At 51.8% G+C, this 69,767-nt stretch overlaps 2 protein-coding genes and 1 long non-coding RNA gene across 8 annotated transcripts in view; all 3 read left to right on the forward strand.

The window, feature by feature from the left end:
• Positions 1-13,907, forward strand: part of MICU1 (mitochondrial calcium uptake 1) — a 224,209-nt gene extending 210,302 nt beyond the window's left edge. For all 4 annotated transcript variants that reach the window (XM_081822958.1, XM_081822955.1, XM_081822956.1 and 1 more), the window contains 2 exons: positions 8,706-8,795; positions 12,912-13,907. In XM_081822958.1, the coding sequence (XP_081679084.1) occupies positions 8,706-8,795; positions 12,912-13,072 (251 nt within the window). In that variant the 3' untranslated portion in view covers positions 13,073-13,907. The remainder of the gene's footprint in view (positions 1-8,705; positions 8,796-12,911) is intronic.
• Positions 13,908-22,362: 8,455 nt separating this feature from the next.
• Positions 22,363-39,725, forward strand: DNAJB12 (DnaJ heat shock protein family (Hsp40) member B12). Of its 3 annotated transcripts, none has more exons than XM_081822962.1 (9): positions 22,363-22,590; positions 30,298-30,469; positions 31,225-31,370; positions 32,753-32,938; positions 33,053-33,132; positions 34,187-34,296; positions 35,861-36,033; positions 36,551-36,648; positions 37,841-39,725. In XM_081822962.1, the coding sequence occupies exons 1-9, from the start codon at positions 22,458-22,460 to the stop codon at positions 37,868-37,870; spliced, it is 1,128 nt and encodes a 375-aa protein (XP_081679088.1). In that variant the 5' UTR covers positions 22,363-22,457; the 3' UTR covers positions 37,871-39,725. The 3 variants fall into 3 exon arrangements, with proteins under 3 accessions (XP_081679088.1, XP_081679089.1, XP_081679090.1); XM_081822963.1 differs by having other exon boundaries at positions 22,364-22,590; positions 36,551-36,702; XM_081822964.1 differs by having other exon boundaries at positions 22,364-22,590; positions 36,551-36,696.
• A 6,958-nt stretch (positions 39,726-46,683) lies between these two features.
• On the forward strand, positions 46,684-52,540 carry LOC145722201 (uncharacterized). Its single transcript, XR_014146297.1, has 2 exons — positions 46,684-46,894; positions 51,749-52,540. It is a non-coding gene; the product is annotated as an uncharacterized LOC145722201 (long non-coding RNA).
• Positions 52,541-69,767: the final 17,227 nt, after the last annotated feature.

Raw genomic sequence — 69,767 nt, forward strand, 5'->3', positions numbered from 1 at the left:
TTTTTTTTTTCTAAGGTTTTATTTATTATTTGAGAGAGAGAGAGAGAGCATGAGCAGGGGGAGGAGCAGAGGGCAAAGCAGGCTCCCTGCTGGCCCAACATGGGGCTCAAACCCGAGGACCCTGGAATCATGACCTGAGCCAAAAGCAGACGGTCGACCGTCTCTGTGTCCCTTCTCTGCTCAGGTCATAACAAGGTTTAAAGTGTAACAAGTGTCAGAAGGGCTGCATTCTCATCTGCAGTTCAGGGTCCTCTTCCAGGCTCATTTAGGTTCCTGGCAGAATTCATTTCCTTTCAGTTGTAGGACTTTTCCTTGCTGGCTGCCGGCCAGGGATCACTCTCAGCAGGGCCCCCTCACAACATGGCAGCTCACTTCTTCACAGCCGGCAGGAGACTCTCTTTCCCCAGTGTGCTGAGTGGCATTCTTTTATTATATAATTGTACTCATGGGAGTGACTATCCCATTACCTTTTTCATATAAAGTGACCTAATCACAGAAGTGATATCCCATTATATTCACAGGTCCTACCTGCACTCAAGGAGAGGAGATTATAGAGGGGATATAGATATATATATATACACACATATACCAGAGGATGGGAATGTTGGGGAACATCTCAGAATTCTGCCCGCCACACCAGCCATAATTCCAGAAATTCACGAGCCTTTACATTTATTCTTTGAAGACTTCTGAAGATATGGACATTTTAACTGTCATCTAAAAAGTAACATGGCAGCCATAAAATTTTAGTGTGAGAAGGGAGCTTGGAAATAATTTTATTGTTTTTAACCTCTTCATTTACACATGAAGGAAATGACTTGCTCAAATCACAGTAGTGTACCACAAACTGAGACCAGAGATTTAGGTTCACTGACTTCCACACCATTGTTTTCTTTGGCTCATGGCAACCACTGCTGCTAGAAGAACCTAGAGAATTATATAAGGGATTCAGTGCTTATATGTGAAAGCAGAAATAGGAAAAGTTCACAGCAAAAATGTATGAGAGAGCATCCCCCAGACAGCCATAGCACGAAAGCAGGAGTAGAAATGTCACAAAGATGTGTGGGGAACAGGTTATATGGGGGGAAAGCTCCTATTTTATAAATTCTTTTAAAGTTTGTGGGAGGCAAGCCCCTGTGCTTCAGTTCATCATTGCATTTTGTAAAAACATTTATATGTGAAGAGGAGTGTTGGCCAGGATTCCATTCATTTAAGACAAAGTCATCAATGTTTAAAATGATTCATGATGAAGTCAAGGAAGCTCAAATTCTGAAAGAAATGTTTGCTTTATGAGGCAGTTTCTCTGCAGAGACCTCGTTTATTTTCCCAAATTTAAAGTCGCTTAGCAATTCTAGGGGCGCCTGGGTGGCTCAGTCATTAAGCGTCTGCCTTCGGCTCAGGTCGTGATCCCAGGGTTCTGGGATTGAGTCCCGCATCGGGCTTCCTGCTTGGTGGGAAGCCTGCTTCTTCCTCTCCCACTCCCCCTGCTTGTGTTCCTGCTCTCACTCTCTCTCTGTCAAATAAATAAAATCTTAAAAAAAAAAAAAAAAGCAATTCTAAAGGTTGATTCTGACTTAACTACATTACTTTGACTATATTATGATTTAGTAAAATTATATAAGTGCCCCAGGGAGGGAGAGAGCTGCTTTGGAGATTCATGATTACCAGTGGGAGAGAGAGGAGGGTGGGAGGTAGGATAAACTGCCCCAAATCCACATAAATGGATACATAAGGACAAAATTAGCCAACATTCCATCCCACTGAGCAAAGGATCAGAAAGGAATTCCACCAACTGGGGAAATATAGAAATTAATAATTATTGCAAGCCCTGTTACTTCAAGGTTTACTACCCTTAGAAGCCTCTGAAGCTTTGATGAGACACTTGTAAAGGTGAAGAATATTTAGCCTTTTATGTTATTTCATCAAGTCAAATTTTAAATATATCATTTGCTCTCCCCTTAGCTATCAGAGATTCAAGTTCTGTTGAACCAGGCCACCAAGGAAGTAATGTTGTAAGGGAAGGGGCAATAAAAGGTACTTCCTCGTCAAGATTGAGGTTGGATAAATTAGGAACTGGTTAAATAAATGATATATATCCTGCCAGTGGAATACTATGCAGCTGTTAAAAAAGAACTGGTTTTGTACAGGTATGGAATTCTAAGATATGTCGTTAAATGAGTAAAGCAAAACCCATATATTTAGCAAAAACCCATATACTGCCATTTTTGTGGGAAGAAATGAAGAATGAAAATTTGATTTTATATCCATATTTCTGGAGAAACTGGAGATACTGGTTGCCTCCGGACAACTAGGTGACTGGGGGATAAGGTCGGGAAGGATACTTCAGCCTTTTGTACCATTTGAATTTTCAAACAGGTGAATATATTACCTAATGGAAAACAGCTTTTTCAAATAAAAATAATGCAAATTTAAAGAGCCAAGGAGGCAAGAACAAGTGAATAGGGGAAATTGGTCTCCACATAAGAGCTGGCTTTGTTATAAAGGTTTCCTTGCAAAGGGCCTTGACTGGCACGCTGTAATGTCCATCCTGAGGCTCTCCCCACCCACCCACCCACCCATCCCTCCACCTTCTGTTCTAGCTCCCTAGCCAGGCGTTAGCATCCTTTCCGGCTTTCAGGACTCCTCCGCCCCCCACCCCACATCACCCACTGCCATACATGCACAGATCTGGAGCAGTCGTCTCTTCAGTCCTTTAGAATTCAGATCCAAAATGTACCTCCTCCCTAATACACACTATTCCACTGTAACCCTTATGTGTCTAATAATATGTCTGATATTTCTCCTACGTATTTCTCAATCTTAATGATATATATGGTCTCCCCCACTAAACTGATCATTCTCTGGGTGTGTCAGCTGAAATCACTGCCTAATGGTGCTGGTAGAAATGTTTGCCTTTTGTGAACAGAATATGATGAGGATTTTTGATGAAGCCAGATATAATAATGGATAACGGCAATAAGCCTTACTGTAAATCAGTTTGTACTAGATTTTTTTTAAGATTTTATTTGTAAGCCAAAAAAAGATTTTATTTATTTGACAGAGAGAGACACAGCGAGAGCGGGAACACAAGCAGGGGGAGTGGGAGAGGGAGAAGCAGGTTTTCCGCTGAGCAGGGAGCCCGATGTGGGGCTCGATCCCAGGACCCTGGGATCAGGACCCGAGCCGAAGGCAGACGCTTAACAACTGAGCCACCCAGGCGCCCCCAGTTTGTACTAGATTAAGCCTGTAAGCCCATTGAAGCAGTCATCTGGGGTGATGCTCTGAGGTTCAGGAAACCTGACTGCAGGTTTTCTCTGTGGAATGTACTGGTATTTAGGAGCCAGGACCACCAGCATCACCTCTGATGAGTGGGCAGCCTGAGGGCACAGAGTGGGGGGCCACCCGCCTGCAGCTTAAAAACACCAGGCAGAACAAAGAATTTTTATCATTTTCGTTATTAGTATACTGCATTGCTCTTGGCTCCTTAATTTGCTAGTTCCCTTGAATGCTTTCCTTCCTGCCTCCCCCGACCCCCAGAATCAGGTTGAAATGCGTGTGTTGTATTAGCCAAAGTACCTTGGAAGAAGATACAAAAGAAAGGACAAGTGCTCTCCAAAGGAAAATCCTTCCCCCTCTCCCCCACCCCCAAAGCCATCTAGGGATGGACTTAAGAAACTAAGACATCTGTATCATAAGCCTTTCCAGGGCTGAAGCAGAAATGTCTCCCCTCCCTTAACCTTGGCAGTCACAAGCCAGCTTTTCATTTTCCCTGCTGCGGTCCAGGAAGACAGGAATCACATGGCCACGCAGCTGGAGACCGTCAGCCCAACTTGGCATATCACTTTTCCAAACACCTTTGCAATTAGGAAGAGACAGGCAGCTCCTAACTGGGTCACGCCCACTCTTTGGAGCTGTCTCTGGGCATCAGAGGCAACTGCGGGGGAAGAGCTCCCAGGGCCGCCTCTGTTTCACATGTTTTTCATTGGGTTGCAGTTTAATAAACCTTTTATGTTGTCCCCGAAATTGTCAGTATTCCCAAGGGAATGCTAATGTCTTCCAACATATAGGGCCATCAGATCTGTGATCAAACTATAATGCTGACTCCTGGCAGCCTCCAGCTACTCAGTTATTCATCCCTGCCACTAGCATGGAGTACTCCCTGATTTGGCTTTCCTTTCACCTGGACACATTCATGGGGGAACTAGTATTGTCCATATAAGGGTTCAAGGAGCCCCAGCATGCATAGGGAAAAGATCCTTGGGCCAGAAGTTGGGAGACGTAGATACTAGACCCAGCCTTGCTGCCTAGCTGTGTGACCCTGGGCAGGATACTAACTTCTCTGGATTTCACACTTATCTCTGAGATCCCTTCTAGTTCTAAGGGTCTCTAAGGGATTCCAAGTGGGTATCTGGGCTCTTATCCCTCCAGGACTCTCCCTTCTTCTGTTTGACCACTGTGATAAATAATTTTATGTAACGTAGCTTCTGACAAACTCAGCATATGTTCTTTCTACTGTTGAATTCTCCAGTTATGGATCATGCCAGAGAGTAAACTGGGGACCTGGCGTGACTCAGGTTGAATGGTACCCCATTTTTAAGAGCCAACTGAGCCCGCTTCTACAAATTCTCCCCTATCCTAATCTAGTAGAAATCACCCGATCTCATGTCCATCTGTTGTTCAGGCAGCCACACCACATTTGTACCAAAGAAATACATAGGCCTTGGGGAACCTGGACCTTCTCCAGGGTGACTTCATGCTCCAGGTAAACATCTTTCAGATTAGAAACTAGAATCCCAGCCATCAATCAGCATCCTCAAATGAGAGAGACCCAGATTCCAGTACTAATACCTGGTCTACATGGGGAGGTCAAGACCTGGACAGGGCAGTGGTGGGGGAGTGGGGGTCGGTGTTCTGCTTGCTGTGATTTAATTATGACTTTCTGATTCAGGAATGTGGAAGCAAATGTGAATGAGCCAACTCTCAGGACCAACTGTCAAGCATGTGGCTTGTAATCTGCTGTCATCCTGCTTGTCCCAAGAGCTCACAGTTTGACAGCTCACCAGTTAGTGAAATATTTCCTCCACTGCTCTGATTCATACCCTGGGGACCTGAGGATCTTGGACAGGGAAAGGGCACCCCAGCTAGGCTGTTCGCTGGCTGGTAACATCCCAGTGGTTTGCGTTACAATGACTCAGCAGCCCTCGTTTTTCCCCCTATAGTACAAATGGTGTCAGAACCCTCTCCAAATAAAATGGAATGTAATCTGTCAAGAGATGGCATTTGTAATGAGGCATTCCTGCTGGTGGCCTCCAGAGGTCCCTTATTCTATAACCACTAAGTACCACTTTAATGAGCTTTTCACTAAAAATTGTCAAGAGCTCTCACTGACATCCTTGGATATTATTTAGTTAAGGGATTATTTAGAGGAAAGGGCCCGTCTTCTTGGGGCGAAGGATGGGCACTTGGAATATCAAGAGGAATCAGCAATAGACAGTCTGCCCTGAGAGAATGGAAGGAACTGGGAAAGAGAAAAGAGGCCAGTTACCAGTTATGATGGAAGTGTGAGATTGATGTGAAATGCAGAAAAAGGAACGGCTAATAACAAAGTGTCCCTGTTTAATACAAAACAGGTTTTAATCCATTTCTCACAACATTATTTCTGTGACTGCAAAGGGTAATTCTGTTACAGTTTGAGAGCATCCAGTTTCTTCTAATCTGATTCTGTTTGCACTGAGCAATCTTCTGAGGTGAATTGAATTTCCTTAGATTTTCCAACTGAGAAGTATAATAACCAGCTGTTATCATTTTAGTTCTCTTAACAGTTACTATTCTTGTTGTAAATTGGCCTGCTGATTTCTCTTCCTTCCCCGGGCACTTTAGTTAGCAGGAATCAATTCTTCCTGGGCCAGCAGAGAAAATCACGTGTTTAGACCTACGAGGCGAAGTTTTTTAAACCCTAGAACTTCTACAGTCATGCAGATTCTTCAACTCCCCTGTCAGCAATTAACCACATCTCATGAACATCCACTGAAATAATATCTTCTGCTTAAGTCTTAAAAGGTCCAAGGGACGTTGATGTCTCCATCACCCTAACTCACATCCTGGGTGCGGGATGAGAAAACTGGCTCTTCCTGCCCTCCTGGGCAGCCGTCCCCCTCAAGCCAGAGGCTGTGAACACCAAGGCATAGCCTAGCATGTGGCCAATACAACTTTCCTCTACCCTTCATCACACCGATCCTCAGCTATCTCTGTATACCTCCACCCTCAGATTCTAGAAAACACCAACTCTTCTTTGCAGAACTAAGATAACCTCGGCAGTTATCTTGTGGATCCCCTCATGTGAATATGAAAAACTTAAAGAGATCAAGCGACTTCATCAGGGTCACACAGCAAGTGGGTGGTGGAGCCGGAACCAGAACTCACGTCTGGGGACCCCAAGCAGCTTCTCTCCTGTGTCCCTTGCACCTCTGCCTTGCTCTGGTATTTGTATCTGCTGACCTTGGGGGCACTATGGTGAATAAACGGAGGTGACAGAGGCCAAGTGAAAGGTCGAATGCAGAAGAAAATGACAGGAAAGAACTGAAATTATAGGAATGAAATCAGCAGAGAAGGCACACTGACTCTAATTCAAGTTCATACTGCTTCTGGATGAATCTAATCCGATATTTAGAGAGAACACTTCATTGCTAGGTGATTGATAAGTAAAAATCAATCCTTTTCCTTCCTCCGAGGTTCACCTCACTTAAGAGTGTGTCTGTAAGCAATAACATAATTTTTACGTGGGGCGCCTGGGTGGCTCAGTTGGTTAAGCAACTGCCTTCGGCTCAGGTCATGATCCTGGAGACCCTGGATCGAGTCCCGCATCGGGCTCCCTGCTCGGCAGAGAGTCTGCTTCTCCCTCTGACCCTAACCCCTCTCATATGCTCTCTCTCATTCTCTCTCTCTCAAATAAATAAATAAAATCTTTAAAAAAAAAAAAAACAATTTTTATGTGCCCCTAGATAGGCGATGGAAATGGCCTAACCCTTCCTGGCTTGTTTTTCATGAGAAACCCAATTCTCACATGAGTGCCAGTGTTTAACAGTAAGTGTCAGATGGGGGCGCCTGGGTGGCTCAGTCGTTGAGCGTCTGCCTTCAGCTCAGGTCATGATCCCAGAGTCCTGGGATCGAGTCCCGCATCGGGCTCCCTGCTCGGCGGGAAGCCTGCCTCTCCCTCTCCCGCTCCCCCTGCTTGTGTTCCCTCTCTCGCTTTGTCTCTCTCTGTCAAATAAATAAATAAAATCTTCAAAAAAAAAAAAAAAAACAACAGTAAGTGTCAGATGAAGAGAAAATGGTAAGAGAGGAGAGATTTGGAAGTCTGGAAGAAGAAAAACAAAAAAAGCTGCAGCCACTGAACTAGTGAGATGGGGGCCACGGTTACCCCAGGGGGCACAGTTGGAAAAGACAGAGTGGCAGGTGGGAAGCCGGTCGGGAGGAAGGGCAAGGAGCTCATCCATGCAGGTGCTCAGCCCGCACTCAGCAGCGGAACAGTGCCGCCCTGGTGACCTGCCACAGGCCTCCTCATTCCTTACCTCCCATTCTGCTGCTGCCTGCTTATTTCCTTGACTTTTTATTATCATATTCTATCCTGTGGGAGGGAAATGCCAAGATGGAGACTATTGTAATATCAGGTGTTCTTAGTTGTTTTTTTCACTCTTCTGTTATCACTCTTCTGGTGATAATTTATTAGGAAAGCCACCAATGCATGCTCTAGACCATTAGAATCCCATCTTTGGGGCGCCTGGGTGGCTCAGTCGTTAAGCGTCTGCCTTCAGCTCAGGTCATGATCCCGGGGTCCTGGGATCGAGCCCCGCATCGGGCTCCCTGCTCAGCGGAAAGCCTGCTTCTCCTCTCCCACTCCCCCTGCTTGTGTTCCCTCTCTCGCTGTGTCTCTGTCAAATAAATAAAATCTTAAAAAAAAAAAAGATTCCCATCCTTAAATATTATGTGGGTTTTCACCTTTTAAATTTTTACTGTGGTAGGGGGCGCCTGGCTGGCTCTGTGGGTTAAGCCTCCAACTCTTGGTTTTGGCTCGGGTCATGATCTCAGGGTGGTGGGGTCGAGCCCAGTCAGGCTCCCAGGCTCAGCCAGGAGTCGACTGGAAATTCTCTCTCCCTTTCCGTCTCCCTCTGCCCCTCCCCACACATACTCACACTCTCTCTCCTTCTCTCTAAAATAAATGGATGAATCTTAAAAAAAAATTTTTTTTTTAATTTTTACTGTGGTAAAAATATATATTAACATAAAGATGCCAATTAAACCATTTTGAAGTGTACAAGTATTAGCATTAATTACATTCACACTGTGGTACATCCATCACCACTACTTCCAAAATGTGTCCATCACCCCAAGCAGAAAATCTGTATCCACTGACCACTAACTTCCCATTCGCCATACCCCCAGCCCCTGGTAACCGCTCATCTCCTTTCTGTCTCTATGAACTTAATACCAGGCATTCTTACTTAACTGTATATACCTCCTAAAATGTAGCAGCAGTAGAAAAGAATGGAACCTGAGGTGAAAAGGAAAAGGGTGTTGTGGGTTAAAAAACCAAACTCTCACTTTCTGAAAACTTTATTATGACTGAGTAGTTTTATCCCACCCATTCAGAGAAAACTGAATGTCCCTCTGCTGTGCTAATTCAGCGTCTTTCTTTCTTCTTTCAGTGACCATGCAGCAGGTGGCCAGGACCGTGGCCAAAGTGGAACTCTCGGACCACGTGTGTGATGTGGTATTTGCGCTCTTCGACTGTGATGGTGAGTGGGGCCCTCTCGAGTCCGGCGGGAAAACTGAGCCTGACTGTCCTGGAAGTGGCCACAGTTGATACTGGAGGCTTGCAGACCACCCCAGTGCACTAGCCTGAACCTCTTCACCTTATCCCTCTCCCACAGCGGTAGCTCAGCCATCAGCGCCATGACACTGAGAACCAGAACCCCCGGTCCTGGTTTGTGTTTTCCATTTCTTCTTGTAATTCCAATTTGTCTAGTTCCAAATCCTTCTACGTGAATGTATAACCATAAGAATCTTAAAAAAAAAGGAAACGATTCAACTCTGGTAGTGTTTTTAAAAGGTAAATAAACTCAAATATAAAAGCTCCAAAAAAAAGGAAACAAGAATATTAGACCCAACTTGCTGCTTCATAGACTAGGAGCACGCGATTATCTGACTGTGTCTAGAAAGAAGGTGGTCCTGATCTCTCCCCCTCCCAAAGCACATTGCGGTCATTCACATTTCTGCCTCCCAGCTCGCAGTGGTCTGTTGTGTCTGTGACCACTCTGGAGGTTAGCCCATGTGAGAAGTCCTGGTTCATCAGCTGTCATGAGTTCTCAGCTCTGTCGCCTGACATAGTACAACTACTAATACTCACCACAGAGACTTACGCTTTTTCTCAGTGCTTACTAAGACCCAGGCATTGTGCTAAGCTGCTCAGGTAACCCTCTGACGGAGGAACTGTTTTGCACCACATTTTCCAGATAAGGACGCTGAGACTCAGGTGAAGTCATTTTCCCAGGAGCACACAGTTAGTGGTAGATAGCATAGCTAGGATCTGAATCCAAGCTGGCCGCCTCCCTCTATTTTCTGTTCCCTCCCCTGCTTGTTTCCCAGCCAGAATTCATTGCTCATCTTCCTCTAGGAAGCGAGGCTAATGGAATCCAGGAACCAGGTCAAAAGTTCCTGCCTCGGTGAAACCTCTGTTCTGGTCCCAGCGTAATAATGAGTCACTCTGGCTTTTTCATTCCTTAACTTGTTTCAGTTTGTCTTCATTACTACGTGTTGTACTCTATCTCTGTGTATGTGACCTAATAACTTCCCTACTAAATTGTGAGCTTTTTAAAAAAGTGTTTACTTTAATTCCAGTGTTATATTAGTTTCAGGTGTACAATATAGTGATTCAACAATTTTCCATACATCACCTGGTGCTCATCATGACAAGTGCACTCCTTAATCCCCATCACCTATTTCACCCATCCCCCTCCACTCACCTCCCCTCTGGTAACCATCAGTTTTCTGTAGTTAAGAGTCTGTTTCTTGCTTTATCTCTCTTAATTTTTTTCCTTTTGCTTATTTTGTTTCTTAAATTCCACATGAGTGAAATCATATAGTACTGGTCTTTCTCTGATTGATTTTGCTTAGCATTATACACTCTAGCTCCGTCCATGACATTACATATGGCAAGATTTCATTCTTTTTATGGCTGAATAATATTCCTGTGGGTGTGTGTGTGTGTGTGTGTGTGTGTACATATACATACAAAGCACATCTTTATCCATTCAGCAGTTGGTGGACACTTGGGCTGCTTCCATATCTTGGCTATTGTAAATAATGGTGCTATAAATAAATGGTGAGCTTTTTAAGGGTAGTAGCAAGTCCTTTGTTCACCTTTGGACCCTTTCATAGGACCTCGGGTACTACTTTGCGCATAACAGGTGTTCACTAACTTAAGTTATTGAAGTTATCTAGTTGAACTTGAGTTATTTAAACCTCCCACCTGCACCCATAACCAAGGTCTGAGTGAAAGAAAACTCCAGGGTTAGGACAAGAAGATGGCCTCACCCTCAGGTAGGGGTGGGTTATTCTCTAGTGCTACCCTGTCCAATATGATATTCTACTAGTTTCGTGTGGCTATTACATTTAAATTAATTAAAATTAAAAACAGCTCACAGCTCCCCTCTTCTAGGAAGGCCTGAGAAATGAAATTTGATTTTCCAGCCTTTTAGAAGGAGATTCTGTCAATATCTATTTGAATCACCTTTAAAAAAATCATTTAACATCTCTGGGGCTTATTTTCTTAATCTACAGAAAAAGGAAGTACATATTAAGTTAAAAAGCCATTGTTATTTCTACCAGCACTAGATCTTAGGTCAAAATGCCAAAGGACGTTGACTTTTCAGACTTGTTCACCTCAGAATTTAGAGTTGCACTCACAGATCACATGTGCACACAGATGACATTCAGTCATATACCTGCTTCATAAGTAACAGAAGCCATTCACATTGATCAGCTCTGGCCTCAGGAAAGCAGGAAGCAAATCCCCTGGCAGCCTAAATTACCTCAGATTTTTTCATCTTAAGCCTCTCTTTATAAAAATATTAAGAATCTCATTTAGACCTTTTTTATTCTTTTAATTATATTCTTTTTTTTTTAAAGATTTTATTTATTTATTTGACAGAGAGAGAGAGAGAGAGCGAGAGAGGGAACACAAGCAAGGGGAGTGGGAGAGGGAGAAGCAGGCCCCCTGCAGAGCAGGGAGCCCGAAGCGGGGCTCCATCCCAGGACTCTGGGATCATGACCTGAGCCACCCAAGCGCCCTTTTAATTACATTCTTAATAAGCCATATTACTGATTACTTTTCAGCCAGCCAGGTTACTTTTTAACTCTTTATATTGAAGTATACATACAGAAAAGTGCAAATATCATAAGTATACCGCTTGCTAAATTTTTAAAAACTGAACACACCTGTGTAACCAGCATTAGCCAGAAACATCACATTAGCAGGACCACAGAGCCCCCTGGTGCTGCCTTCCAGCCACTTCCTCTCCCAAGGGCAGTCCCTCTCTTGACTTCGAATGACACAGATCAGGTCTCCCTGGGTTTGCTTGTTTGATCTTGCTGTGGGTATCTCTGAGGCTGTCCGTGTTCCCTTCAGCCAGAAAACAAGGGTCAGTTTAGGTTTTCAGGTACTGTCTACAAAAGTAAACCCTGTGCTCCTTCTTTCCACTCTCTTCCCAGACCAACCGTTAGTAAAAGTCTGTTTTATGGTTTCCTGTTGTCTTATCACCACCAGTAACAGCTGCCATTCTTTTAATCAGCAGACATTTACTCCGGGGCATGTAGTCAAAGGGTAACTACCCTCTACTGTTGAAGTGGTTACTGTTCTGTGTGGCTTGAGAGGTTGACCTTTGGTTAAACCAGATGCTGTCCAGGTTCCTCTCCAGACCTGAGAGTCTGTCACTGAAGAGGGTGGAATGGGAGGCCATGAGAAAATGGGCTTCACCCAAAGCCAGATTTTGACTTTGGTTTTTACCATGAACTGCCCCCTCCGTCTCTCACCTGGACTATTGCAGCGGCCTTCCTGACTGACTCCCTACTGCCGCTCTCCAGTCCCATCCCCATACATCCAGCCAGAGAAATCCATCCAAAATGGAAATCTAACTCCATCTCACTTACTCACTTCTAGTCCTTTCCTGGTGCTCTACTGCCTAGAAGATGAAGCACAAGCCCTTTAATGAAAATACAAGAGCCTTGGGGACCTGTCTCCTGCCCGCCTCTTCTGTTCACGACCCTGCCCGTGTGTGCACTTCCTAACTCCTCAACAGTCGGGCTGCTCCCTGCCTGTGCCTTTGCTTGTGCCCCTCCCGACTACCTAGAACGCCTCCCTCGTCTCATTCCCCTCTAATTGGCCAATTTCTGCTCATCCTTTGGGATTCAACTTAGGAGTCACCTCCAGGAGGCCTTTACAGCTCTGTACTTGCACCACCCCCAGCCTGGGTTGGATCCCTTCCTCCGTGCCCCCATAGCATCTTCTGTTTACCCCACGATGGCATTTACCACGCTGTTGAAATAATGTATTTGTCTCTCCCACAGCCTGGGAGTATCTCAAGGGACCAAGTCCTATTTACAAATCTCTTTATTCTCAACTCCTAGTATAGGACCTGACCTACAACGTATTCTTGTTCAACCTCTGTCGCGCTACACTAAACTGTCACTGACTTGTAATCGGAAACATCAAGGAAGGAGCAAACCATTCCTTTGAATTTGGCTGTGAGAGTGCACTGGGCTCCGGAACCCACCTTGTGTGAACGATGGAATTTTCTCAGTGTCTTTGTTCCAAGGCCTCCACTTATCCCTCTTGTGTTTGTCTCTTCCTCTAGGCAATGGGGAGCTGAGCAATAAGGAGTTTGTTTCCATCATGAAGCAGCGGCTGATGAGAGGCCTCGAGAAGCCCAAAGACATGGGTTTCACCCGCCTCATGCAGGCCATGTGGAAATGTGCACAGGAAACTGCCTGGGACTTCGCTTTGCCTAAACAGTAACCCAGAACTGCAAGAGGGAACTCCTCCTCCACCCGAAGCACCCTGACCCCTCGAGCAGAGCCTTGGCACAACCCTTCCGGCTGCTGCTTCTGAAAGTAGTGCTCCCTTCCTTTTGGGAATGATCTCAGGATTCACCCAGTTTCCCCTCTCCGCCCTTCCCCTGGCTCAGCATTTCTGTGAGGCTCTGCTTCTGCCCAGTGATCATCCCCATAGGTTCTCAGAAACATGAACGAGTCCTAAGAGGTCAGACTTCTGGCACCTTCATCAGCTCTATGCTACTTCAAGCAACCCTATGGATAAAGAATGCAGGGAACCATCCACATGCCTGCCCACCCCGGGAAACACCCAGTTCTCGAGTCATTTTGGCTGTGGACTTACATTAAGAACATTCCTTGCTTTTCCTCCCACTGGTGTTTTTAAGCCACAAGTTGGGAAGACGTCTCAAAGGCAGAAGGAAGGCTGTGATGAATGGTCATGAGGAAGAGCCGGGCAGCCTGAGCTGGCGGGAAGCCTGGGCCAGAGAACGGATCCATGTCGGTCCCCAGGGTGGCTCTGAGGCCTGCCCTGGGAAGGTGATGTGCACGGCGGGGGTGGAGCAAGATTTGGAATTTCGAGCACCTGGTTCCCGGCTCCCTCAGAGGACTCCGCCGCGACTCGGTGCCTAATGGGCAGCAGTGATTGAGTCCCGCGTTCCCTGCAAGGGCCATTTCCCTCCAGGAGTGCGTCTCTGAAGCGGAGGCCTGGCTCACAGCCTGTCTGCCCTCTGTCTTAAACACTTGTAAGATATCACTTTAATTATAACAGTTTGCAATAAATTCTCCCCCACCCCACCAAAGGCTCTTGTGTCTTTTAGGATCCTCTGGGGTACTTTTCATTTCTCCACTGGGTTTGAGATCAGGCTAGCAGCAGACCTGTTTTCTTTCTACCACAGTCTGGTTCTCCCTGTTGAAAGGCAACTTTAGACACAAAAAGTGAGGGTATTGGGAGGTTAATGGTGGCATCGTCCCCACAGTTTGGATGGCATTTCATCTTAGGCCAGGTGCATAGTCCTTGATAACTCAGACCCCACGATTAGGAACTGAGATGGGGTGGGAGAGTGTATGAGAAATCATCGGGTGTGGCAGACCTCAATGTAAGAACCGCAGCACCCAGTGTCTTATATGGACTCCACTCTGACTCAGTGTGGCCTTGAACAAGCAAGTCATTTCCCATCTGTGTCCTTAACTGTAAAATGTCAGGGTTGAGCTTAATGGGCTCTCAGGTTTCTTCTAGGGCCAAAAGCCTCTCCTTCGGTTCTCCTCCAGAATTCCTGCAGCCTCCAGAACCTCCAGGTAATGCTCCCTGGCGTGAGAGTGTCTCAAGTCCAATGTAATAGAACCGCCACACCAAAACCCTAGTGCTCTCTGCGAGGCCTGGAAGTCGGTAGGGGGTGTTTATCTGCCAAATAAGAGCAGCGGCCTGGGTCTCTGCACCTGTGACAGTACCAAGCCCAGCATCTTCTCCAGAGCAATTTAACAGCCTATTTCCAACCTCCTTTCTGGGAGCAGATTAGGTTATTTCTCAATCTACCTCACTACCTCATCTACCTTCCACTCTTCCCTGTCTTGGGATACGAATTCCTGGTACCCAAGTGTTAGCCGTTGCCTTGCTCATCGCTCCGGGGCTGAGGCATCAGCAAAATGGGAACTCTTCTTAAATTTGTCCCAGAATCCCCAAATCACTCTTTCCCTCAATCCTCGTTTCTCCAGCCTGAAAGAGAAGTCCCATTCACAGCTTTCATGGGGCATTCATTGCCCTGCAAGAAGAGATCTGCTGATTGGCCTGGGTTCACTGAAGCTGAAAGGGAGAGCACAGCAGGGGAGGGTAAAGAACTTACCCTCATCTTGAAACCCACTGTCAAGGGCCCTCACCTATTACAGGTACATGGAATTCCAACTGGGCTCCTTTAGCCACTAGGAGTGCCCGAGGACGCACTGGGGGTCCAGGTGCTCAAGAAGACAGGCTGGCCACACTTTGGCACAATAGGGTTAAATATGCAGGTGAGAGGTACCAGCTAAGTCACCCAGAAGAGGCCAGGGTCCCCCAAAGAAGTCCTTGAGCAAGGCGTCATGTGAGCAGGCTGAGAGGATTTCACGAAGCAGCACTTGGGATAGGCTGGGAGCACTGGCGAATACAAAAGGCCGATATGTACTTTTTTTTTTTAAAGATTTTATTTATTTATTTGACAGAAACACAGCGAGAGAGGAAATACAGCAGGGAGAGTGGGAGAGGAAGAAGCAGGCCTCCCACTGAGCAGGGAGCCCAATGCGGGGCTCGATTCCAGGACCCTGGGACCATGACCTGAGCCGAAGGGCAGAGGCTTAACGACTGAGCCACCCAGGCGCCCTGTGCTTCTCTTTTTATTCAAATTGTTTCTTCTATCTAGATAGAATAATCCGCCCCTCTTCCTTCAAGCCTCCACTCCAGCAGTCCCCTCCTTTAAAAACCCACCTGGGGGCACCTGGGTGGCTCAGTCGTTAAGCGTCTGCCTTCGGCTCAGGTCATGATCCCAGGGTCCTGGGATCGAGCCCCGCATCGGGCTCCCTGCTCGGCAGGAAGCCTGCTTCTCCCTCTCCTACTCCCCCTGCTCGTGTTCCCTCTCTCGCTGTGTCTCCCTCTGTCAAATAAATAAAATCTTTAAAACCCCACCTGGATCATCTTCCTGACAAGACTAGTAGCCCCTCCTGTGCCTCCCAAGGATCGTGTGCCTACCCCTAACAACACTGCTGTAATCGATGTAATGTTTGTGAGATCGTCACCCCCAAAGTTCAGACCCAGAGCAGTGATGTGGTCAAAGAAACAGTCCACCACCAAAAGCTAATTTTAAAATAACTCTTGGACAATGTACAGTGATAATAGCAATGCTTCAATAAATTGCTCCCACATACCCACAGCCATTCTTTATGTTTGCTGCTGTTTTTTATTTCTTTAAAAAAAAACAACAAAGAATGCTCCAGTTCTAGTGCTTAGGCTTCAGGGAGGGAAAGAAACTCAGAGGGGACCCAGGCTGGTGGGCTTCCTTGTGTCCCTGGGCTCAGCATCATCCACAAGCATAAGCAGAGAGAATATGGAGAGAGAGTTACTAAGGAAAATGGGTTTAAGGACATGCATGCTCTTCAAAAATCATCATTTTTTTTTCTTTGTTTCTTTCTTAGACAGCGAGAGAGGGAACACAAGCAGGGGGAGTGGGAGAGGGAGAAGCAGGCTTCCTGCAGAGCAGGGAGCCGGATGCAGGGCTCGAACCCAGGACCCCGGGATCATGACCTGAGAGCCGAAGGCAGACGCTTAACGACTGAGCCACTCAGGCGACCCAAAAATCATCATATTAATAGCTTTTAGTGCCCCACCTAATTTTAGCTCTGGTTGAAGCATATGCACTTGGACTGAATTGGAGTCTAAGAAAGGAGAAGTCCAGGCCACAGCTGTGACCAGACAAGAAAGAAGGGACAGCAGGATAGGAGCCAGGAGCCAGGTCCCCCAGCTGGAGCCTCCTCCCCAAGCCTTAGCACAGCCCAAGCCAGGCTATATGCCCCGAGAAGCTTAGAAAAGGAAGGAGGGACCACAGGCACGAGCTCAGCTTTCGGGCTTCAAGCGCCACCTGCTGGCAAGAAGGCTCAGCGCAGGGAATCTGGTCTGGAGCAGGTAAGGGGAGGCTGCCTGAATCCAGCCTCGCCCCAGCCCTGCTCCTGAGACTCGGCGGCCCAGGGACCTGGGCGGCATGGTGTGGGGTGGGATGAACAGCCAGAGATGGACCATAACGATGAAGAGAGACAGTATGGACAGGATTATAATTGAGAAGAGGAAAGGAGCAATGCTTGTGGATTGTTCCCTGTGGCTCCAGAATGGGAATTTTTACCAGCAAATGAGAGTTGCTCTATTCATTCCACAACTCTTTACTGCTCACCTGCTATGTGCCAGGCACTGAGCAAGGTCTTCAAGGAGTTTGTGTTCCAGAGAAAGGAAACAATAAGGTTAAGTACACTGGTATGAGAGCACTTAGTAAAGCAAAAGGGCCACCCAGTCCAGATTTGGGAGCTCAAGGCAGGCTTGCAAAGGAAGTGATTTATTTTTAAGTTAAAACAAAACAAAACAAAACACTAAGGTCTGTGAGTTGAGGAGGAGCTAAAGATGGGGGAGGGGGGCCAGGCAGAGGCTGCCACGCTTGCAAAGGTCCAAAGGCCAAAAAGCATGTTTCTGGGAACTGAAGTTCTAAGGAGTATCCAGCACAGATTGGGGAGTGATTTTGTGACCAAAGAATTAATTAATAAGGCAATCTTCACCAAAAAAAAAAAAAAGATTAAAAATGCATTTGAGGATTTTAGAACATACGTAGGTTATAGAAAAAAATGATGGAAATTTTCTTTTATTTTTTTTATTTTATTTATTTGAGAGAGAGCGAGCAAGAGCAGGGAGAGGGGCAGAAGGAGAGGGAGAAGCAGAGGAGGGAGAAGCTGAGCAGGGAGCCCAACTTGGGGCTCAATCGCGGGACTCCAGGACTCCGGGACCCCGGGATCACAGCCTGAGCAGAAAGGAGATACCCAACTGACTGAGCCACCCAGGCACCCCATGATGGAAATTTTAAAATGCTTAGAACTGAATATGATAATGAAAATACTAAATATTAAGACTTGTGAAATGTAGCTAAAGGGAAACTCAAAACTTCTTAACTTCTTAACTTAATGGGCTGACAATAAGCTAAACATCTGCCTCAAGAAGTTGGAAGAAAGGGTACCTGGGTGGCTCAGTTGGTTAAGTGTCTGCCTTCGGCTCAGGTTATGATCCCCAGGTCCTGGGATCGAACTCTGCTTTGGGCTCCCTGCTCAGTGGAGAACCTGCTTCTCCCTCTCCCTCTGCTGCTCCCCCTACTTGTTCTCTCTCTCGCTCTCTACGTCTGTCAAAAAAATAAATAAAATCTTTTAATAAATAAAAATAAATTTTTAAAGTTCAAAAGTTAAAAAAAGAGAAGGTGGAAAAAAGAAGATCATAACCCCAAAAAATAAAAAGAGCAAAATTTAAAATGTATTGCTCAGATTTTGGAGCCTGGAGCTCTCTGAAAAGAAGGGATTGGTGGGTCACATTTGGAGGCAGCAAGGGACACTGGGAAACCAGGGAACAAAAGAGCAAAGGACAGGGAGTGGGGGCTACTCCGCTGATTTGGCAATGCCTCCTGAAGCTTTAGGCAGGAATTTATCCTCCTCGATAGTTCAGGGAAACTCTGAATAAAGCGTTTAGACAGAGAAAAACCTGTCTCTAGGATTTATTTACTCTATTCATTTCTTTGAGCCCATATTAGGTATCAGACCCTGTGCTCAGGCCATGGGGAACATGAGGGCAAGATGTGCATCTTGGTTAACCTGGAGACCGGTGTGCCAACTGTGGGGGGCAGTGAAGGTGACTGTCCATGGATCGGCCAGGCTCACGGAGGAGGAGGCCCCTTCTCAGCCTCAGATCTTGTCTCAGCTGTCATCTCGAATCCTACACACACAACTTCTGAGCCTCGTCTGGAGCTTACACACAATCCCACTGTTGTACTTGCCACACTGTGCTCTCGTTAATATCAAGCTCTCCTACTAGAATGTGAGCTCCCCGAGGTCAAGTGCGGTCCTTTAGTCATGGTGCATTCTGAATCCCTCGAGTTCTGCAGTGCCTGGCTTTCTGTATAGACATCTGCCTATTAAATTAATTCTACCTCTTCACAGAGATGGAGCTGAAGCTGAGCCCGGAAGAGCAAGTTAGCTTGGCCAGATGGGAAAGATAATTTAGGAGGACAGGCAGATAGATAGGATTGGGGTGAACTGTCTTAGTAGAGATGGGGAGGGGACGATAGGAGATTACAGCCTGGTAAGGTCAGACTGTGAATTCTCGGTGTCCCCAGAGGAGAGAAATATGGAGGCTGGTGGTCATCTAATACAAGGATGGTGTCAGCTCTAGAAGCAAAATGAGGAGATGCTGAGATTCATTTCGAGACTGATTTCCCCAGTGACTTCTCCTGAGTATCCGTGGAGGCAATTAAGGACTTTTCCCCCCCACTCTTTTTGAGCCTTATCCTCCCACAAATACCAGGATCCCAGCTAGTCAGAAGAGACATTTCCAATTTTTCCCTTAGATCAAAATCATGATACCTTGATTTCAAGAACTATCAAGGAGGGGCGCCTGGGTGGCTCAGTTGGTTAAGCAACTGCATTCGGCTCAGGGCATGATCCCAGTGTCCTGGGATCGAGTCCCGCATCAGGCTCCCTGCTCAGCAGGAAGCCTGCTTCTCCCTCTGCCTGCTGCATCCCCTGCTTGTGCTCTGTCTCTCTCTCTCTGTCAAATAAATAAATAAAATATTAAAAAAAAAAAGAAAGTAAAATTGCCTCAAGACAAAAAACAATACACCCAATTTGAGATCTATAAGAAAAGTAAGGAGCAATAACATGGAGACTGGTTAGACCAGCATTTAGGTGCAGTTTATAATCCCTTCTGAAACAACAAAGTCTGAAACAATTCTGAGACCCAGCTCAGCTGCAGAGAGGAAGGAAGGAGAAGGATGCAGAAAATACAGCATAAAGAAGTCCTACTACATACACATGCTCAGCCTGTCTCCCCAGAGCCTTACTGCTCCAGACCCTGCCACCCAGGCCAAATTACTGACTACAGACTCAAAATTTAAATAAGATTTTGTCATTTATTTATTAAGATTTTATTTATTTATTTGACAGAAAGAGACACAGCGAGAGAGGGAACACAAGCAGGGGGAGTGGGAGAGGGAGAAGCAGGCTTCCCGCCAAGCAGGGAGCCCGATGTGGGGCTCGATCCCAGGACCCTGAGATGACGACCTGAGCCCAAGGCAGAGGCTTAACGACTGAGCCACCCGGGTGCCCTAGATTTTGTCATTTATATGTGTTGCCGGAAAGGAGAGGACTCACCAGCCAGTAGCTGGGCAATCACAGCCCAATTCCTAACACAATGAAACTGCAGGCCTTCTTTTACACAAGTGCCCTCTTCACAAAGTGAAGGACCTGTGTTGAGCCAGGGAAGAGGGGCCTCAGGATACTCAGGAAATGGAAGAGGAGACTTCGTGATACTTAGCAGAAGAGGGCAAGGTGGGCATGGCAGTCCGAGGTCAACACACCTCACGAAGGCTACCTGAAAGGTGTCCTAGTATTTATCCATTAACATCTGTTAAGGACCCGTCAATCTGTGGAAACCCTTTCTCCAAGTGTAGGGCTGTCTTCCCAAGGAGGGGCTGATCTCTTCGCCACCTGGCTAGTCTCTCACCAGCCAGCTGGCAGTTGTAAGTGTTTGCTTTAGGAAGGGAACTGTGGAGATGGGAAGGAAAGCTGGATGTGAAGAGATTTCCAAGGAGTGAGCACGTGGAGCCAAGGATGCCCTGCTTCTCATTACACAGAGAAAATAAATCCTATTTGAAAAGAACTTATGTTCCCACTTCCAAATTTACCGGCTGCCCCGCGTGTACCTAGCCCCACTGCCTTCCCTGCTGAAAATCAGTGAGTCGTCCACACAGCTATCTAAGGCCATGACTTCACTTGTGCCCCAGACCCCCCATTGACTCCTGCAATTGTCTCCTCTCTCTCCTGCATTACCAACATTTTTTGCCCAATTAAATGATTCCTATCACAGGATTAAAACAAAACAAAAAACAAAAAAACTTCTCCATGTTCCTCTCCACCACCAATCCATTTCTTCCTCACCCTCAGTCTCTTGAATTCATTCCTATCAGGTTTTCACCTTTACCATCCACTGAGAGCAACCTTGTCACGGTCACCACTGACCGCCACATGGTCACATCCACGGGTTCTCAGTCATCCTATTGCTTGGCCTCCCCATAGGGTTTGCCAAAGTTGGACCCCGCCCTCCCTCCTGAAACATTTGCTTCACTTGACCTCTAACAGAACTCATTTTCTTACTCACAGCGGGTTCTTCATTCTCCTTTCCTGGCTTCTCCTCCTCTCCCAGATCTGTAAATACAGGGGCGCTGCAGGACTCAGTAATCAGACTTCGACTCTTTCCCTATCTACACTCAATTCCTCGGTGCATTCAGGGCCAGAGCTGTAAATACTATTTACATTCCTTTGTCTATCTAGTCCCATAGCTTTAAATACCATTTGATATTTTCCAAAGTTGTATTTCCATCCCCATCTTCTTCCCTAAACCCTACATATACATAGCTTCCCACTTGACATCGCCACTTGATTCTAAAAGGCATCACAAACGTAACACACTCTCAATCAAACATCTAATATCCCCTCTACCAAACTGCTCCTCTCTGTCTTCTCCCAGTTTCTCCAGTTTCAGTAAAGGCAGCCTTTGTTCCTCCACTGACCAGGCCAAAACCCTGAAATCATTCTCAACTCCCCTCTTTCTCACATCCCACATCCAATCCATCGGCAAACTCGATTTGTGTCTTCAAAATATATCTAGAATTTGACTACTTCCCACCACCTCCACCATTACCCTGCTCTGAGTTACCATTAATTCCCACCTGGATTAAAGTAGTAGCCTCTTACCAAATCTGCTGGAAAGTCCAGTAGAAGGACTGAGAAATGACCAATGGAGTTGGCAATGTGGGTAAGCTTGACAAGACTGCTTTCACTGGAGTGTAGGCTTGAAAGAAAGCCTGATAGAACCGATTCCACTGCATAGTGTAATCCTACATGCTCCTCGTTGATCCTGTAATAATTCACCAAGAAAATTCCCGCGTCAGAGCCTCTGCGAGCTCTTCCTTCTGCCTGGATGGACCATCCTTCCCGCCAGAGTCATATCTGGAACACCTGCTCTTTCTCCTGAATTCAGATTTCCGTTAAAATGCCAGCTTCTGAGAGATTTTTCTTATCAGCCTATTTAAAATAGCACCTCCCACTCTCTATTCCCTTTTTTTCTTTATTTTCTTCATAGCATTTGTCACTATCTGAATATTTCAGTCTCCCTCCTATCTCCCTACACACACTAGAATGTAAGTTCTATGAGGGCCGGGGCTTTGTTTTGTTCACCACTGTACACCCAGCCTCGCCAATATCTCTGGAACGAATAAATAAGTGACCTTCGTCTCAAACTCACAGGGTTACTACCAAGAACGTGCAAGCATATTCAACTTTAAGACCTCCGAATTGACCCTCTAGGATCCAGGAATGTTGGGCATGCACCCAAGTTAATACCTCTCCTGGCTGTCCCCCTCTTAGAAGACATACGGTAGCACTTCCGCCCTCGCTCACATCTCGGAAAAGGAGGGGCGATGGGTTTGTGTCATCATCCTGCGCCCGCCTGCCCCGCGACGTGCCGGCAGCTGGCGCAGCCCTCCTCTCGCCCGGCCTCCCCCTCCCTGGTTCCGCGCTCTGGTTCCGCCATGGAATCCAACAAGGATGAAGCCGAGCGCTGTATTAGCATCGCCCTCAAGGCCATCCAGAGCAACCAGCCTGACCGGGCGCTCCGCTTTCTGGAGAAGGCGCAGCGGCTGTATCCGACGCCGCGAGTTCGCGGTGAGTGTGAAGTGCCGGAGAGACAGAGGGGACATTAGAACTGATGGGGGAATACGGGAACGGACCGAGGGGAGCAGTTGGAGGAGGGGGAGGGGTAGCGAGGCGCGGCTACGCCTGCGCACTGAGACGCGCGGTGGCCGCTGGGAGGTGTAGTCTTTCGCTCTCACGCCTCTCCGGGACGCTGGACACCTGATGACAGGGGCGGCCGCGACTTCAACTTTTTGGGTGCTTGTGGAACCCTCTGAGATTTGGAGTTACCGACGATGAGAGGCGCTGGCGGGTGAGGGGAAGGGAACTTACCTGGAAGCGAAATCGAACTACTTTTCCCAAGGGGCCATTCGGTGGCCCAGGGCCGGTTGCGGGCCTGGGAACTATTATAGTTTAGGAAAATAAATATTAACTCCTGTGACGGAGAGAATGGGTTTTGGGGAGGGAAAGAGGACTTCTGACCTTCGCACGGCCTGGAAGGATGTCTTCATATCTTCACTCCCTAGCACGTCTCCGGACGAGGGCCAGGGAACACCCTCGGTCCGAAAGTAGAGCCTGCCTTTCCCCCCAGCTCCACACCACCGCCTTGCACCCGCTGCCTTGAGGGCGGGCCCCTCACTTCCTCCTGGAGGCTCTTCACCCGCCTGTGAGATTCGGGGCTTGTCGGAGACGCTGGCCGCAGGCACCTCTCCCACCCTTGCCCACAAGAGTCCCTCAGTGACCCCCGTATGGACGGCGGACAGCACAAGGCTGCTAAGTGTTCCGGGGCTGGGGCTTCCAAGCCAGGGAGGGATTAGCGAGGTTGTCTCAACCACTCAGCATTTCACTCTATCCAGGAACCGTCTTTTTCTTTAAGCTAAGACTTAAGAGAAGTTTTTCTTAATACAAGCTGGAAGGGAGAAAGAGGTAGTCCAGAGGGGCACCAGGGTGGCTCAGTCGGTTATGCGTCTGCCTTTGGCTCAAGTCATGATCTCAGGGTCTTGCAGTTGAGCCCTGCATGAGACTCCTTGCTCAGCGGGGAGTCTGCTTCCCCCACTCCCTCTACTCCCCCTCCCCTGCTCGTGCTCTCTCTCTCAGTCTCTCAAATAAATAAATAAAATCTTGGGCGCCTGGGTGGCTCGGTTGGTTGGGCGACTGCCTTCGGCTCAGGTCATGATCCTGGAGTCCCGGGATCGGGTCCCACATCGGGCTCCCTACTCAGCAGGGGGTCTGCTTCTCCCTCTGCCTTCTTCCCTCTCGTGCTCTCTGTCTCTCATTCTCTCTCTCTCAAATAAATAAATAAAATCTTTAAAATATAAATAAATAAATAAATAAATAAATAAATAAATAAAATCTTTAAAAAGAGAGAGAGACCATTAAAGATACAGGGATCATGCCATCAGTTATGATGCAGTAAACCATCTGGTGTGTAACAGGTACTCCCAGTCAGAAGACCTGAGTTCTTATCCTGACTGCTACACCATGCAATCTTTCTGAGCTTGGGTTTTCTTAGCTGGAAAATTAGAGGGTTGGTGCAGATAATGTAACAGTAATACCATAGGGCTTCTCCGTTTAGAACGCTCCTTCCAGGGGTGCCTGGCTGGACCAGTCCGCAGAGCACACAACTCTTGATCTCTGAATTGTAAGTTCAAGCCCCAAGCTGGATGTAGAGATGACTTAAAAATAATAATAATAAAATAAATCTTTAAAAAAAAAAAAGGAAGAAAGAAGGCTCTTTCAAATGCATTTTCTCACTTGAGCCTGCCCTATCTTTGTTCTATCAATGAGGAAATATCTCAGAGGCAAGGGACTTGCCCAAGATTACACAGCTAGAAATTGGAAAGTTCTGTGACTCTATAAATGTTTAATAGAGGAAGGAAATGAAAGAGCAGTCAGCCTCCTAACCTTCTTTGCCCACATTTGGAATTGAGAAGGGTGACCACCAGCAGAAGAGGCCACCTGGAACGGTCCAATTTTCCTCCTGACTACAGGTTGATCTTTGGCCTCTTTGCCTTCTCTTGGAAAGGGTTTCAGTCTGTATTTGCCAGGACTCCTGAGGTAACCTGCTCAAGGAGTTTCCCTAGAGAAATAAATCACACTGTGTAAGAGAGGAGCATGGTGGGATGGGGGCCTGCCAGTCTCAGAATCCTGTTTGATTCTAATGCTTTTGGGGACTCAAGAGCAGGCAGCCAAGAAAGGATGGTAACAACATGGCCTTTGGGGTCTTCCTGTCAGCAGCCTCCTGGGCCATTTCAGGGGCTTGGACTGGTGTCCTTCCCGGGGCTCAAGAAATGGAATTTGCTCAGGCAGAATAGTCACCTGCATGATTGTCATATTCCCGCTATTGTGGAGAGACTGTATGCCTCATGCCTGTCTGTAAACTTCACCTTAAACCATCTGCAGCCCTGTACTGAGCTGACAAGGACCTGGGGTTAATGTAGGCCTGGGATGAAGAAGTCTTGGTTAAAAAAATATTGGGTAGTTGTTTACACTTGCTGTTTGAGGTTTGAGCTCATTCCAGGTGCTCGTTCAATGCTAAGACTTTTTTTGTTTGTTTTATTTGCAAAGTTCTCTGCTTGGTGCTAAGTGCATATATGGCAGGATCTGTAAGACATGATCCTTCACCTCAAGCAGCTTATAATCTAGCGAAGGAGACAAAATTACAGAAAAAATAATACTGTGGTTAAAGAAAAAATTCAGCACACTGTTAGATACCAAGAACTGAAGGATAGACATGAAAGATCCAGTCCCTTCCCTCCGTGGGTTCATAGTCTGGTGAGCTGGAGTGGAGTGCTGGGGATGGAGCACTGAACTCTGAACTCCCAGCAGTCTAGTGAGACTTAAAAATAATGGTAGAACACAGTGAGGGAAAGCTTCAGGGAGGAAGACAGAGGCAGCATTTGAATTGCACTTTGGAGGAAGGGAACAGACTTGGAGAAGGACATCCTGGGGAAGACATGGAGGCTGGAAGGTGTGAGGTTTGGGGGAGAGGATTGGGTGTAGCAAGATTTGGCAGCTGTGGAGGTGGTAATTTGAGTATAGGGAGGATTAAGGCCGGAAAGTAGGATGGGGCCAGATTGTGGAAATCCTTTCCTGCCAGACCAGGATATTCACTTTATTCTGTAGTTGGTGAAAAGACCATTGAAAATTCTGATAGCAGGAATAAGATAACGGTACTCTTCTTAAAAGAGAACAGCATGAAGCATTAATGAGAGGGAAGAGAGAGAGAGTCAGAAACCAATTGGGAGACCATTCACTGCAGTGAGTAGGTCAGGAGCTCTGAGCGCCTGAGATAAGGCATTCCCCAGATGAGGATAAGGTCATTGGAGAGGCAGCACCACGCCTTGTGTGAGAGAGGTATGCTGAGGAGAAACAGGGACACAGAATCCAAGCCTGTGTCCCCGGGGAGAAAGCAAGTTTGAGGCTGGCGGGTGGGAAGAGATGGGCAGAGTGCAAGGTGCCAGTGGCTGTTCCAAAGGAGCTGTCAGCGTGGAGCTCAGGAGAGAGCCCCATGTTCCAGCTGCAAGTCTGGTCTTGTCAGTTTGAAGGTGCTCCCTGGAGTCAGGCCTGGCTCGGGTCACTGTGGGAGAGTGTCGAACGCACAGAGGAGGTTGCTGCAGGCACCACCACAGGCCACATCTGCCCTTAGCAAACGGGCAGAGACTGGGGAAGCAACAGAGTGAGACGGAGCAACAACAGGAAGAGGCGATCCCAGGAAAGAGAGCAGCCAGGTGGCCATGGAGTGGAGTGTCGGGGAGGTGGTGAGCAACACGATCAGGCCTCACGGGAAAAGGGCAAATCAAGAAGGATCAAGAGCATGGGTAGAAGATTGGTCTAGGAGAAGTGCAAGGACAGACAGAGGGAAAGGTTGGTGAGAGGAAACTCAGAGCAACGTTGAAGGGTTGAGGGTCCTCGCAGTGAAAAGGCTATGCTGCAGGACGTGGGGCCAATGGCTGGACACTTGTACTGTGGAGTAGTAGCAGGGCCCTAAGCTGGGAAGTCCTAGGGCAGGGCTAGTGGGGCTGGTCAGTCCCCTTCTGGGAGTTTCTGTCCAGCAACTGGCAGCCCCCTGGCATGGCCTCTGCCTGAGGCTTGCAACAATGGTGGAAAGTAGGTGAGCCGACGAGAACATCCTCAGTTTCCCCAGCACACACAGCGAGGTTTATCCTGGATGATCTTGCAGCTCAGGCTGCTTGAGGGTCCTGGGGAAGTCAGGAAGGCCACACTGGAAAGGCCAGCGGGGGAGGGATTTTGCTTTCAGAGCGTCAGAGCGAGAGATGGTGAGGTACTGGCGAGGTCCAGGGTGGGGCTGTCCATGCAGGTCAGTCAGCCTTCCTGAGCCCTACTGTGCACTCAGCCCTTCCGTTCCCCAGATCTTATTCACGCCTCCGAGCAGCCCTGTGAGGGCAGAGATCACGCCTTCCCCGGCGGATTCGCTAACGTGGCTCATCAGCAAAGGAGCCGCACTGTCCGGGCCTGCTCCCGGGCTGCTGCCCCACGCTGGCCTCCCTTTCCCGACTCGCTCTGAGCACTACAGGTACACAGAGAGAGCCTGGAAATAAAACGAACAGTAACAGAGAACACTTAATATTTGCGGAGTGTTGTGCTGAGTCCTTTATATGCATTTGCTCATCTACTCTTTCAGCTCCCTCGAGGGAGATACAGTTTTACATGAAGAAGCTGAATTGACTTGTCCAAGAGGACCTTGCTAGCAAGCGGCAGAGCCAGCCCCGACCCCAGCCGGCCTCGCCCTCCAGTCTGGCTTTGAGGAGGGCCCACCGCTGGCGGCTTGGGCCATACAAGTGCTCTCACCTCTCCCACTGCAGCTCTCGTTTCTTCCACCAGGTTCCTGTCTCTCTAGATGTCTGCCAGCTTTACTGCGAGGGCAGAGGCAGGGTCTGAACCCAACCTCGTCGGACTCCAGAATCGTCACGTTAGGCCGTTCTGTGTCATACTCATTTGCGACATGTGCGAGGCAGTCACATCCCACAGGTCTGGTGGAGGCGGTGTCCAGGCCAGGAGGGAGACCTACTTGGCAGCAGCCAGAAATCTTGATTTGCCAACTCAAGCAGGAGCCTCTGTGTGGCCCAGAGCACATCCATTCCCCTTTGGGCTCCCTTTCTGCAATGTAAGGAAATTCGAGTGGCCGACTCCATTAACTACCCTGAAAAGTTTCCACATCTTCCCTGAGAAATACTAGAGCGGGTCCATCCCACCTCCTGGCTGATGCTCCTGGGTATCTGTAGCAGTTGAATGGTTGGTCGTGTTGTCCTTAGGGTTTGTTAGCTCAGCCTGGACCACTGAGGCTTCCAGAGAAACTGAAATAAACAAGTTCTTGAAATGCCCTCCAAACCCAGCAAACCGGCCCCTCCCTCTGTCCCATCTTCATCAGCATCTCTTCATCTTTTGTTCTCTTCGTTTGCCTAGCATGGACCTAGCATCTGGGACAGTCTGAAATCTCATGGTTCCGGCTGGGTCCAAAGCCTGCTGAGTGCTGACACTTTACCTTCCTAAGCCCTGGAGCTCCCTGGCCCCACCTGCTCAGGTCCCCTCCCCGGCCAACCAGTTCATCAGCCTGTGTCATAATATCAGCAGCTACTCATCTTGAACTTTCATTCTTGTCAGTTTCTGTGCCAGGTGCTTACACGTTATCTCATTTCATCCTCATACACCCTATTAGCCATGGATCCCTTAGGAAACTGAGGTTCAGGCAGATTGTAGATTTTTTATCAGCCAGGGCCATAGTGCTAGGACGTGACTGAGCTGAGATTTGAACCCAGGTCTTTCTGAATTTAACTTCTCTTCTCTATTTGGAATGACTGTGCTGGAAGGGGTTCCCCCGTGCCCGATGCCAGACTCAGGCAGCCTGGGCTAGCATAGTTCAGAACAAGGTTCTGGGAGCTGGGCATCCAGGCATTAGGTGCTGCCTCCCAGCTTATGCAGCCATGGGCCACTGGATCACACACACGGCTCTTTTTTATAATGGGGATGGTGGTGGCGAGACCGACCTCGAAGGCCATTGTTCAGATTAAGTGAACTAGTACACGCAGAACTCCGGGTCCGGGCCTCCCTAGCACGCGGTGAGCGCTCGGCACGCACTCCTGGGCTTGGCTGCGGGAGTGCTCCACCTCTTCCGTGCAAGGCGGGCTTGACCGACAGCTCCTTTCTGAGGGAGGCCACCTCAGACAGCAGCGGCTCAGGGCACAGTGGCCCACTCAAGTCCCAGGGTTCTGCTCCCAGCAAGCCCTGCCCCTGGCCCCTCGTGTGAGGCGCAGGTATGTTGCTTTAGAGGGTGTCGTGACACCCAGCACGGTGCGTTGAGCCCAGCAGGCTCCTGGCATGTTTGAAAGAAACTGGGGACCAGCCGGGGGCACTGCTGTCCTTCCTCAGCACAGTGTCCTGGGTCCCTGCAGTAGTCCAGGTGGCTGGCTTCCCAGGGCACTGTACCCCAGGCATGACCGGGGGTTCCAGAACTGGTTGCATGCCTGGACTAAATGGGCACAGGGAACTTTGGCCAGAGATTTGGGCTCTTCCTGATTGAGTAGCAGGACCCACCGAGTTGGGTTTGAGTCACTGGGACCCTGTCTGAGGGTGACAGCTGATGTCCTACTTAGACTCTGAACGCTGAAGTCAGATGTTTGACATGGCCAGCCACTTGAAACGTGTGAAGACTAGCAAGTAGCAGAGGCTGTCTTTATCCTGGGTCTCCTACCATGTCTGGCCCTCTGGGGCAAATTCATTGCCTCCATTCCCCTTCACAGCTAAGTAAAAGCCTCCAGGAGGCCTTTCCCACCAATCCCGGCTGAAACAGATGGTCCTGCTAAGTGGGGTCCCCTTTGAGACTTTGCCCATCTCAACAGAGTCTGTTAAACACAGTACTTTGGGGGGCACCTCGGTGGCTCAGTTGGTTAAGCGTCTGCCTTCAGCTCACGTCATGATCCCAGGGTCCTGGGATCGAGCCCCACGTCGGGCTCCCTGCTCAGCGGGGAGCCTGCTTCTCCCTCCCTCTCTCTCTACCCCTCCCCCTGCCTCATGTGCTCTCTCTCATGCTCTCTTTCTCAAATAAATAAATCTTTTTAAAAATAAATAAGCACACTGCTTTGGGATTTTTAAAACCTGAAGGGTTTATGGTATGTTTTTATGCAGAGTTTTAAGTTAACCTATACCCAGGAGTGCCTGGCTGGCTCAGTCCGTAGAGCGTGCAACTCTTGATCATGGGGTTGTGAGTTTGAGCCCCACGTTGGGTGTAGAGATTACTTAAAAAGAAAATCTTTAGGGGCGCCTGGGTGGCTCAGTCAGTGAATCGGCTGCCTTCGGCTCAGGTCATGATCCCACGGTCCTGGGATCGAGCCCCGCATCGGGCTCCCTGCTCCGCGGGGAGCCTGCTTCTCCCTCTCCCTCTGCCTGCCTCTCTGTGTACTTGTGCTCTCTATCTCTCTGTCAAATAAATAAATAAAATCTTTAAAAAAAAAAAAAAAGGTTTAAAATAACCCGTACCCTGACAACTCCTGGGATCTGTGGACCCTGCAGGCAACTGTCCCACTAGCGCCCACCGCCCCCTCCCAGCCCTAGCCCAGGCCCAAGTCAGGGAGGGAGCTAGGGGCTTTGCTGGGAAAGGCAGCAGGTGGGATGCGGGGTGCGGGTGGGGTCCTGGCCTCTCCCAGGACCAGGCAGCCCCTCCGCTATGGCACGTGGCCTTGCTGGAGCGGGAGCCCTGAATGCTTTGCTTGCCTCGCACAGCCCTGATCGAGTCCCTCAACCAGAAACCACAGTCTGCCGGTGACCCTCCCCAACCCACAGACACGACCCACAGGAAAGCAGGTGGGGCCGACGCCCCCTCGGCCAACGGAGAAGCTGGAGGAGGAGAGAGCACCAAAGGCTACACTACAGAGCAAGTAGCAGCAGTGAGAAGGTAGAGGGGCTGGAGCCTGGTGCTGCTGGGAAGTTTCCAGATCTAGAGCAGGCTTCCTGCAGCCTGTCCTCCACCTCACATCTGCCTGTGGTCTGGGTGGGCCCTGGGAGGGTCCCGAGGATGGACGAGCTCCAGCTGGGCCGGCTCACCAGGCCCCGGAATACACTGTGGGAATCAGGGCTCTGCTGTCCCCTCCCGCCACGACAACCCACGGCGGGGGCTGGAAGTGCTGACTCCCCCGCGGCTGGCTTCCTCTCCTGCCGGCCGGCCAACGAGCCTCGGCTCTTTACACGGCTCTGTTTATCAAGATGGGGCTCGGGCTCCCCTTCCAGCTTCCCCCCCGCCCCCAACAAAGACCCTTTCAGACCAGAGCCTGTGTGGCACAGAATGGAGACAGGAGACGGTTGTCCCTCCAGGGCTTGGGCAGGCCCTGCACAGACACTGACAGTCCTGAGGTGGCCTCCGGTGAGGGTGCTGTTAGCAAAGGGAGATGGTTCCTGGCCTGAAACATAGCAGCTGCCCCCTCAGAAATCCCAGATATCTTCTGGGTGTTTTCCCCTGGGCCCTACCCGACTCCCCATCCCAGGTGGAGCTTACTGAGGCTCCCTTGCCCCCGAGGTCTGACAGTTGACTGGAGTTGCTGTCAGCCACGCCCTGCTGGTCCCCCTGAGCCTGCTCAGAGCTGTGTGCCCACACTGCTTGTTCCTCGCCGCCCTCACCTCGCGGCCCTGGGCCCGCTCTACCCCTTCCCCCAGGGTCAAGCAGTGTAAAGATTACTATGAGATCCTGGGGGTGAGCAGAGGGGCCTCCGATGAGGACCTGAAGAAGGCCTACCGCAAGCTGGCCCTCAAGTTCCACCCAGACAAGAACCACGCACCTGGTGCCACTGAAGCTTTCAAAGGTAAGCGAGCCTTGGTTCCCTGCTGTTTGGTGTTTTTATCTCCTGCCCTTGAGAAGGAATAAGAGGCCAAGACAACTTTTCCGGGAAGTGGCCTTGGACCCAAGCCCCCTGGGCTCAGGAGCTGCTTCTTGGAAAGAAGGTCCCAGTAGCCACCTGTAGCCTAGAGAGTCTGTCAGAGCTCCGATGGCACCAACCCTGCCTCTCCTTCCTCCACGTTCCCCAGGAATGACAGGAGGGGAGCTGAGGCAAGAGAGGACCAGTGGCTTCACGGTGGTGTAGCGATTGAGGGGCAGAAGGAGGCCTCCTGGTTCACCCATATGCACATCCCCATCTTGGGATCTTGGCAACAGGTTCCCTGTGCTGAGGGGCAGAGTAGCCTCAGGTCCGTGGCCTGGTGGCCTCCTGGTCTCCAGCAGCCACCGCCAGCCCTGCACTACACACACACACTCACATGAGGCGGTGACCACCGCCAAGAAGGGAGCCTTCGGCGGAGCAGATGGCAGAGCAGACCCCTGAGACCTGCTGTGCTGTTTCCCGGGCCCAGCCTCGGTACTCCATTCCAGGCTGCTTAGGGTTGGTCCTGCTTGGGTGGGGGTAGTCTGAAGGCATCATCCCCGTCAGCCAGCCCCAGGGCGAGAAGGTGAACAGGAGTGGGTAGGCAAGGTAGCCGTGGTTACTGTTACTCCAGCCCGGACTCCTGCCTGCAGCCTGCACGACAGACGCGAAGAGGCCAGACCTAGGCTGGACGGCAGGAATGGCAGGAATTACGAATGCCTTCGTGGCAATGGCGAGTGGAGAGGATTCTCCTTATTCTCAAGGTTTACAGGTTGCAGATGCAGCTTTGACCCGCTCCTTTGAGAGAGTGAACCTCTGGAGAAGGAGCAAGAGACTGAGGAGGACCTGGAGCTGGGTCCTTTGAGGCACAGGTTTCCTGCCTAGGGAGCCCTAATGGGGGGGCCTTGGGGCCTGGCCGGGGAACAGACACTGGGACCTGGACCCCCGGGAGGAGAGGGCTCGCCAAGCCCCACTACCAGCAGTGGAGAAGTTTTTTGACTACACCTGGTGATTCGGCCCTTCCCGGCAGTTGCTGTAGGAATAAATAAGATAAGGCCCGTAAAGGGCCTGGGGCATAGAAAAGCCTGCCCAGACTGCCTAGATCCACTTAGAATTATTCCTGCCTGCCCCCCTCCCTACACGTGCCCAACAGCCAAACTTCTGCTGGCCCCAGGGACTCCCACTTCCTAAAGCACCACTTGAGTACCTAAAGGAAGGGAGCTCTTGGCTGCCACCGTGGCAGCCTCCCCCTGCACACGCCCCATGTCTTCGAGCCTGACTTACACCTCGCCCCATGTCTTCGAGCCTGACTTACACCTCCTTTCTAGCCATTGGCACAGCATATGCGGTACTTAGTAACCCAGAGAAGAGGAAGCAGTATGACCAGTTCGGTGATGACAAGAGCCAGGCAGCCCGGCACGGCCATGGGCATGGGGACTTCCACCGTGGCTTTGAGGCGGACATCTCCCCCGAGGACCTCTTCAACATGTTCTTTGGTGGTGGCTTCCCGTCTAGTAAGTACCCCGCCCTCCCCGCAGGCCTCCCTGGGGGGGGGGGGGTGGAAGACTGGATGCTGGCCCCCCCTTCCCAGCAGTCCCGTCCCCTGACTCAGTCACTCTGACCTCCAGGTAATGTCCACGTCTACAGCAACGGCCGCATGCGCTATACCTACCAGCAAAGGCAGGACCGCAGGGAGAACCAGGGTGACGTGAGTGAGGAAGGCACCGGGGAGAGCAGGGGAGGGCGCCAGGCCCCACCCAGGGTGCAGGGCCTGAAGGGGGAGTGACATCCCCAGTTGTCCGTTCTGGGAGGGCAGTGCCCCCAGCATTCTCAGCTGAGGAGCCATCTTGGGCCCCCCTCCCCTTGCCATTCGGCGAGCGACACCAGAGGGAGCCACACTCCACAGTGCTGCCCAGGAGGAGTGGGGCTTTGATAGCCTCTGTTAGGGAATGTCATGAGGAAACTTCTCCACCTCCAGACAGGGCTGAGTGTGAATGGCCTTTGTGCAATCCATTTGTTCATAAGGCCACAGTGGCATTTTCCAAGCAATGGGAAGTGAAACTTCACAAGAGAATTGTGAAGGATGACAAAGGTTGTTGACTCTTGCTTCTTTCCAGCACTCTTAAAAAATGTATACAAAAACTATAACCAGACAGTGCTTCAAAAGCATTTTGAATGCTACAGGTTAAGGAACAGCTAGCTGACCAACATTAAGATACCGTGGACGATTCCAGAGCTTTGAAAATTATGGCAGGCGGAGGGGGTCCCCTCTGTTCGGTCAGTGTGGCCTCATGTTTTTATTTATTCATTTTTTTAAACTGTATGTCTGTGTGTATTAAACATACAGAAGAGTTTTTAAAATCACAAATTATCACACGGCGAACAAATGTGTTTTTACTTACAATTTTGTAACTGGCGGTTTGGGAATTGGTATATAGTGAAAACCTCCCTCGTGCCCTGCCTGCCAGTCTCCTGCAGGCAGCCGCCTTTGCTCGTGTTTTTGGTACTCTCTGACAAGCAAACACTTGCAGGTACCCTCTTCCTGTGCGTCACACCAGTTGCCGTTTTATTTTCATCTAGGGGAACTGGCAGGTGGAGGAGCTTCTGTGTTTCGGGGGGCCTGTGGGGGGGGGACGAGAGAGCAGTGTCACGGCCTGTTTGTATGGCAGCCGTGCCTCCTGCCGCCGGGAAGCTGGTGGTGACTGCGGCTGACGCCGCGCTCCCCACGTCCAGCTTGGGTGACCACTGGCTCTTCCCTCCAGGGCGGGCTGGGGGTATTTGTTCAACTGATGCCCATCCTCATCCTGATCCTCGTGTCGGCTCTCAGCCAGCTCATGGTCTCCAGCCCCCCGTACAGCCTGAGCCCAAGGCCGTGAGTACTTGCAACTAGGGATGGGGCTGGGGTGGTGGGCGGACAGGGACTTGGGATTCTCAGCCCCCATCAGGGGCCTTCCTTCCCGTCCTGCGGGTCCTTGATCACAGTGCAGAAATCTGGCTTAGAATCCAGAAAACACACTTTCCCTGTTGAGCTTAGGTTCTTGATCTTTTAGGATCACAGTCCCCTAAGAAAATGGAGTGAAAACTGAAGATCTTTTCCCTCGAACACTGCACATGCACATAGTTTTGCACGTGCTTTCACAGGCTTCATGCCCCCCCCCCCTTATCTGCTGACCTTGAGATAAGAACCTCTGCTCTTAAGTTCTGGTTGGGGGCCTTGGGGCCATGGAAAAGAATAGGGGCTCTAGAATCAAACAGAGCAAAGTGGCTTTGAATCCCAGCTACTCCATTAACTAAGCAGCTGTGTGACCCTGGACAAGGGTCTGAGCTTTGGTTTCCTCATCTATACAGTGGGAATAACAACATCTATCTGCTTGTGAAAAATAAATGAGTAATACACATAAAATGCCAGGCTCAGGGCGCCCGGCTGGCTCATTCGGTGGAGCGTGCAACTCTTGATCTCGGGATCTTGAGTTCACGCCTTATGTTGGGTATAGAGATTACCTTAAAAGAAATAAGCAAAATGTTTGTTAAAAAATGCCGGACTTGTCAGAAACGTTCAACAGTATTTGTTGAATGAATATATGGTCTCAGCTGCCAGTAGTGAACTAGGGCAAGTTATTTGGCCTTTTAAGGTATCAGCTCCCCTCGTTTATTTCCAGCCCCTGGCACCATAACTGATGCATAGTTACAGAGTGGGTGCTCAGCTTCTATTTGTGGGAGCTCTGTGCTCCCAAAGCAGCCTGGCCCTGCCTGGGAGCCTGGCGGCCTTCCTCTCGGCCAGCAGGGGGCAGAGTCGGGCTGCTGGGCCCTTCCAGGCGGCGCAGGCTCTCTGAGGCCTGTTGCCAGTCAGCCCTTGGTTCTGCAGCTGCAGCGGCAACAGGGGGAAGGTAGGGGCTGTCCTCCCCCCAGCACTGTCTTCTGTTTGTGTGTCGAGGCTCTTCCCACACCCTGCAGAGCCCTCTCGGTCTCTAGGACCGAGAGCTGGAAGGCCACAGCTCCTTGGAGTCCTTCTGTCATGTTGTTCCTAAGCCTCTGAACTCCAGACTGGGAGTTCCCAGGTAGGCAGGCAGGCCCTGGGCAGCAATCAGCTTAGGGGAGGAATGCCGAGATGGGAGGCACAAGGAGCCCGACTCACACCCCTAATCAGAGGCTGAGCCCAGCCTCCCCTCCTGCGCCAACTAGGGCCTCTCAAAAAGGGGCTTCTCCCTACAGGCCCCAGATCAGCAGTGTGGTAAGCAGGGCTGGCCATAGTCTGGACCCCTTGCATGGGAGGGACACCATGCCGTTCCTTCAGACCCTCATTTTGCATGTTGTGCGAGTCCCCGCTCTGGTTAGGAAGGAAGCAAGCCCTCCTGTTGGGGGACCCTGTTGTCCTCTAGAGCTGCCCCGGGCCTGGGCGCCGGTGCCCACTTTGTGCCTGATGTATTTCCGGCCAGGTCGGTGGGCCATGTCCACAGGCGAGTCACTGACCACCTGAATGTCGTCTACTACGTGGCAGACACCTTCTCTAAGGAGTACACAGGCTCCAGTCTCAAAACAGTTGAACGGAACGTGGAAGACGATTACATCGCCAACCTCCGGAACAACTGCTGGAAGGAGAAGCAGCAGAGTGAGTGTGTTTGTGTGTCGCAGGGCCAGAGCTTGAGAGTAGGGAAGAGAGAACCCTGCCCACCAGGGATTTGAGGACCCAGCACCAGGCACAGCCTTGTACCAGCCACCTCCCGGTCAAGAGCGGGACCCCAGCCCTGGTTCCGTAGGGCAGGGAGCCAGGGCCTACCTAGAGATTTCCTCCAGGTTCCTGTAAATCATGGCCATCAGCCTGAGTTTGGCTGCCAGAGGTAAGGATGTCGAGAGAGACCGGAGCACGTGTCCTGGCCACCGAGTGATCAGGCATCCAGCTCAGTCTGTGGGACCCCAGCGCGGTCGAACCAGGATGACCGCTTCTTTCCTTCTCACAATTGGGACCATAGTCTTTGCTCTCCAGGGTCTTTCCTGAAGGGAGGCCAGCTCTGCCCCAGCTCCGGGGCCTGTGACAGCCTTTCTCCCGCCCCCACAGGCTGGGCAGGTGCTCTAGTAGCCTTTGGGAGATCCCAGGTGCACCCTAACTCTGCCCCGTTGCTTTGCAGAGGAAGGCTTGCTGTACCGGGCCCGCTACTTCGGTGACACAGATATGTACCACAAAGCACAGAGGATGGGCACCCCGAGCTGTAACCGACTGTCAGAGGTGCAGGCCTCCCTGCATGGATAGTCCTGGGCCAGCCACGCCACCGAGGTCCAAGTATGAGCCAGGGCCTCCTCTGCCCTGCAACTCTTGGCAGCTCTGGTCCTGGTCATGAGGCAGAGGAGGGCGGGAGGGCGAGAGGGGAACAGCCTGTTCATTAGGGCACAGGCTCCTTGTCCCCAGCCTGACCTCCAGCCTGCAGAGCTGGGGCAGCTCTAGGGTATGCTCAGGACTCTCATGCTCCTGTCTACCCCGCGCCCAGCTCCCTGGCCCCGGGAACGTGGGGAGCCCAAGAGCCAGGCAGAAGGGGGAATTGAAGGCCACTGCTAAGGGCCGTATGTGTTTCCCTGGTCGCATCCAGCCCCCAAGTCACCATGGCCCTTCCCAAGTACAACAGACTACTATCTGTGCCCTGCTGTTTCGGCCACCAAGTACTTCTGGTCCCAAGAAAGCCTCCCACCCCCGCCCCCCACACACACACTCCCCACCTGACATCAGGAAGAAACCCATGAGAATGGGTGGGCCAAGATCCCGGTGCTCTTGCTCTGGCCTTCCAGGCAGGAGGAAATGGAACAGGGTGGATAGGCAGCCCCACAGTGGGTCGGGGAGGGAGCCAACAGGCTGGGAGCAGGAGAGGCCTGTGTACCCTGAGCCCTCGCCCTCTGGTGGAATCCCAGGCGCGCTCTCAAGTGCTAGCACACCCGCAGCCTGGAGGCAGTTGGCCTGCCGGGGCAGCTCGCCTGTGGTCTGGGGGGGAGAACGGAGGGCAGGAGTTGAGGGTCGAACGCAGAGCCTTTAGTACAGAAGGGCTGCGGAAAAAATGCAAGTCACTGGTTGCAGCCTCCCGCCGCCTCTGCCCCTGCATGTGGGTAGTGGGCTCAGCTCCCAGCACTTGCCGGAGGGGACAGACTGGAGCCCAGAGGAGCGTAGCAGAGCCGGCGAAGGTGCTTCTCTGTGTCGGTACCTGCCCGTCCGTCCTCTGCCTGTGTCCCCCTCGGCAAGGGTCCGGCCCCAGACGCTGTGCTTGGCGGCCATCTGCTAGCGCCTCCGGGGGAGTGACGGAGCGCAGGAGGGAGACCGGTTGGGGCCAAGATGGGCAGGACGGCAGCCGGGAGGTCGGCTTGTTTGTGTAGGCTGAGCTAGCGGCTCCAGGCCCCGGGACTGCCGAGCTAACTGTTCCCACTCTCCTCCCCAGACCATGAAATCCCTGGAGAATTTTTGGTGACATGCACTGAGCCAAGGTGATGGACTGTATATTTAAGGAAAGACATAAAAAGAAAAAAAAATTAAAATGGAATTGGAGGCCGAACGCCGCACAGCTGCCCTCTCTCTCACCCAGTAAATGCTGAAAGCTCTTAGGACAGGAAAACCTGCCGCGGGGCTGCTTCCCTTCCTCCCGGGGCTGGCAGAGGCTCCACTTCGGCTCTCTCCTAGGATACGGAAACCATGGCAACGAAAGTAGAATGTAAAACTTGGAGCAAACGGCTGTGGAAAGGGCTGGGGGAGGGGGCGCCCAACTGCCTTCCTCCCCCTCCTGGGAACCGCCACTGGTCACCTCCGTGGAAGCCAGTCAGAGGCGTTGGCCAAGGATAGGAGGAGGAGGAGCGAGAACTCTCCATAGAATGGAATTTATAGAGCAAGTATAAGTGTGTGTGTATATATATATATATATATATATATATATATATCTATTTATATGTAAATAGCATATATAAAGATATATATATATATATATATATATATAGTCTACTTTTTAAACTATGCAGGGATTTGGTTAAGTTGTTTAGCTGATCTCTTCCCAGTTTTAGGAAACGAGGCCTGTGTGGGGAAGGTAACTTGGTCCTTCAGAGGCTAAACATTGGCCATAGCTGACAGCCTGAAGGGCAGTCGGGTCGCAGGTTTTCACGTTCCCCTCATCCCCAGCCTCCTTTTGATGGCAGCAGTAATCATGATAGTGTAAGTCTGTAGAGAACTCAGAGGTTGCCAGGGTTACGGTGAAGCTGGAGGGGAGCAGGCTTTCAGAGGAGAAAGTGCCCCTGGAGCCAGGTACCCTGTCAGGATCCAGTCATGGTGGAGGCCCCCCCAGGCCGCCTATGGGTGTGAGACCACCCACCACAAGCTTTGGTCAGCTCAGGTGGGCTCTTAGGCCTGGGGCCCAGGAGCCCTCTGCCCCCCTTGCCGCAGAGAGCAGGGTCAGAGAGGGGGACCAAGTTCTGCCTGGCCGCCCCCCCCAGTCCCAAAGTGGTTTTTGCCTTATAGATGCCCCAGGGCACGGCTCCGCGCTGTGGCCGCTGGTCTTTCCCAAGTCAGGCACCAAGGACTCCAGACGGTTCTTCCTCCAAGAGTCAGCCAGGTGGTGCCCAAGACCCTGGGGGCAGCAGCCGGCTCCTGAAGAAAGTCTGGGCCTGTGGGCACCTCTGTCTCCACCATCCACGAATGTGCTGCCACCGGGCCTTCTGTTGCACTTTGGACAAAGGCTGCACCCGAACCAGAAGGGTTTTCTACTCGCCTTGAAGTGAGGATTTTTCTCACAACGGCAGTTGCTGCCGGGGGAAGGGAGGGGGGTATTATTTATTCCCACAGTTTATACTGGGCCTTCTGGAATTAGGCCCCGTTTTTCCCAAATTTTCCTCTGGCAGTGGGTGTGTCCTGGAGCCTGCCACCTTCCAAAGCCTTACTTCCCCAGGATGCCAGCCAGGAGGTGATAACCATCCTCCCAGAGTTTCTCTTGGCTCTTTTTTTTTTTTTAAGTCCCGCCCCACCGAATTCAGATTCTTGCTGGGAAAGGAAGCTTGGTAAAGAAGTGTCAGGTCTGATTTTTGGAGGAGATCCTACCCTGTGACACGGCAGCCAGCCCGGCCCAGAGAGACGATAAGAACTGGACGTGGGCAAGAGCACCCGCCGGTGGTGGCCCCAGGGCTCCGCCGCCACCACCCTACCATCTGGTCTTGGTAGACGTCCCCAGGTGGGCTGACCCATGTGCAATAAGAGCATAGATCCTAAAGGATCCCCTGAGAAGCTGTATTTCTTGAATTAGAATTCTACAATTGTACATCTATAAATATATGTTTATTATGTGATTGGCCTCGGCGGGTCTGCATTGAGCAGGGGGGCTGCGGTGGGGTGCAAACACCTGTTCCTACTGACACAGCCCAGCCCACGCCACCGGCAGCCTTGGGTGACCGGCCCCAGTGTCGCCCTCACCCCTGCCCCAGCTGACAGCCACTTCGGTCACAAGTGTTCTTCCAAGGCTGACTCCAGGCACAGGGTACGGGGCTCAGGCCGGGCTCCTGGGGTCCCTCGGAACCTCTGCTTTCCCCCGCTCCTGCTCCTTCTCTCCATCCCTGCCTCGAGCAAAACATTCAGCATCTTCCCTCCTCCCCAGCTGGGAGCTAGAGCCCACTCCAGATCCAGAGCAGGGGGAAGGTTCGAGTTTCTTTCCATCTCTGGCTGCACAGTCTTCCCCAGACACACCTCCCACACCACCCCACAGCCCGCCCTCCTCCTCTAGAAGGTCGGAAAAGTTAAAAATGTGGCAGCCCGAGGAGAGCTTTCTGTGAATGGAGCCACAGATCTGCCGGGGCCTCCCAGAGACAGGGCCCCGCGGCCCTGACTGGTGGCCCAAGGCCCCTCCCGCTGCCGCTCCAGCCAAAGACAGCCAGGCTGCCCGGTGGTACCACCGCAGCTGGGGAGCTCATTGGCTGTCCCTGCCCGGGGTCACCCCCGCCAGCCCTGCCCGCTCCGCGAGCTACCACTTGTTGGCTGCAGTTGGCAGAGGCGTCGCCAGCCGCCCCCATTCACTCCTCCCATCCCCCTACCCTCAGCAGGGCCAGAAGGGGCGGGACAGACTCTGTCCCACTGTTGGCTGCAAAAAAGTCTTTGACAAGTGTCCCCACCCACTGTCAGGTGGCAAAAAAACGAGCCACTAGTTCATCCAAGCTCCCGGGATCTGCCAGCTTATTTTCTCGTCCCCAGCCGCCCCCACGGGGCAAGGAGCACACAGCCTGGCCCACCGGCAAGTCTTCCTGGCCCCGGCCTCCCGGGCAAAGTCACCCGACTGCCTAGGGCAGGCACCCAGGCCGCAGGGCCAAGACTCAGGTAAACAGACTGTTGACACAGTGTCGGTTCGGGAGCACTCAGAATCCTTCCCAGATGTCACACCTTGTGATTTGGGCGAGTCAGCGCATTTCCCACAACAGGAAACCGAAGCTTGGGGGGAAGGGAAGGTGATGCCCAAGGGTCCCCGTGAAATTTGCATGGCCTCGGGGTCTGTGTAGCAAAGCAATCATTCTGCAAACATTTGCTAAACTTGGATTCACTGTGCTCAAGATTAACCCTACTCGTGTCAAGGTGAGTGGTGGGAGGCCTGTCCAGAAGGGCAGAAAAGGGAGAAAGCCACACTAGGGAAAACAGGACTTCATCTGAGGGGCAGGTGCACCCTCTCCCGCAATTACAAATGTATCCACCCTGCTGGGCCAGCAGCTTCCCGGAGTTGACATCACCCCTAGGAGACAACATAGATCAGTTAGTTGTTGGGTATCAATGTGGACCCTGCAGCCCGGCTGCCTGGGCTGGATCCATTTCCTGGCTGGGTGGCCCTGGGCAGGTCACTTATCCTCCCCCTGCCGCAGTTTCCTCATCTTCAAAACGAGAGTCATAAAACCACCTACCTCATTGGGTTACTGTGGGGAGTAAAAGCGTCACATATACGGCACTTAAAGGCGTCGGGGACACAGGAAGCTCTAAGTGCTGTTACGTGTCCTCAGTTGACAAAGATTAATAGCAGTGGCTCAAGGCCCATTGCAGGCCCTGAACCCACAGAGGTGGCAACCGGGCAGGGGGAGAAGCCGCCGTTCGACAGAGCCCAGAGGGCGGGGGCCCGTGATGGAAACAAAGCTGGGAGTGTGGCAGGTGTGAGCAGCTCCGGCAGGGGGGTCTGGGTAAAGGAACTGGCGCCTGTGAAGGATGGGGGAGTCCAGCAGGGCTGGGGGCAGAGTGGGTATCCGGCTAGAGGGGACAGTCGTGAGCAAAGTCCTGGAGCTGGGGAGGCATGGAAGTGACCACATTCGAGGGTGCTGGGCGCTGCCCTCGGGGAGGTTGATGGGCACAAGCAAAGCCTAAAAGGCTGGCCGCCAGGGAGGCAGGTGGCGGGAGCAAAGCTGGAGGCCTGAGGTGTGCGCACTGTCACCCCGTCCCCCAGCCTCTCATGGGGGGCTGTTTCCCTGGGAACAAGGCCTAGGCCTCCTGTAGCTTGTATCGCCCCACAGCTGTTTGGGTAGGAAATAAAGGTCCAGGACCCAGACACAACAAAGGGTGTGAGAAAGGCACCCTACTCTCTAGGACCCCCCATGACCAAGCAGCCCCCCTAGTGCCCAAGAGTTGGGGCTTGGCTTGGGAGGAGAGTGGGGTCCTGACTGCCACACCGTGTCCATCCTAACCCCTGCTTCCCCCGCTGTGGTTTGGTGCAGGGAGGGCAGGGATGCCCATCCAACTCTGGCTGGGCTTGCCCTTGGGGACAGACAGTACAGTTCCCCCAGGGGAATTGGTGCTGGGAAGGGCAAGAGGTCAGGCTCAGGGCCTTCAGGGACTCTGGTCAGTAACCCCACTCCCTTAACTGGATTCTTGCCATTTTTCTGATGGACACAGGGAGCCCAGGAGACAGTTGCCTGAGCAGCACAGGAGGATGCCGGTGGCCTCTTCTTACAGATGGGAAAATGGAGGCCAGATGGAGGGAGTGAGGCCTTTTTCGGGTTCCTGCTTCATGCCCATGGCCCTCACACTCTGACCCGGCTGCTCGCTGGAGCCTCCTCCAACCACCCTCCCCTGACATGCTGCCCCAGTTCCTTCTGCCAGCAACCTCCCCATTGCTCCTGCACCCCACCTCCTCTGGGAGGCCTGCCATGTTCCCACAGCCTTGGCCTAGCCCTGCCCTCTCACGCTGTAAGTCCCGAGGTGTTTGTGCAGCTCTTGGATGAAGGCTTTGCACCCTGGAGAGGCAAGGGCCTGTCTGGGGCCTGTCCGTCTTCTTCAGTGCTACAGCCCTGGGCACAGTGGGGCCTCCATGAACACAGCTGAAGGAAGAAAGGGGCCTCTCAGCGTCCACACGCCTTTCTGATGGCCACTTGGGGCTATCCTTCCGCTGCTTTCTCCACCCAGCCAGCGCTGCTCACGGTCACCCCTGTAGGGAGCTTTGCAGCCATAAAGCCGCGTACAGAACTAGGGACACTTCTCCAAGACCCGAGAGGGCTCAAGTGAGGTGCGCCACCTGCATGCTGCTGGCCGGTGCTGGAAGATGACCAGGCTTGGGCGATAAGCACTGAGTAGGGCCTTTTTTTTTTTTTTTAAAGATTTATTTATCCATTTTAGAGAGTGAGAGAGAGGGCACAAGCAGGAGGGGCAGAGAGAGGGGGAGAGAGAATCTCAAGCGGACTCCGAGCCGAGTGTGGAGCCCAATGTGGGGCTCAATCCCAGGACCCTGAGATCATAACCTGAGCCCAAACCAAGAGTCAGACGCTTAACCGACTGGGCCACCCAGGCACTCCCTGAGGAGGGCCTTTTATTCACTTCCTGGGGGAAGCAGAGTCCTGCTGAAAATGCCCCATGTCTGCTCTCCCTCAGTGAGGGGCTGGTGGGCAAATCACAAACAGGGCTCATCCCTGCAGGGACCCCTGGGCCTGTCTGAAGCAGCCCCCAGCCCCTGGGCCGTAGAGGATGCTCTCTCCAGTGGCACCAGCCATTCCGGGGCTCAGGCCCACTTCCGGCCCTCGGCTGCCCCAGTACTGCCCCGGCCACGGGCCTCAGGGTCACCACTCTGCTACCTGCTGACCGCCAGCCCATGGCTACGTGGGCAGAAACTGTTTCGGTGCCGCTCAGGCTGTGAGCCCCAGGCTGCAAGCGGCACATAGGCAAGTGGCTTCTGTCCAGATGGCTACGGGCCTCAGTCTCCCTCCCGGCCCTTCTCAGCACTGAAGCCACTGGACACAAAATCTAGAGATCAGATTTCAAGCCTCAGCTGTAAAGGATATTTGTATCATGTTTCACTTGTATCACTTAAAAATTTTTGTTATAATTTTGAAATTACACATAAAGAAGTGCTTTTCACTTGTATCGTTTAAAAATATGCGGTCTGATTATTATCATCCTCCCACGGACCTCGCCAGTTTCGTCCTTAATGTCAGCCTCTGTTATCTGTGGGGTCAGGGCTGCTGGGCTCCCTGGGGTGGGCCTTGTACAAACAGGCCAACCCAGGGGCTGGGGTCCCCCCTGGACCCAGCTTCACCCCAGGACCCCGGAACTTGAGCCCAGCTCACGGGCAGCCTAGGGTGCTCGTGGCAGGACTGGACTCGGGCCATGGGATGGAGTGGCATGACCCATGTCTGTTTATATCATTAGCACCGAAGCCGGCTGCCCGAGGCTGTCACCCCATTCAGGGAACTGTTGCCTGGGCTCGTGTTTCCAGCCCAGTTGGTTGGAGGGACACATGGGGTGGGGGGCAGAGGGGCCTCTGGCTGCCCCCCCACCCCCCGCCTGTTGTCAGGACAGCCAGAGAAGACTGCACGTCCCTCCAGGGTGCTGCACAGAGGGCTCCTGGGCGACCCACGTCAGCTGCCTGGCGGCTGGCACTGTCCCATATCTGTTTGTGCACTCTCAGCTTGTGAGACCCGGCCTCTCCCTCCTGCTGCCCTCCCTGCCCCTCTCTGAAGCAGGGAAGTCAGTGGGCCGGGGTGGGGGGTGGGGAGGTTCGCTGGGAAAAATGGCTGATCCACGGTTTGAGGAAGTGTTCCCTCTTTCCTGGCTCCCTGATAGGTTCCTACCTCCTTTTTCTGTCGTTGGTACCTGCAGATGCCGGCATCCCAGGCATTAGCTAGGGAAGGCCTGGGGAGAGGACCAGGGCTCCTGGCCCGGCGCCCGGCTCTGCACCTCCAAGCGATGGAATCTTGAGCCCCTCTCATAAGATCCCTAAGGCCTTTCCCTCATCTGTCAAATGGGAATTTCAGACTTGTCCTGCAGGCTGGAGGAGGTATGTGGACATCCTTCAGGAGCCCAGAACGGCCGCCAAAAGCTTATCTGTGGCATATAATGTTCTGTTCCTGTAACTTCCCTAAGAAGGGACAAGGGGCCTCTGGCCCCACTGAACTTGGTAACAAGGGCTGAGACAAACCTCAGTGTCAGCAGGAACCAGGAGTTAGAGAACATGAGGATTTCTACACTTGATAGAAGGTGCCAGAAAGGACTGGGCTTGTGATTTAATTACTGGGCAGCCCGGGGAGACCTCCTTGCCTTGAGCCACAAATAAAAGAGTGTTAGAGATGGCAGGCACCCTGAAGAGGGGTTCTCAAACTGTGCCCCCTCAAGCCCTTGGGCCACTAGGGGGGCAGTGGGGGAGGGGGGCATGGTGTTCCAGCCCCGCCTGTGTTTCAATCACCCACAGTTAATCTCTTTCATTGAGTGCAGTTGGAACTTTGATTGGAGAGGAGGCTCCACTGCTGAAGTAAATATTTAAAAACCAGAGAACTAATCTAACCCCACCATTTCACCAAAAAGGAAACCGAGGCCCAGAAAAGAGAAGTGGCTTGCTTAAGTTCGTTCAGCTCAGTTGCGCCAGGGCTGCTGCCTGGGCCACTCACCCCTGGTCCAGGGACAAAGAGCCTTCACCCTGAGGAGGAAGAGGACAACTGCCAAGTGTGTGTGGAGGGGGATGTCCCCATCAAGGCCTGGGCTTCGGTCTCAGCTCACCTGACGAGGTGAGGCCTCGAGGGCCAGGAGCCATGTTCTCCCAAGGCAGGCAGCCCAGAGACTGATCTGGGCTGACAGGAGGGCAGAGTCATCCTCCGCCCTCACCTCCCTGAGCAACGGAGAGCTTTGCGAGTTGTCAGCCCTGGCGAGGCCCCTCCGGCTAACAATGACCCCAGCCCCTGCTCTCCAGTTTGCTGCCCAGCACCCCAGAATCACCTCAGATTCCTCACTGCAGGTATTGGAGGCAGGCAGGCAGGTACCCCCTGCCCCTTTACGGGTGGGGACACTGAGGGACCGGCAGTAAGCAGGCCTGGCACCGCGCCTCCCTGACGCAAACACTGTGCTCTGGTCATCACTGCCTACTCCTCTGGTATCTCTCCCCGGCCCCTGTCCGTGCTAGCGACTTGCCCTCCTCCTCACAGAGCAGCTCTGCTTGCCCCTGCCCCCAGCCCCGTGCTGACTGGCCCACGCTTCCCCTCACTCGCTTTAGCAAGGACAACCAAAGTGCTTCTCTGGTCTCTCAGCAGGCCCAGAGCTCTTGGCCTAGCCCTTCTCCTGTGGAGGTAAACAGAACCATCCCCCAGCTGCAGAGAGAGCACAAGCCAGGAACTTGGTCCTCCCACACTGACTAGGTGGGACTGGGCCAGCAAATCCCATTAGGCTCCTCACACCTGCCCCTTCCCTGAGATATATGGCCTACAACTCAGCATCAGGGTGACCAGGCAGCTCAGGATTCTCCTGGTTAGCACTGAAAGTCCCAGGCTCCAAGAGATTCCTCAGACATGGGCAAGCCAGACAAACTGGTCCCCCTACTCAGCATACACAAAAGCAAGGTCATCACTCCTCCCACTTCTCCCCACTGAACAGTGTCTTCTTTCTGGAACTCTAGTCTCTGCTAAGGCTAATGGAGAGGACCACAGTCAGTCCCTTCAATCTGTCTAGCCCCCTCAGACTGAGCTGGGGACTACCATAGGCCCACAGTAGGGTCAGAGGCCTAGGGTCTGCCCTAGGCCCTGTCTACGACCTGTTGGAGGCCTAGTCCTGCCCTAGGCCCTGTGAGATAAATAGCAGACAGAGCCCGAGAAAGGCCTAGTGGGATCCTGGGCCTTGATCCCAATCCAACTTTATCCTCAAGCGGGGGGGCACACCACTCTGGATGACCCCAGGTAGGGCAACCCTAGGGCTGGAGCCAGGCAGGGTCTGCCCGGGGCTCACTGAGGCTGCCTCTATCTGTCTGACTTCGAGGTGAGTCATTTCCTCCCTCAGCTGGTTATGAGGCTGGGAGGGGAAGGGAGGGGGCGGCATCTAAAAATAGCAGGGCCTCCACCGTGCGGACACCCAAAGAGCTTCTCCTTGGGCAAGGGAGGAGCCAGCTTGTCCTCGGAGCTGACGCCAGCCGTGGTCCCCAGCCGGTGGCTGCTTTAGGCCCAGGAGCAGGACGGCCCGAGATCCCCTGGGCTCCCCTTCCCAGGCTCAGCAGAGGGAGCTGAGGTGTGGAGGAGGCAGCCTGAAGGTGAGACACAGGAGCAGTGCTGGGTGGGGAAGGAGCTTAAAGCAGACAGAGCCCGGGGAGGGGTGGGAGGATGCGTGGTGCATGATTCGGACGGGGACTGGCAGAGGCAGCAGGGACTGCTCACCTCCCACATCATCTCCACGGAACCACCTTTGCTCCCCGCCCTACCCACACACAGGGACACACACAGGGACACGCAGACATGGCCCCACACTCAGCCGGCCTGTGAGTCATTTCCTACTAATAGGACTCCATTTCCCTCGTCACCAGCATAGACTGAGGACCTACTGCGTGCTGGAGTCACGCCCTGGAAGGCCAGGAGACGAGGCTCATGACTCGCCTTGAGGATGCCTTAAGAGGCCCCCTGAGGCACGGGCAGGCCAACACCCAGGGCAGAAACACAAGAGCCAGGGGAGACCCTGTGCGCTGGGACAATCTGCAGTCAGGGCGGCTCAGGGTTAAGTCCCGGCGCAGCCACTTTCGGGCCATGGGAGCTGAGACCGGTCACTAACGCTCTCCTTGCCCGGCCTGTGAGGGCCAGTGGGGTGAGGAGCCGCACTGAGTAATAGCAATGGCCGCTGTGGTGAATGCACCGTATTTACCTTGTTCTCTGCTATCCTCGCAGCAGCCTAATAAAGCAGGCATTACTGTCCCCATTTCACATGTGGAAAAGTGGAGGCCCAAAGACATTAAGTAACTTGCTCAACATCATACAGCTAGCCGATGGAAGAGACCGGATTTGGACCCAAATCTGAGGCAAACTCACGTGCATTATGGGGTGCATGTGGGGGCCTGTTAAAGTCTGGACTTGGTTGAGGGTACGCTGATCTCTGACTCTTCTGGGAGGGCCCTTAGCCACCAGGCCCGGGTGACTAGCAGTGCCAGGCCTTTGACTGGGGGCTGGCCAGTTTCCTTCTGTCTCACCTCCCTCACCCTGAGCCCCCGCCAGCCCCCAGGGTCCCTCACAGAAACACAGAATGTGTTAAGCCCTCTCTCGGGGTCACCACCTCTAATCCTTTCAACAGCCCAGTGAGGGAAATGGCACAACTCCCACTTGACAGAAAAGGCAGGCAGATCAAAGGGATCTGAATGTGCCGGTGGCCACAGAGCTAGAGAAAGCAGGTCCTGGACCAAACCCCGGCGCCCCAGGGCTCCTAAGCTGAGGCCCATTTCCCACAGCCCAGCTATCTGGTGGGGTGGGTGGGAACCCTGTGCTCTCCCTGCCTGATCACACTTTCCCTGAAGCATCTTGCTCGATTACCCGCAAAACCCAAACCTTGCACCAGCCAGATGGGCCCTGGCTCTGGTAAGAGCCTCTTTCTGCTTCTCTGGGCTTCCCCTGGTCCCAGGAGACTGGAGAGAGGCAGCCTCTTATCCCTACAGTACGGATGGAGACACCAAGGCAGGAAGTGACGTCTGCCAATGAGTCAGGGGCCAGAGCCAGCAGCAGCTGAGGCCGGGAGGCCACAGGCGGGCTTCATGGCCTGGGCAATGCGCCTGGAGTGCCACACAGTAGAAGAGTGGTCATCATATAGTAGGCACAAATATCCACAGATTTGTGTTGAATGAATGGATGAAGGTTGCAGGCCCTGGGTGGAGAGATGAGCAGTGATATTGCAGAAAGGATGAATATGATATAGAGGAAAAACAAACAAACAAAAACCCATCCCAGAAGCCCAGTCTTGCCCCAGTCACAGACTCCGCCAGCCCAGCTGGGGCTTGTCCTCACAGCTCTCCCATCTATGAGCATCATCATGGCTATCCTTTACTGGGTGAGTCCTAATGACCATGGGGCTTGGCACCTTAGAGCCACCATCTTATCTAATTCCTCCTTCAACCCAATGAGGTTGGTATGTACTATCATCATTCCCATTTGGCAGATGACTTATCTGGGGCTCAGAGAGGTTAAGCAAGTTCCCCCAGGACACACAGCTCAGCCCTTGTCCCAACAGGTATGGGACAACAAAGGCCAGGGCTGACTTAGAACAGCTCTCCACATCCAACGGGGAGAGGGGCCCCTGTGTCTGCGGCTCCCACGTGGGGCTGCCCAGGTGTGCCTGCGGGTCGGCGCCAGGAACTCGGGTGTCTGTCAGGTCAGTGCAAGCGTGGAGGGACAAGCTCAGAACAGAACGCCCATGTCCCGGGGGCAATGAGCCGCGGCGCCTGGGCGGCAGGGGGACTTGCGGCAAGCCTGCCCGGGCACAGCGAGCCTCCGGCGCGGTGCCCTCCCCGGAAACCCCAGCCGGGGGAGGGGGTGAACGGCTGCGGGCGGCCCCGCCGGCGCCCTTCTCCCCGAGCTGGCCCAGCGCCTGCGGATGGGCCGCGCAGCACGTTGCGGGCGATTGCGCCATCCGGCCGCCGCGCGGGCCCGTCCCGCACGTTGTGCACAGAGCCCACCCCGGCCGCCCCGCCTCCCGCCCCGCCCCGGCCCCGGGCCCCCCCCCGCCCGGCCCCTTCCCCTGCGGCGGGGGCGGGTCCAGCCAGACGGGGTCCCCAGCGGCCCATTCACTCGGCGGCCGTCGCAGCCTCGTCCCAGACACCTTTGATGGCTGCCCTTTGCTCCGTCTGCTCTGAGGGGACAAATGAGGGAAATTGAGTAACCCAGCTCGGCAAGGCAGGAAACTCCTGGCCGCTTTGTTACTCACGATTTTACATCAACGTTTTGGGGGGGGAGGCGAGGGAAGGGGGGAACTCCTGGGAGAATTTCTGGAGTTAAGAAGACCGGGGACAAATGCAGCCCTCCGGGGCTGTGAGCACGCTCCAGGCTGGTCTTACTGGTCTCTGCCTCCCAGGCCAGGCACAGTGCTTGACACTCCTAGGTGCTCCTCAGATTCTTGTTAAAATGCATTTCCTGGGGGCGCCTGGGTGCCTCAGTTGTGAGGCTTCTGCCTTCGGCTCAGGTCATGATCCGGGGGTCCTGGGATCGAGTCCCTGCTCAGCGGGAAGCTCTCTCCCACTCCCCCTGCTTGTGTTCCCTATCTTGCTGTCTCTCTGTCAAGTAAATAAATAAAATCTTGGGCGCCTGGGTGGCTCAGTTGGTTAAGCGACTGCCTTCGGCTCAGGTCATGATCCTGGAGTCCTGGGATCGAGTCCCGCATCGGGCTCCCTGCCTGGCAGGGAGTCTGCTTCTCCCTCTGACCCTCCTCCCTCTCATGCTCTCTGTCTCTCATTCTCTCTGTCTCAAATAAATAAATAAAATCTTTAAAAATAAATAAAATAAAATGCATTTCCTCACCGTCCTCCTGCTTTGAGTGGCTGTCAGGTAAGGGGAGGGGTTTAGGGCTGGAGCTGAAGCCTGACATTTGGGGCCAAGGTTCTGCCTTTAGCATGGGTTTGCTGTTTCACCTGGGCAAGCCCCTTGACCTCTCTGGGCTACATTTCTTCCGGTGGAATCAGTAATAAGGTAACTTGCCTGGCCCTAAGACTCAGCACAGGCTTTGAATTCCTAGCAAGCAGGAGAAAGAAACTTCCATTTAAAGTAGAGACTTCCTCTTGAACATTCCTTCTCCTCCTACTCCTGGCTGGAGGCACAGTATTCTGTGTCTACTCTGAATGGCAGCAGTGAGTGGCTGTTTGTTGCCTGTCAGATCAAGTCCAAATTTCTTGACTTGGCACTTGAGGCTTTCTGACATTGAGTCTAAGGTACCAACTACACCCCTACACCGTACCCTCAGGGGGAATCTCAGACTCTCCCCCCCACACACCACTAATGTTAATACTACTATGCCCTTTCTCATGCTATTCCCTCCCCCCAGAATGCTCTTCCCTGCACTCCTCAATGATTGGCTCCTGAAACACATCTCCACTATAAATGTTACCACCCTACCTACTTTCCCAAGTACCTGGTCTAGAGCAGGGGCCCTGTTATTCCCTCTCAGAGCTTCCTATTCCTTCCCTCCTCAGCTCTTACTGTCCCTTGGGATTAGAAATTTGTTTCTCCACTGGACTGAAAGGTCTATGAGGGAGAGATCGTGTCCATTTCTTCATCTCCATATACCCAGCACTTACCCCAGGAGCCTGGCACACAGTAAGAGCTTAATAAATGTTTGTGGAAAGGAAGAAAGGATGGATGGTTGATTAGCAAAAACACCGAGAATGGCCAAAATGCCCTCCAGTAGAAGGCCAGTGTTGTAAAATGATGTACAGCTGGACGGGATACTAGGCAGCCTTAAGCAGGTACAGACCTCCATAGAAGAGTGTTCCTGATACTGTGAGAAATAAACTCTTTCTTTCTTTTTTTTGGGGGGGGTTAGGGAGGGGGAGAGGGAGAGAGAGAATCTTAAGCAGGCTTCATGCCCAGTGCAAAGCCCGATGCCGGGCTCAATCTCACAACCTTAGCCGAAATCAAAAGTTGGATACATGGGGTGCCTGAGGGGCCAGTCAGTTGAGTGTCTGACCCTTGGTTTCAGCTCAGGTGGTGATCTCAGGGTCATGATCTCAGGGTGTGAGATCAAGATCGGGCCCCATGTCAGGCCCTGCACTCAGCAGGGAGTCTGCTTGAGATTCTCTCCCCTCTCCCTCTGCCCCTCCCACCCATTCTCTCTCTCTCAATATAAATAAATAAATCTTAAAAAAAAAAAAAAAGAGTTGGACACTCAAATGACTACGCCACCCAGGTGCCCCAGAAGAAAGTCCCTTTCTAATGAACAAGAAAAGGGGGTGGTGGTGGATGGGGAGCATGTATCTAACACCATAGAGATGTCTGTAAACATAAGTCAAGATGGTATACGCCAGACTGAATACCTCTGAGGAGTAGGATACAGATATTATCACGGCTTAATATATCATGCATCTAAACCTTGCTTGGACCTCATCTCGTCTGGAAGTCTTCTCTGCTCCTCCCTTGTGTTACAGGAGCGGCCTCGAGCAGGCAGCCCACTGCCGCAGGGCAAGGCCCGGCCTCCTTCCTCGGAGTCCAGCCCAGAGGCGATGAGTATGCAGGCAGCTGGACAGACGAGAAAGCAGAGCCGGTGAGGACGGTGACGGCAGGACTGACACCAGGCGGCCTACCTCCACCTGCCCGGTGACATCACTGCAGTTTGCCCTGGGCCATCAGGCAGAGCCAAACCGTGACAGGAAGCCTGGCCTTAGCGCGAGCGGGGCTCAGTCGGCTCCCTTCCTCATTCAGGACCCTTGGTCCCAGCTGTGGGAGGACACAGGGCACAGTCTCACTGCCCTCAGGGCGCCCGGAGTTGAGAAGTGTCAGACTGACTTGGCATGAACCAGAGGCCTCCTGCCGGCCCACTTGCCTGCCGTCTGTGCCCCAGTGGCTCCCGGGGGATCCAAGGCCACACGATTCAGCCCAACTGGGCCAGGAGGGAGGAAGGAAGAGCGGCAAAGGGCTCAGGGTCAGATGTCTGAGCTTCTATTCCCACGGGGGCCTCTCATTATGCTTGTCAGGAAGTAGAAAAGAGTACGGCCCTTTGCCTTCATTTTCAGTTTCCCATCTCAACTGGCCTCTCTTCCCCTGCCTGCCTCAAAACCGGTTCCCTGTCTGGAAAATCCTGGGTTAGTGCAGGGATGTACCCTCCATCTGGAGTCACTCAGTTTCCAGTAGTTTCAGGTCCACACCTACCAGCCGTGGGTCCCTGGACTACTGGCTTTGCCCCTCTGTGCCTCAGTTTCCCTAGTAAACCCGTTAATACATGGCGAGTGTTTATTTATTTATTTAGAGATTTTATTTATTTATTTATTTATTTATTTATTTATTTAAGAGAGGGAAAGGGAGAGCACAGAGAGAGAGGGAGAAGCAGGCTTCCCACGGAGCAGGGAGCCCGATGCGGGACTCGATCCCAGGACCCTGGGATCATGACCTGAGCCAAAGGCAGACGCTTAACTGACGGAGCCACCCAGGTGCCCCATAAAGAAACCTCAGCTGGACAGCAAATGTTTAGAAGTAGGCCCAAAACTCCTAAGTGTATCTGTTATCTGTATGAATTAGCTATTATCCATGTGGCTAGGAGAGTAACAGTACCTACTTCACTGAGCTATTGGTGAGGGTTAAATTAGATAATGAGTGTCAAGTGCTTGGCTGTGTTAAGTGTTTACTTGTCTCACTAGAGACAATAAGATGAGAGTACAGATCTCGGTCGCTGAGATGCCAGGGGATCAGTATGGCGGCTGCTGGGGGCTTCCTGGGAATAGAACGCTGGGCGCTCCATGGCCCACGCAGCCATGCTGGTTCAACGGTGTTACCAAGCTGCCTGTTGCTGAGCTGTCTGGTTCGTCAACTGCCTGCTCCTTCAAACCCATTTAAACCAGCTCCATCTGGTCTGGCTTTCCCAACATACCATCCTGGCAGCTGTCACAGGCCCAGAGTACTGGGCAAAGTGTCAGGCCTGCTGCAAAATACATTGGAACTTTATCTGACCCCTGGCTCCCGTCCCAACCAGAAATACATTGGCTGGAACTCACAGCCAAGCTTGAGCAAGCCTGGAGGCTGGAGGAGGAAGGCAGCCAGGAATCATGGACCAGATATTCCAACCCCCCCCCGCCTCCATCTTTGTTGGCCCCCTTTTTATTTGCATCGTTCTATTGATGCCGTTCCTTACTATGAAACAGTTTTTGAAACCTAAGGCTGAAACCTGAGCTCTGGATTTTCTTCCCTCAGTGTTGATGTGCAGCCGTCTTTTTGGAGGCCAGGACAATCCTCTGTGCCACCATCTGGAACTCCCCAGAAAGGGCGCCACAGAAAGGCTGCAGGGGCAACCATGCCAGATTGGAACCTGGCCAGCTTTGGAGGCTGCAGAGCTCAGCCCCAGGGTCTCCACCCCAGTCAAGGGTGAGCCTCCCTCCTGGTCCGCTCCCTGAGGCCACGCCCACAGGGAGGTCCCCGGCCAAACAGGTCTTCCTGCAGGTACTCCTTGAAAAGGCCATTGTCTTGGAATAAAAGGAATTCCAGGAGTGACCCAACCCACGTGCCTTTGAGCATTCAATGGAGCTAGCTTGTCAGTGAAAGAGGAAAAAAAATGTTAGATGTGTTGCCCGGATAAAGTTTTGGACATTCGGTTACAAATTCGAGAGCTCCAAAATGTCTCATTACACAGGTAATATTGTCAAGACCTTAAGCCTCACATGTGGGGAATTCATTAGATTCAGAATTTTGGGAAAATTGGCCTGATCAATTTGAGTATGGACTGAATATGAGATCATATTATGGAACTATTGCTAGTTTCCTCAGATTAGAGAATCAAAATGTGATCATTTAGTCGAAACCACAATGAGATATCTGTTAGAATGGCAAAAATAAAAAACACAAGAAGCAACAGGTGTTGGTGAGGATGTGGAGAAAAAGGAACCCTCATGCACTGTGGGTGGGAAAGCATACTGTGGAAAACAGTATGAACGTTCCTCAAGAAATTAAAAATAGAATTACCATATGATCCAGTAATTCCACTACTGGGTATTTACTCAAAGAATGGGAAAACACTAATTCAAAAAGATATACGCACCCCTATGTTTATTGAACAATTATTTACAATAGCCAAGATATGGAAGCAGACCCAGGGTCCATCCATAGATAAATGGATAAATAAGATGTGGTATAGGGGCGCTTGGGGGGCTCAGTCAGTTAAGGGTCTGACTCTTGATTTTGGCTCTGGTCATCATCTTGGGGTCCTGGGATCAAGCCCTGCATCTGGCTCTGTGCTCAGCAGAGAGTCAGCTTGAGGATTTTCTCTCTCCCTCGCCCTCTGCCCCTCCCCCTGCTCTCTCTCTAATAAATAAATCTTAAAAAAAAAAAAAAAAGATGTGGTATATCTATATAATGGGATATTACTCAGCCATAAAAAAAATGAAATCTTGCCACTTTCAACAACATGGATGGAGCTAGAGTGTATTATGCTAAGTGAAATAAGTCAGAGAAAGACAAATACCATATGATTTCACTCATATGTGGAATTTTTGTTTTCATATATGGAATTTAAGAAACAAAACAATCACAAGAAGAGACCAAGAAAACAGACTCTTAAGTATAGAGAACAAACTGGTGGTCACCAGAGGGGAGGTCAGTGGGGGGGAGGGAGGGATGGGCAAAATAGGTGAAGGGGATTAAGAATACACTTATTGTGATGAGCACTGAATAATGTATAGAATTGTTGAAGCACTATACTCTGTACCTGAGACTAATATAGCATGTTATATGTCAATATGTTAATTATACTGGAATTTTTTTTTTTAAGATTTTATTTATTTATTTATTTGACAGAGAGAGAGACAGCAAGAGAGGGAACACAAGCAGGGGAAGTGGGAGAGGGAGAAGCAGGCTTCCCGCTGAGCAGGGAGCCCGATGCGGGGCTCGATCCCAGGACCCTGGGATCCTGACCTGAGCAGAAGGCAGCCGCTTAACGACTGAGCCACCCAGGCGCCCCTGGAATTTCTTAAATGAAATAAAATTACTAAAAAAAAAAATGTGATCATCTAGGAGAAGAGCCTATCCCTAAGAAATTCATATTGAAGTATTTGGGGGTGAACTATCATGATGCCAGCAACTTCTTTTCAAATGGTTCACCAAAAAAATGGTACAGATAAAGCAAATACGTCAAAAAGTTAACAATAGTTGAATCTAGCCAGAGGGTATCTACGTGTTTATTGTGTCATTCTTGGTACCTTTAGTAAAACTTTAAGGGGAAACACAAATAAAATAGGCTTATTCACATGCAAAATAAGACAATACAGAATTCATCTTGCACTAGATGAATTTCACCTCTTCTCTGAGGATAGAAATAGTAGAAACAAGATGGCGTCCAAGATTGTGGAGCTGAGCCAACCAAAGATAACCAACTATTTTTATTTATTTGTCAGAGAGAGAGAGAGAGAGCACACAATCAGAGGGAGAAGCAGGACTCAATCCCAGGACCTTGAGATCATGACCTGAGCTGAAGGCAGCCGCTTAACCAACTGAGCCACCCAGGCGCCCCAATAATCACAACATCTTTGTCAAGGAGGTATCATTAGTCCCATTTTATAAAAAGGGAAAATTGAGTCTCAAAGAGATTAAGTGCTCAGTTTTGGCAGCCCTGGGATTTGGAGGCAGGTCTTAACCACTGTGCACACTTTTTATTTTCTCAAGGCCTGGGGAAAATAAAAAGCAAAAGGTGATTGATGAGATTAAAACTTAGCTTGTGTTTGTGCCAAATCAGCCAACTGCCCTAGACCCCAGGGCACATGGGGTCACACCTCCAGCCCTGCTCTCTCACATAGACCCACGTTCAGGGGAGGAACTCAGAAGAGTCCAAGAATTCTAAATTCAAACTTGACTTTCCAGGTCATTGTGACAGCGTGTTTACGGAGGTAGAAAATACATTTGACTTGACAGCTTATTAGCTTGACTTGTACATGTTGAATATTTAGACATGTGGTGTATAGGTTTCCATTTGCGCTCTTGCCCTGTGCCCTGCTTACCATGGTTCTCCTACGGCCCCCCAGTGGTGGTCAAAGCAGGGAAGTCCCTCGGAGTGACAGAGAGAAGCCACAAGCTCTGAGCAGAGACCAGGCCGGAAGCTTCCCTCTAGCAATTTCACCTAATTTCATCAAGGGTCAGGAAGTTAGTTGCTACAGTGTGGGGAGAAGTCCAGATCTCCTACGTGGCTCCACGTGATGCTCAACCCACCGCAGAACCTGCATCCCTGTAACGTGCATCCACCCGCTCAGCACAGATTCTCCTCAGTCTGCAAATCAAATTTTCTTTTTTTTTTTTTAAAGATTTTATTTATTTATTTGAGACAGAGAGAATGAGAGAGAGAGAGCACATGAGAGGGGGGAGGGTCAGAGGCAGAAGCAGGCTCCCTGCCAAGCAGGGAGCCCGATGCGGGACTCGATCCAGGGACTCCAGGATCATGACCTGAGCCGAAGGCAGTCTCTTAACCAACTGAGCCACCCAGGCGCCCCAATCACATTTGTTTTCTACCCTTCTGCCTACACCTCCGTTTTCCAGAATAGGAAAGGCTGGAGTGGCTGTGCTGACCACGGAGAAGGAAAGACAGGGTTGAAGGGACAAGACTGAAAGGGTCCTGGTGAAAGTGACAGGGTGGAGGGGAGTACAGGGCGAGGGGCGTGGGGGTCCCTTAGGCTCTGGGGGGAAGTAGGGAGTGGGAGATGGGCAAGCCAATGGTCTCAGCCCGCAGAGTGGTGGTGCTGGGAAGAGCCGCTGTGCCCGAGGGAGGCCGTGGTGGTGAGGGTCGGTGGAGGCTCAGGCGAGGCCCCTGGCTGAGGCAGAGATGGGCCAGCGCGGCCTCTGGGACGGAGGGCAGCCCCACAAAGCCCAACTGGGACCACTGACTCTGGCTTGAGGATTGGCCGAGGAGATGCAGGGTGGTGGAAAATGGCTTAAAATGTCCAAGTTTGGCTGCTGCCCCATTCAGATCCCTTTCTTCCACAATGCCCTGCGCCTGTGACCCGGACTGATGGCAGCCCTCCCCCCCAGCCCGTCACAGCAGGCCTGTGGGCGTGGCCAGGCCATCGTGACCCCCCCCCCCCATTTCACCAGCAGGGGCCTGAGAAGTGGACAGGTGGCGTGCCTCCCTCAAGGTCACGGCCAGGAAGGCGTGAACATGAGGTGAAGCCGACAGCCGGGCGTGGGAAAGGAAAACCAATGGCCAGATGCCAGAAAGGATGCGCCACTTGTCCTCACCGCCGCCGGAGCTCCCACGGCTGGTACACTTACTGGATGCCTGCTCCCTCGCCTGACCCCAAGCCTTTGGAGAGAGCCGAGGCGGTAATCACCCCCATTCTGCAGCTGAGGCATCTGATGCCCAGAGAGGCCAAGTCGATGGCCCAAAGTCACACAGTAGCAAGTGAAGAGGTTGATGGCCCAGGTCAGGGCACAGAGTGTGTGCTGGCCTGGTGCACGCCGGTGAGCCTCCACGGTTGAGTCCACATGAGAAAACCCCACGGAGCCCACGTGTGTCGTGTGAGACGGAGGGCCCGCTTCCAAGCAGCAGGGAACAGCTGTGTTGGCAGGAGGGGGTGAGAAGGTGTGTGTGACCACAGCTTTGACAGCGGCAAACAGTGCGTGGGAGTGTGTTGACAGCAGGGCGTGCGATGGCAGTGCCATGACCATGTGTGTTTCTGCTGGCAGAATGTTCTGGTCTGTGTTGATAAACAATTGTCTGGGCAGGCACGAGGCTGCAGCGGGGACAGAAGAGGAGCGCTGGGGGCAGGTGGAGGCGGGGCGGGGGGCAAGCCCAGGGTTGATGGTGGCCCGGGCCTGCAGTTTCCAGAACAAGGGGCAGCAGGCTGGCAGCAGCTGTTTTCCCAGCTGACCCCACTGGGTGCGAGTGGCGGGGTGTGGATCCCTCTGCAAACCACCTGATGCCCATAAACACGAAGACAGGAGCAGGGACACACTGTGAGGAAGAGTGTTCTTCCTGAGCTGCTAGTCGCACGGATGGAGGTTTAATCAACAGCGGAAGCCAGTACAAGCGCATCGTGATTGCCGTGACCGAGTGGATTCCTCAAAAGTCGGCTTCTGGGAAGAGGCGGCACCCCTGAGAACAACCCTGCTCATGACTGTAATTGGAGCCCCCGAATCTCGCCCTCGCCTCCTGGCAGACACAGGTGCGAGTCTGCAAGGGCATCTCAACCTAGAAGTCACCACATGAGCGACTTTCGGGGGCGTGGGCCCCACCCCAGCTCTCCCCCACAGGCCCTCCCCTCAGAGTGCCCCCCTACCTGCTCCCTCTCCTCTAGCTGAGCTCTAGGCTACACCCAAGACCCTGTGGATCCCGCACCTCCTCCTGGAAGCCTTCCAAGCCTGTTCCAAGCTTAGAACTGCTCCCCCCGGAACCCCAACTGTCCGTGTTGCCAGGACCCCTCCCACCGGCCTCCCCACGTGGGTGTAGCCAGAACATGTGCTCCGTGCAGGGTCCTGAAGTGGGTGCAGTGGGAATTGTGAACTCAGTAGTAGCTACCCTCAGGATCTTATGGCTCAGTTGGGGTGCACAGAGGGCAAATACAGAGGCTGAGTAAGGAATGTGGTGGGAGGGGCACCTGGGGGGGCTCAGTCAGTTAAGCGTCTGACTTCCGCTCAGGTCATGATCGGGGGCCCTGGGATGGAGCCCTCTATCTATAGGCTCCCTGCTCAGTGGGGAGTCTGCTTCTCCCTCTCCCATCTGCCCCTCTCCCCTGCTCATGCTCTCTCTCTGTGCTCTCTATCAAGTAAATAAATTAAATCTTAAAAAAAAAAAAAATGTGGTGGGAGATCAACAAGGAGAGGCATCACTCCTGAGTTGGAGGCCAGGGGACAGTTAGCACACAGGAGCAAGGGGGTGGCCCTGCCCAGCTCGTTTCAGCTCCTCAAGTTCAGGGATCTTTTGAAGCCAGCACGTGGTATCTGCTAAATCAATGCCTCTGGTCTCCTGATTGAAAGTCTCCCAAACACCCTCTGAAACCCTTGTTTGGGACCTGGAGGCTCCCCGGCCCTCCCGCCCTCTGCCCTCCATGGGGTTGGCGGCAGGAAGCCTTGGTGCCGGCAGGGGAGGTTGGTGCTGCTGCTCCCTGTTCCGCCTGCTGCCGCCTTCCTGCCAATAGCCTGCCATTGGCCGTGGGTGCTTACCCAGTGCCCGACTTGCTGCTGTGGCCTGTCCCTTCTTGTCCGCCAGGGTTCACAGCTCCTGCTCACCCCACAGGCCAGGGCCAGGGGAAAACACCTTCGACTGAGGCTCCCGCTGGGTAAGCACAGACACATCCCCTGGGCAGGCCTGGCCTCTCCTTCTTTGGCTCAGACGGATCTCTTGCAGAAAGTTGGGCAAGGGCGCCTGGGTGGCTCAGTCATTAAGCATCTGCCTTCGGTTCAGGTCATGATCCCGGGGTCCTGGGATCGAGCCCCACATCGGGCTCCCTGCTCAGCGGGAAGCCTGCTTCTCCCTCTCCCACTCCCCCTGCTTGTGTTCCCTCTCTCGCTGTGTCTCTCTCTGTCAAATAAATAAAAATACAAAAATCTTAAAAAAAGAAAGTTCGGCAAAACCACGGCCCTTGCTGCTCCTCATGAGGCCCCGCCAGAAGACAGACCCACTTGCCTTCAGACACTTAAATAGAATTCTTCCCAGCTGTCACATTTTAACAGGACCCACCTGACCACCCCACACAGTGGCTGACTGCCTCTGTGTTTCCATGTGAGCGATGTCCGAAGGACCCTCACCCCAAAACACCTCCCTCCTGGCCCACTGAGGTGTCTGGAGTTGCGCTCTTAGCCCTAGCCTCAGGAGGCTTTATAAAAATCTGATTCATGGTTAAAGCACTATGTGGTTCCCCTGAAACTAACATAACACTGTATGTTAACTATACTGGAATGAAAATAAAGTAAATGATTTGTGTGCACTTAAAAATGGTTAAAATGATAAATTTTATGTTACCATGTATTTTACCATGAAAACAAAAATTTTGGAAGGACATGCATTGTTTTATGTCAAAATGTCAACAGCATTATTTTTCTAGATGATAGAAATTTGGGTAACTTCACTTTCGTTTTTATACTTTCCTATATTACTTGCTTTTTCTTGAGCAGTTGGGCCTATATTACAGTTGGGCAATTGTAGTAAGCAATTGGGCATGTATTGGTAAGATAATGTCCTTTCTGCTTTGAGAAATAAACACTTTGACTTTCAAAAAAATATATAATTTGAAAAAATTATATGTATAATTTGGCTCATGGGGAAGCAATACCTGAAATCAGGATATGTCTAACTTCCTCTATCAGGGAATTTTGAAAAGACTCCCCCAGGGAGGAATAAAGACTTGCAGGTTCCCTGGCCCAGGAGGAGCAGCCCCAGTGATTCTGAGGGCAGCCAGGTCTTGGAGACCCCCCCTAGGGGGTGGGTAGAGCTCCCCCCAGGGTGGCAAGGAAAAGGGGGCTCCTGCCTCCCTGGCCGGCTGTTGCTGACCCCTCCCTCCCGGGGGCGGGGCCAAGACGTGGGTTTTCCCAGTTCTTTTCCAAGGGGGTTACGAGGCGGGGTGCCTTTCCTTGTTTAACAGCTCCTTTGGGGAAATGACAGGGATGGCCACCTTGATGCAGGGCGCACCCAATCTTTGAGGCTGGACGAGGCCTGGAGAGGTCATTCAGTCCATTCCCCTGTCTCCAGGCAGCACTGGAATTATCCCAGCTGGGCAAGCCTTTATCTTGTTTTGAGGACTTCGGAAGCTGGGCAATCCACACCCTTCCTTGGTCAGCCATTCTCATGTCTAAACATTTCTAGCCAGGAAGTCCTTCCTCATGTCTATTCCAAACTTTCTATGCTAAGAGTTTCCATCCTGTGGCTTTTGTGGTTGCAGACAGGGAAATGGTCCTTGCTTCCCTGCCTTCATCCTAGGTCAGGAGCTGCTAGAGCCTTGAATCAGGACCGAAGTCCTCAGTCGAGGTGAACCCCAGGCAAGTCACTACTACTCTTTGAGCTTCAGTTTCCTCATCTGTCAAATGAGGTCGATGACATCCACAGTGCAGGAATTGAGGGTCAAATGAGACATGAGTGTGTGGACGAGGCATAAAACTCACCAGCAACGTTGAGGTGTAATTATCATTAATAAATAACAACCATCCATCCCTGCTGAACCACTGTGTGAAAATGGTTTCCAGTGGGGTGGCACCCAAGACAATTTTAGCTGATACAAGAACAAGTATTTTATTTTATTATTTTTTTAAGATTTTATTTATTTATTCGACAGAGAGAGAGCGAGCACAAGCAGGAGGAGCAGCAGAGGGAGAGGGAGAAGTAGGCTCCCCACCGAGCAGGGAGCCTGATGCGGGGCTCCATCCCAGGACCCTGGGATCATGACCTGAGCCAAAGGCAGACGCTTAACCAACTGAGCCACCCAGGTGCCCTGAGAGCAAGTATTTTATTTATTTATTTATTTATTTATTTATTTATATTATTAACATATAATGTATTATTTGTTTCAGGGGTACAGGTCTATGATTCATCAGTCTTACACAATACACAGTGCTCACCGTAACACACACTCAAGTATTTTAAATTAAAATTTCATGTGTGTTAGAAAAAAAAAACTAGCACATCAAATCCAGGGTTTTATAAGCATTATTGCTTAGAACAGGGGCATGTTAAGACAACAACAGCAACAAAACTTACCATTGTTTCACAGAAAAAATATTGAGTAAATGATACCCCAGGTAGCATGAGGCTAGGGTGGAAATTGTGAAGGTGCCTTGAGAAATGCCAGCTACGTGGAGCGGGCCATGGCGAACCAAGGAGGCTGGTTCTACAGAGTGGGCAAGAGAGGGTGAGTCGGGGGAAGGATGAGAAGTGAAGTCCCAGAGGACGGGGGTGGGGTGGGGTGGATGACAACTGTTGAGCGTCCTGCCCCCAGATGCAGCCCTCTCTGGGTTCTGGAACAGTCTCCCCGCCCAGAGCTGGGCTGTTACCAGCCCCAGCAAGGCAGGTGGGCAGGCAGGACTGGGATTTCATGTCTGTCTTGCAATCCCCGGGGCTCAGAGCCCCCTTTCATCCAGCTCTCCCCTGCCAGGGGGAATCAGACAACCCGAACCCCATCTTGAATCTCTCCTGCAACATCGCCCAGCTATGGTTTGTTAGCTTGTGCTGTGGGACTCACAACTTCCCAAACAGGTCCCCCTCCTCCACTCTCTACGTGGGATTGGGCAATGAGGCCTGGCAGGAAAGGTCATCTGAGACCCTCTGTGTGCCAGGCCCCTTGCTGGGCACCAGGACACAGAGTGAGTGAAAGAGACCCCTGCTCTCCAGGAGCTCACAGCAGCGCCAGGGAAACCCGCCTCTCATGGCCATCCCAGCTATGATAAAGCTGTGTCTGCTGCCACTCCAGCAGTGGGGGAAATGGTCCCCTCTGCCTGAGGGTCCTTGGCCTCCTGGGACTAGGCATCTTATTGGAAAAGGACATTACCCCTCTGTGCTCCAGGAAGAGGCTCCAGGTCCCTCATTTACCCTTTATGCCCAAACCCTGTAGTGAGCATTTTTTTTTTCCAAATATTTTATTTATTAATCAGAGAGAAAGAGAGAGAGAGAGCACAAGCCGGGGGAGCGGCAGAGGAAGAGCGAGAAGCAGGCTTCCCGCTGAGCAAGGAGCCTGATGCGGGACTCGATCCCAGGACCCTGAGATCATGACCAGAGCTGAAGACAGACAACCGACTGAGCCACCCAGGCGTCCCCAGCAGTGAGCTTTGTCATGCCTCCTCTTGAGCTGGAGTTTCTCAAGCCCTGGTGTCTGTACACGGGTTCTCTGGAGTCTGAGACATCTCTATGAGACTTAAGATGCCTATGTTTTCATCTTGGAATTATCTTTAAAAAATCAGTATAAACAGATTCTACATCATCTGGATGCTTGGCTTACAGCTGATTATGTGATCACAAAATTTTAGTGCCTACATTTGCACTAATGTTTATGGAAAGCAGTCAACTTGAGTTTTGTTTTGTTTTTTTTTAAGATTTTATTTATTTGAGAGAGTGAGAGAGAGAACAGCAGAGGGAGAGGGAGAAGCAGGCTCCCGGCTGAGCAGGGAGCCCAATGTGGGACTCAATCCCAGGACCCCAGGATCATGATCTGAGCTGAAGGCAGATGCTTAACCAACTGAGCCACCCAGGCACCCCTTGAGTTTTGTTTTTTATTTTTAATTTAAGTAGACGCTACATATGGAAAAATACACAAACCTTAAGTATGGATGAATTTTCCATATAGATGGATGAATTTTCACAAAGAGAACACATCTGTGAAACCCAACAGGAAACATAATACTATTACTGCCTTGGGGCGCCTGGGTGGCTCAGCCGGTTAAGCGTCTGCCTTCGGCTCAGGTCATGATCCCAGGGTCCTGGGATCGAGCCCCGCATCGGGCTCCCTGCTCCGCGGGAGGCCTGCTTCTCCCTCTCCCACTCTCCCTGCTCGTGTTCCCTCTCTCACTGTGTCTCTCTCTCTCAAATAAATAAATAAAATCTTTAAAAATATATATATATTATTCCTGCCTCCCTGGAGACCCTCCTCAAGAACTCCTACACCCCTCAGTGATAACCACTATTCTTCATATCATAGATGGGTTTTTCCCATTTTTGAACTTGATATATAACTGGGCCATATAGAATGACTCTTTGGTCCCTGACTTCTTTCTCTCAACATAATGCCCATGAGATTCATCCATGCTGTTGGCATGTTAGCTTCTCATCCAGTGCTTCTTAAAGTCGGATCCTCACAAGTCATTCTTAGGGTTCCATTAATCTACCAGCTAGAGGATAGCAAATGTGGGGTGCCTGGTGGTTCAGAAAGGGGTCGAAAGCATCCCACTGCAGGGCACACAGTCCTGCCCTGGGCCTTCACTCTACAACCTAGAGCCTGCCACAGTCCCACTCCTGACTCCCAGACTGCAGCTTCCCAGTGCACCCTACTCGTCCAGGCCTCTAGGTCTTTGCAAATGCTGCTCCCTCTGCCTGGGATGCCCTCCCCTTGTTTGTCTGCCTAGCAAAGTCTTGTGTTGTTTGTGTCACTGGAAAGACTGCCTCCCTGCGAGGTCTCCCCTGGCTCCCCTGGGCAGACTCAGGCACCCCTTTTGTTGTGCTTTATCCATGTTACTCCTGCAGCATTTATCATATCGTGTGGTCACTGCAGGTCTTTCTCCCCACTGGACTGTGGGCTTTGAGACCTGGAGTGTGGGGTGACACTGGATTCCCTCCCAGAGTGACCGACTTGGGAGTCTTGCTGCACCCCCACCTCCCAGGGCCATCAGAGGCAGGAGCAAGATTCTCTGTCCTGGCTCACCTACCTCATTAAACATGGGGTTCGGTTGGCTCCCAATCCCTGCATCATCAGCAAGGGTGGACAGCTTCAGAACTATGGCATGGGAGTCCTTGGCCAAGCCACCACACCAAGGAATTAAAGGCCTGGAGAGCCCTGTTTGGGCCAATGCCAGGCCCTAGGGCCCAAGGTTGAGATACTTTACCAGACAGGCATCAGTTTCCTCATCTGTGAAATGGGAAAAATGAACCTGGTCACCTTCCTCTTTCCTGGGAAGAGTATGAAGTTAATGAATGCCCAAGACCGGATGTGACTATACCTAAGACTTAGTGCAAGCTGCCTGGAGGCAAGGAAATGGCCTAGGTGACCCTAGGTTCTCTCCTCCTGCCCGGGACTGAAGGACAGTGCGAGACCCACAATTCAGCTGTAGCTGCTCATCTTGGTCCCCCACCCTTCCCTGGGTGGGTCTTGGCTTGGAAGCCCTAATCTGCTTGCTAAGCACCAACCCCATTTATTCCAACCTAAATTTGTCCAGCCCTGTGCCTTGCCTCTGCAGGGCTGTGTCCAGTCCATTGCAGGAAATTGGGTTTCTTTGTCCCTTCTCACAGAACTCCATTCATACTGCCCCTCCTCTAGGCAGCCTTCTCTTCTTATCCTTGGGCACGGTGGGCTCATCTACACTCCTGGCATTTGTGAAGGGTTCGTGTCCTGGCTGTCCCCCAACTTCCGACCCCCACTCTATCCTGAAGTAGAACTGGGACCAAAGAATGTGGTTCTTGGAAAAGCGGGCTCCACCCAGTGGGGAAGATGGATGCAGCGCCCTGTTGCCATGGCAACCAAAAAGCACCCCCGTGAGCCTCTTCATTGGCCACTGTGCTCGAGATCCCGCCTCCACCACCAGAAGGGACCAACTGGAGGCCGGGTGATGGGACCCTGTTGGAGGATTAGTGGGGGTGACACGTCTCGCTTCCTATTCTGCCCGCGGGGAAACCCACCGGCGCTTGATCCCACTTCTCGTGGCCATCGTGGCTTCGATGGAGCTGTGTCCCGAGAGTCGGGGTGGGAGGTACGGGGAGGTGGGGAGCCTCTCGCAGGAGGTTTCCTCGGGCGGGCCTGGGGAGCCGCAGAGCTGGGTTGTTGGACTGGGGAGGAAGCCGTTTTTCTTCCCAGCAATTCAGGTCGCCCGAGGCCTCGGGTGAGCTCAATTCCCAGGCGCGAGAAGGCTCTGGCCGGCTTGGTGGTAGCCTGGGGAAAAGTGGGAGGTGCGTTCCCACCCCCGCCCCAGGCATCCTGGCCTGCCCGGAAGGAAGGGTCGTGCCAAGCTCGGAGACTTGCATGGTTTCCTTTAGCAAAACTGCGTCAGACTCCGTCTGGGGGTAAACCGCCACTAACTGGTGACAGAGCCTTGATTACAACAGATCAGAAAGGGGAAACCGAGCCTTTCCCGCTTTCTCCGCCTTCTCCGGAAAGTTCCCTTTTCAGGAGACAACAGATTAAAGAAGATAGAGCCCGCCTTCACGAGAAGGAGGGAGAGAGTGTTTGTAACTACTTTTGCTCTCTCAAAACCGCCTAAAATTACCTCTGGAAGCCTCCGCTTAACAATAACAGAACCATTTAACCAAGCCTGGTTGGGGTTGAGACCCGGCAAAGAGCCACCTGATGGGACAGCACTAACGTGCTCCAGCCAGAATGGGCACTGGATGTAGCATTAGGCGGGACCCAATCTCTGAGCCAGACATTCCTCATCTGTAAAACTGGCTTGATTAGAGTGAGGATTTGGAAAAATAATCATGACACCCACTAGAACCTTTCTTGGTCAAACACACACCCCAACACAAAAACACCAGAGTTTCCAAGGACCGCACACTCAGGGAGAAGCTTTTGCCCAGATGCCCTTGCAGGTCACTCCCAGGGGCCAGAGTCAAAATCAGTAACAAACACTTCTGGAGCATGTAAAAATTGATGGGTTTTGAGTGCCTAACAATAGTCAGGCTCTATGTTAAGTGTTGAACCCTGATCAACCCTTTTAATCATCCCAGAACAACCCTTCTTCTCTCCTGAAAAATACTGTGGACTGTTATCCCCATTTTGTAGAGGAGCAAACTGAAGTTTGTAGAGAAGTTAAGAAAATTCACCATGGGGGCGCCTGGGTGGCTCAGTCGGTTAAGCATCTATCTGCCTTTGGCTCAGGTCATGATCCTGGAATCCCCGGATTGAGCACCACGTCAGGCTTCCTGCTGAGCAGGGAGTCTGCTTCTCCCTCTGCCCCTCACTCTGCTCATGCTCTCTCTCTCTCAAATAAATAAATAAAATCTTCATTTAAAAAAAAGGAAAGAGGGGCGCCTGGGTGGCTCAGTCGTTAAGCGTCTGCCTTCGGCTCAGGTCATGATCCCAGGGTCCTGGGATCGAGCCCCGCATCGGGCTCCTCGCTCTGCGGGAAGCCTGCTTCTCCCTCTCCCACTCCCCCTGCTTGTGTTCCCTCTCTTGCTGTGTCTCTCTCTGTCAAATAAATAAATAAAATCTTTAAAAATAATAATAATAAATAAATAAATAAAAATTTAAAAAAGGAAAGAAAGTCCACCATGTGAATTTCAGACTCTTTCTGATGCAAATGACAGAAAACCTGACTCAAACCGGTTTATGCTAAAAAGGGAATTTGCTGGCTCAGGAAACTGAAAAATCCAGGCATGACTTGATCTGGAGACTCCAAAATGTCATAAAGACTGAATCTCTCCACTCTGCCTTCACCATCTTGGCGCCACGTTTGGGCTCCATGAGTGGTCTTCTACGAGCAGCTCCAGGTTCATATCATCCCGAGTCCTAGTTCTGTATAAAAGAGGGTCTTGGTAATTGCAACACGAGTCCCAGGATTTACTCTAATCACACATGGCAGACGCTGGTTAGGGGGTCATGTGACCACACTTACATAAGACACTGCTGGGGAAGAATCTGCACTGATTGGCGGCCTGGTCACATGCAGCCTCGTGGGTACCAAGGGGCTGAAAGGGAAGGAGGGAGGAATGTTTCTCCCAAGGAGGAACAGAAAAGATGGGGAATGGGTGCTAGCGGCTAATTTGACCTGTGTCTTCCACACTGAGGTCATAAGGTGACACGGTTGAGAAGAGTTGGGGTGGGGACTGAGCCCTGGCCGTCAGACTCCAGAACCCACAACCCTAACTCCTCTACACCTTCCACTCTGCGTGCCAGCCTGCTACCAAGCACCTAGTAGAGAAAACGTGGATGTGGAAGGTGAGGCCCTTGCCCTGGGAGAGAGCCCAGGCCTCCTTCATTGGTCCCAGGTCACTCCTTATCACATCTGGTACCCATCACCACCTCCCACCCTGGCTGCTATCCCTGGAGGGTCCTGGGAGCCTCTCTGATAGCTGGCCCTGGGCTAGTGCCTGCCATGCTATGGAAGGCCTTCCACATCAGCTCCGGTTATGCACTGTCCCGGGGTCTAGTTGCTTCCTGTTTCTCCAAGCAGAGGGGAGATTCTTTGGGGACTAGGACTATGTTCTCCCTTCTCCTGTATGTGGTCCCTCTCTGGGACCAGGCAGAATTTGTGCAGTAGGCAGCAACGGTGATTTTGAGAGGCCCTAAGAAGGCCCTTTTCTACCCCTTTTGTACCTCCTTTACCATAAAAAAATTCCATCATTAGACAGGATTTCACTCCTTCAATTACCCTTCAGATTCAAATTCCCCTGAGAGAGGCAGTATAGTAGGGCTTAACATTCATTCACACTGTAATGAGAAGTAGCTCATAGAATCTTTCCTGAGGGCAAGCTTTTTCATCTTGGCCACCATTCATTGAGTGCCTACTATGTGCTTTCCACTGATTCAAGAGCATCTCATGCATTAGCTCATTTAATCCTCACAACTCTGTGAAGTGGATACTAGTGACCCCATTTTACAGATGAGGAAACTGAGGCCCAGAGAGGTTAATGATCATGCCCAAGGTCTGCAAGCAGTGGAAGTCTGGTTCCAAAACCTACACTCTCCATTACTCCACTGAGATAATCCCTAACACTTTTCAGTGTTCTGAGATCAGTTCTTCTCCCTGAGAACAGTTCTGAGATCAGTTCTTCACACAGCACCCAGTGAGAGGAGCCTTGGGTCAGCTCCCTGGTGTCCTGGGAACAGAGGGAGAGTGTGGGGGGCATGGAAGCTGGGAGCTGCCAGAACAAACCTGCTCCTTCTTCCCTTCTTCCTCTTCTCCCTCCCCCCCTCCTTCTTTTCCTTCTCTTTCTCCCCTCCTTCCTCCCACTCATCCATGTAGCCGCCCACACACCTACTAGGGGTGAGGGCTACAGGTAAGCAATGACCAAAACAAGTGTCCCTTGTGCTCTCACAGGGTTGATAGTCTAAAAAACAAACAAACAGGGGCACCTGGTTGGCTCAGTTGGTGGAGCATGTGACTCTTGATCTCGGGGTCGTGAGTTCGAGCCCCACGTTGGGTGTAGAGAGTACTAAAAATCAATCAACCAATCAATCAATAAGTAAAACAAAAAACACTTGCTATTTCTTGAGTGTTTATGGTGAGCAGGGCCCTGAGCTAGGTGCTGAAAACATGCATCATCCCCAGAGCCCACTTTCTCAGGTGGGAGACTGGCACTTAGGAAGAGCTACAGGCATTATCTCATTTAATGACTCCAGACTGACTCCAGAGTCCCAGCATCGCACCACTAGACTGGACTGCCCCCCTCTTGGGGTGTAGTGAGGATCCAGTGGATACTTAGACTGAGGAGTGCACACACACACACACACACACACAACCCTGGCTCTGTGACTTCAACAGCCAGCACCAGAGGCAGCCATTTCTGCTGTCTCCAGCACCCTCCTTCCCACCAGGGGCCAGGCCCCACCCCAAACAGGAGTGGAGTGGGAAAGGCCATCTCCCAAGGAAATGATAGGCTGGCACCCCGAGACCTCTGAATGGAAACCCGCAGGGAAATTGGATGAGCCTGATCTAACCAGAGGTTCTGGAAGGAGACCTCACCTGCTCTCCCTGGGCAGCCTTTCAGCGTGAAGTCCTGGTGCCTTGGTTTCCTCTCCTATAAATTGGTTTGCTCACAGGCTGTGTCTGAAGTATCACCCACCAGAAGCTTCCTTGATCCAGCTGGTTGGGGAAGCTCCTTGCTTTCTGACTGGGTCCTTCCAGGTTCTTCAT

Source organism: Leptonychotes weddellii, chromosome 6, assembly GCF_054177405.1.
Source record: "Leptonychotes weddellii isolate Sample4059 chromosome 6, ASM5417740v2, whole genome shotgun sequence".
In the NCBI taxonomy this organism is placed as follows: Eukaryota; Metazoa; Chordata; class Mammalia; order Carnivora; family Phocidae; genus Leptonychotes; species Leptonychotes weddellii.

What these genes read in the sequence shown, in the direction of transcription:
- DNAJB12 (XM_081822962.1), top strand. Translation starts at nt 22,458, where the DNA reads ATGGAATCCAACAAGGATGAAGCCGAGCGCTGTATTAGCATCGCCCTC. An exon ending in CAAGTAGCAGCAGTGAGAAG is followed by an intron (nt 30,470 to 31,224) that starts GTAGAGGGGCTG and finishes CCCTTCCCCCAG; the next exon opens with GGTCAAGCAGTGTAAAGATT. An exon ending in GCTGTAACCGACTGTCAGAG is followed by an intron (nt 36,649 to 37,840) that starts GTGCAGGCCTCC and finishes TCTCCTCCCCAG; the next exon opens with ACCATGAAATCCCTGGAGAA.